The sequence below is a fragment of the Perca fluviatilis genome, chromosome 14 (genome assembly GCF_010015445.1).
Source record: "Perca fluviatilis chromosome 14, GENO_Pfluv_1.0, whole genome shotgun sequence".
Taxonomy (NCBI): domain Eukaryota; kingdom Metazoa; phylum Chordata; class Actinopteri; order Perciformes; family Percidae; genus Perca; species Perca fluviatilis.
The window spans coordinates 20999380-21051618 of NC_053125.1; the positions used below are offsets into that span (position 1 = coordinate 20999380).

A 52239-nucleotide genomic window follows, 5' to 3' on the forward strand; every position below is an offset into this window, starting at 1 on the left:
TTTGCAAATGTAAAATAAATACTCAAAGACCAAACTTTGGCTTAATTCTTAAATAGTCTTTAATTCATCTCATCTTGTGTTTTTGAAACGCACTCCTGCTGCTAATGAGAAAAACTTCCACCACAATCTGGCATCACGAACAGGATTGGATGAGATAACAGAGAAAAGAACTCTGTGGGTCGCTGATGGTCACCTGCCTCATACCTCTAACCTTAAAAAGGTATTTCAGAAAGAAAAGAGGGTCAGGACCGCGGAGGACTCTTGACTGTTTCCACTCCGATCTAAATGAACAGGAAGAAATTTCAAGCAGCACTTGTAAGATCAAAATTGATTAATTGCAATTTGATTGTGAATTCAAGATTTTGAACAAACATTAAAAGCAAAAATTCCTAAACAAATTAAGTAATGAATAATTTGCGAAATCATTCTCATTATTTGAAGAGGATGAATGAGACAAATACTGACATTTGGAAATTGATTAATTAGATTCTTTTTGTTTCTTTTGATGTTTGTTTTTTTTTGGGGGGGGGGGGTTAGTTAAAAACAAATAATAGAATTGAATTTATGATTATTCCAGTGACATTATGGAGAAACAGACATATTTCTGATTATTTTGCTGATGCTGGCATGACAATAGATTGACAGAAGAGACAGACGTTGGGCTGGTTAAAAAAGTTAGTCGAAGAAACGAACTTTAATAGGCAGAAAGCCTAAACAATTACAATTGAACAGAAATAGTCGGCGGGACTATTAAATTAAGAACAAAATAAAAATAGTCTATGAAACTATTAGCACGTTCTTGACTATTAAGAGACGGTCTGCAGGCTGTTCCGGGTTTTGACAAGGTTTGCCAAAAAATAACTTAGCTTTGTGGTGATGATCACATCGAAAAATAAAAAGTATACTAGAATAAAGCTTCTGTAACTATGAGGAACGAAACCTCAAAGCCATGTGAAGCATCTGGACCCATAGTTGGTGAGATGATTGAAAAATATGGACCGGACTGATTGAGATGTCAGTCATATTGGTCAAAGAGCTTTGGCTTTCCACAAAATGGATCACTGACTTCCTTCCGCCGCAACCATACCACCCCCCGCCGAGAGAGAGGAAAGAATACAAGGATGCTGGACAATCGTCTGCCTCAGGACCTCCACAACAAGGATTAAAGGAGGGGAGTTACACATGCCCCGTGTTCGAAGTACCCATGACAGGAGGAGCTGTAGGGGTTGTTTACAGACCCTGGACAGACACTGACATTACAACTGCCACCAGCCATTTGCCTACCTTCAAAGACTCAGGTGCATGCCTCACTGAGCTTCTCATTAAGGTTGTTAATGAACAGATGGCTGAAAAAGCTGAGAGGAAAAGACAGGAAAAAAGATGATGCCCAGCTGAGACTGCTGAAAACCATGACAGAGATGGCGGGCAGGGGCAGAGGCATAGGTGGTTTCAAAGGTTGTGGGGGAAGCGACATCAGAGGCAGAGGAAGAGGAAAAGGACAAGGCCGTAAGAACACTCCGGCAGCTGATAAAAAAACACGTTTCAACTGCAGAGAGGAGGGACATTGGTCGTATAACTGTCATCATCCCAGGAGGGATTCGTCCGTAAGGGAGCACACCGACCCCCAATAGTATGCAGTCTGAGAGGTGGCGGGGGATGGGAATGGTGGAAGTGCTGAGAGGATGGAAACCACGTTCACAATGACTAAGGACGGTAACACAGACACACACGTACATACACATGCTTGCAGCGAAGACATGTTTTTTGCATGCTACAATCACCTCCCCTACACGATAGACAGATCATATTAGACCCAATACAGCACATTAAACAAACAACTTTTGGAAAATATGCCAACTTATTCTGATGAGTATACAAATTACCTACCACACTGTTAATTATACAAGGGGAGGAGATTTAATTTTTAGTTGATTCAGGGGCAACAATTTGGGTTTTGTTAAGATCTTTGTTTTTCAAATCAGATGCTCTCTGGTAAACAATTTTTTTTCCCCTTATAGAAATGTTAGTGGAATGGTTATCCGAGAAAAGTTCACCATTCTTATGATTTGTGTATATTCAGATCCTTAGTATCCTGAACTAAAAAAGAAAGGAAAATGTTCATTTTTTTTCTTTCACCTGTGTGTCCTGTACATTTATTGTGCAGAGATCTGATATTTCTATTTGAATTGGAGTTATTCTTTCGACCACTGGCCTTAAGGTTGTGCGTCTTTGGCTGACATATTTTTGTTTCAGCCTAAAAGCACACATTTGTTCACAATTTAATTGGACACACCATGTCAGTCTGTTCATCTCCTGACTACGGTAAAACAAATTGTGACACCTGTAGCTGAGCTTAAGGAGTCACAAATATTTACATTGCACTTCTTTTGTCACCCTGACCCTGATGAAGATTACATTGAAAAGTTTTTTGAACAGTCAAAGGATGAGCTTGAGTTTTCTTTTGTCTACTGGCACACACACACACACATGTGCAGTGGCTATTATAGAAAACCCGTACAGCGCATGCCTTGTATTCGCAGTGTTTACATATTGAGTGAACCCCTGTGCGTACAACAGACACATATTTGCACGGTAAAAAAGACATTTTACCTACTGATGTTTCACCACTTTTTGTCTCAGGTACCGCGTCATCTCTGGGCAAACACACAAATGTGACGTGGATTGATAAAAAATTGTCAACCTGTAGTCATCACGCTGTGTTCGGACTACAGGCCCCAGAAACATTGGTACACGCTAAAACAGGAAGCAATTGACAGAATCCGACCCCTTTTTAACTTCTTATTGACGGATGGAGTTATTGTTCCATGTTCAGATTCTCCCATACGTACACCTATTTTCCCTGTCAACAAAATAAGGAGAATCATCTTATTCTAAATGTTGAATGGGTTTTTTGTTCAGGACCTTGAGGCAGTAAATGCAGTGGTCCATGCTCGAGCACCCAATGTTTCCCAAACCAAAAACTACATTCTGCAAGGGATTCCAGGGGATGCTAAATGGGTTTTTTTCTCTTTTGATTTATCGAACGTTTTTTTTTTCTTCAGTGTTCCAGTGGAAAAGACAGCAAAATATTGTTTTATACTTCTGGTTGATGGTAAGCTGTATGCCTTGACACACCTTTGTCAGGGGTATACTGAGTCTCTAATTAATGATGCCATAGATCAGAAAAAGAATAACAGTGAGTTTACATGTACCCTGGAGAAATCCTTCTTTCTTTGAGAGAGGACAGCCGCAGGAGGAACTTCCCAGAGAACACACACACACACACACACACACACACACACACACACACACACACACACACACACACACACACACACACACACACACACACACACACACACACACAGAGATAGGAAAAAATCAAAAACAAAACATGAGTAGTGCATGTGGAATTTTGGTTTAAAGAAATTATTTTGATAAACGTTTTTGTTGTACATTATATGGTGTGATATGTTTCCCATATCAGGTAACAAATTGGATAAATAGACTTCAAATTAGGGGGGATTAGGTTTGCTTTATTTGCATGAAAACTTTAATTCATAATGATCCTTAGAACTACCAGATAGTAAGTAGTATTACGTTATGGCTACAATATTAAACAGATTATTTATATATGCTGCTTATTGAGTCATGAGCTTTGTCATGCTTCAAATAGTAGGGAAATAGTAGCAATAATAAATAAGGGTTTTAATAATTTTTTTTATTTTTAGGTAGATTTTTCTAAAGACGTCTGAAACATTTGTGGTGGCATCATTGCAGCTATAGCCTCTAAAAAAGACCTTGAATAACCAAAGTGCTAGAATCGTTACATTTCAATGGCTTCACTCTGTTAGTAACAATTGTACATCAAAAATCTGCTCAGGTGAAAACACATAAACAAAATTGACAAAATTGATAGTTCAACCATATCAAACACAGCGAATTCAGAAGTGTTACATTTTCAGTGTTAGTGAAATTTGAGCAAAAGTAGAGTTAATTATACTCTGATAGAGTTACATCCACTATATTTGACTTCAGTTGATAAGTAGTTGGTGTCAAAACCAAGTGTAAAGACAAAGTGTCATTAAATTAAACCTGTAAGTGTAATTTTATAAATATTGACTCTGAACTTCTCTCTAAACTCCGATCCTCCGTTTACAAATTGCTGACAATTACATACATTTTTGTTAAGAGTTAAGTATTATTGTTTTGTGACCTCTTAAACCTTTAGATTCTCTCAATGACAAATGACTAACATGAAATATTTTCTAAAGACTGTCTGTCTAAAGACTTTAAAAAATACAGTTCTTTGCTGGCAAAGGTGGAAGATGGAGGAGTCACAAAGTATATCAAAGTTCCACAAACAGATGAAAACTTTGATTCCAGCCAGTTTCTTCAAGAAGGTTTGTCTCCACATATTATATTATTATTATTATTATTATTATTTTTTGCTGTATGTACACTATGTCTCTTGTGTTTTTCAGGTTTAATGCTGCACCAGATGGGGTGGAATCAACTCGTGACTGTCCTTAGCTTGACTGACACATCAGATACTGAAGTTGATGCAGACATATTTGATGAGCTTATCAAATCAGGGGTGCGAAACTTCAAAGTTGGATACCGCAAGCACCCAGTAACCGGTAAGGTTATATCGTAATGATATTTTTCAACTATTCAATAAAATATATATTTTTTTTTAAATGTATTCCTCTGTGGCCCATTTTTAGATAATGCTGTACTTTTGGTTGAATCCGAGTCAGAATCATCTGTACAGCCATACCCATTGGCAATGTAGTATATTTGCTGCTCTGGACGCAAGGATTAGTGAGTTTGAGGCACGGCTTCGCACCATGGAATCAGAATTGTATGCTTCCGTAGCTAGCTAGCGCCACGTGGCTGGTGCGGGCCAACATACTGTAGCTTCTGCTAGCAACCCCCCGGCAAACCCCGAGCAGCCGGGCGAGTGGGTGACTGTCCGAGGGAAGCGTAGCATTAGATCTAAACCAGGGAGTGCACATGACGACGGTCGCTCTAAACATCTTCGCCTCTCCAACAGTTTCTCCCTACTCAGTGATACACCCGCTGAGAAGCCAGTTCTGGTTATTGGGAGCTCTATACTGCGATATGTGAAGCCGGTGGCCCCAGCGGCTGCGGTCATATGCGTCCCCGGGGCTGGAGCGGGCGATATAGAATCCCATCTAAAGCTAATGGCTAAAAAGAACCGTAAATACAGTAAGATCATACTTCACATAGGTGGTAATGATACCTGATTACATATATCCGAGATCACTAAAATTTATGTTGAGTCACTTTGTGCATATGCAAAGACAATGTCGGACTCAGTAGTTTTCTCTGGACCCCTGCCAAACCTGATCAGTGATGAAATGTACAGCCGCATGTCATCCTTCAACCGCTGGTTGTCGAAATGGTGCCCAGCTATGTGAATAACTGGAGGGTGTTCTGGGGAAAGCCTGGTCTGATTGAAAGAGATGGCATTCATGGACGGAGCTGCTCTCATATCCAAAAATCTGACCGAGTCTATTATCAGTCATAAACCATGAAAACCCAAGTTTGATATTAGTAATCAGAGGTGCAGTGCTACGCGCCCCTCTGTGCTTCTGTTGGAGCAGTCGCCCACTTATAGTCTAATAACCACGGTGTCTTTCCCCCGACTGACATCGGTTAAATCAAAGGTAAACAAAAGATGCGCTATACTTAACAAACAACCACTGCAACAATAGAACAAAATAGGAAAATTAGATGTGGACTATTAAATATTAGATCTCTGTCTGATCTCTATCTCTGCAGTATTGGTAAATGATTTGATATCAGATAATCAAATTGATTTATTTTGTCTTACTGAAACCTGGCTGGGCCATGAAGAATATGTCAGTCTAAATAAAGCCACTCCTCCCAGTCATATTAATACTCAAATTCCTAGAGGGTCAGGCCGAAGAGGGGGAGTTGCAACCGATTCAAGCCTGTTAATTAATCCTAAACCTAAATTAAATTATAACTCGTTTGAAAGTCTTGTTCTTAATCTTCAACATCCAAAATGGAAAACATTACAGCCAATTATATTCGTTGTTATTTACCGAGCTCCAGGTCCGTATGCTGAATTTTTATCTGAATTCTCAGAGTTTTTATCATGTGTAGTCCTAAAATCAGACAAAGTACTTATTGTAGGTGATTTTAATATCCATGTGGACGTTGACAATGATAGCCTTGGTACTGCATTCAACTCATTATTAGATTCAATCAGTTTTAGTCAGTGTGCGTAAGGCGACGAACTGTTTTAACCACACCCTCAACCTTGTGATGGCATATGGAATGAAATTGAGGATTTAAGAATATTTCCGCAGAATCCGGTATTATGAGACCATTCTTTAATTACGTTTAAATTCTTCTTACCTGACTATACTACATTAGATAAAAGCTTCTACACTAGATGCCTATCTGACAGTGCTATAGCTAAATTTAAGGAAGATATTCCAACGGCATTTAACTGTATGTCATGCTTTAATATAACAGAGGACCTTTATGTTAACCTTAGTCCCTCCCAAATTAATACATTTGTAGACGGTGCTATGACCTGCCTACGGACGACTTTAGACTCTGTTGCTCCCCTCAAAAAGAAGATGATGAAGAAAAGGAAACTAGCACCTTGGTATAACTCCCAAACTCATAAATTAAAACAAATCTCGCGAAATCTCTCAGATAGAAAAAGAGACTTTGGGTCTGGTGTTTGGCTGTGGAAAGTTTCACAGTTATGTGTATGGATTGCCAAACTTTACGGTGACTTTGAGCTGATTTACATGAAAATACATCGTGCTGGCAGATGCTTTATCACGAGCACCAGCACCTAGCAGTGACATGTTGGTCAGCCCAACAACTGAGGATGCTGAAACACACATAAACATGGTGACTGCTTCGCTCCCAACGTCGGATGTCATGTTGCAGCAAATCGTGCAGGAGACGGCAAAAGACCCTCTGCTGCAGAAAGTGTCCCACCACATCCAAAATGGCTGGTCAAGAGGAGTATGCCCGGGGTTCTACTCGGTGCGTGCAGACTTGTGTATTGCTAATGGGCTGGTGCTGAGACAAAACAGGATATGCTTCAGCGTATCCACGAGGGACATCTAGGTGTGGAGAAATGTAAGAGGAGAGCGAGAGAGGCAGTTTACTGGCCTGGCATCAACAAGGATATTGAAGAGATGATACAGAAATGTGAAACATGTCTCAAACATAATAATAATAATATAATATAATAAATAATAAAATAAAAAGAAGTAATAATTGTTCATACTTGTGCCAAATATGCTGTTATAATGTTTGATGCTCAGGGAAATTCAGGCTATAGGGTTACTTACTCAAAACATGGATATGTAAATTTTAATGTGTCTTTGTAGTCCGAACATATGTTGTAGTGTTTGTATTAGACTATATTTCTGCTTTATGTTAGGAATGCACAATATTATTAGCACAACCTTAATATCAGCTAATAATAGCTTTAAAATGAAATTTTTGGTCGATAAGACAAGCTGATAAAATTATGCTTCAGTTATGCCCTAATACTCAACTAAGTGCTCGATACAATGGTGATGCTATGTCCGTAACCTAAGTTGAAGTATTGTGCATCCCTACTTTATGTTAATAATGTGTGTGCATGCGTTACCAGGAACACTTCTATGATCCTGAGGCCAATTCTGGCTATCTTGCCTGGAGACTCAAGACGGTCCAACACAACACCTATGGTGTCCGTGGGCATTCAAGACCTAATTTCCAGGACAGCCCAACAATCCAGCGAGAATCTCTGGTAATTGGTGAACAGCTCTTTGCTGAGGAATGCAAAGGGGCTCTCTCTATAATGAGACACTCAACAGATACAGCCCTGGTTGAAGAGAAGATGAGAGCCACCTTTGCATACAGACAGAAGCTGGTTCGTGACCAGGATGCAACGGCTTCAGTGTTGGATGTCTTCCCTAAGGATAAGGATATGTAGAGATTATTACTAGTATTAGGAACTATTTGAAAACGGATTCCTTCAAAATTCAAAATGTACTTAAATGACTTTTATATGGTGTTGTGCCTCTGTTTAAAGATTGAACAGGATTTTTCCATGATGTTTGGGGACCATGTATCTGCAACGTTTCTGGAAAAATGGCCTTCATTCAAGCAGAAAATCATTGCAGAATGACAGAGTCTTCCCTCAAGTCCTCATGTTGAGGAGCTGCACACAGCTTTTGACCTTGAGGCGGAGAATGACTATGGTAAATATGAAGTTTTTCTTTATCCAAAATACAATCCATTGTCATTGTCAAGTCCAACAGGCAACAGTAGACCAAAACTAGATAAATGAAATTAATTAATTAAGCTCTTTAGTCATTTTAATAATAAAATACTAAGTAGAATTTTGTTAATCAACAAAAACTAAATTTTTGCTTTCTTGAAGAGAGTAGTAATCACAGGGCTGTTTTAGCTAAATGGCAGCTGCAGTAGCAAAAAGTAATAGTTTTTTCTAATGCTTTTGTTGATGTTAGATTGCTTAAGGTAAGTACCATTAGCTTTTTGTCCTACCACCAGGGTTCCCACAGTCAAGAAATATCCATAAGAGTTATGAAATTAGAAAATCCAAAGGTTCTGCATTGTTGTGGACCAGAAAGCCATCCCATGCAAGGCTCAGACATCAGTGGCTGCTTTTGATGTACTATTCAAAGCTCACTACGTCTTCAGTATCTCCTATGATGAAGCGCTTTCTGCATTCTACACTATCTTCCAAACGACAGTGTACAACATCAATGTTGGAAATGCAAAGGAAACCCCACGAATCAAGGAACTGAGAGCATGACTACTGCAAGACCATTAAAAGGGAAACCAGTTCAGAAAGGTTGGAGCACTAGTAGAAAATCTGTCTGAGTATGTTCACATGTTTTGTTTGTAAAATGCACCACAAAAATTGTTAAAATTTCAGCATGGATTATATCCAGCTAAAACCTTCGTTTGAAATGTGGAGAGAAAGGATGTCCTTCAGCTTTTTGTAGGTACAATGGCTTCAGAAAGCACTTGAACACTGTTCATAATGATGAACCAGTCAATACTAACCAGGAAGTGGCCACACAAAAACATTTTGAGTTTGAATTTTCTAGTGATGAGCCAAAAACCTCTGCTGCACCCATGTTACAGGTTCCCCCTGTTATCACACAGAACTCAATTGAAAGAATGTGCGGTTCAATTGTTGCACACTTGCAAACCTCTGGTATTTCTCAAAGCACTGTCCAAACAATAGTTTGTTCAATGGAGGACATTTAATAGTGATAATGAAACTCAGCGCAAATTCTTTCAAGAAGACGTCATTAACCCAATCACTACTCATTCTTAAATCAAATCAGCTGTTCAAGAAGTGACGTTGTCAGTTAAACCAATCAGACTTGGCCACGAGATTCAAGGGCCAATCACAGCCTTACAACTCTGCATTAAATCTGTTCTCTCCTTGTGCTGTCAGCTGTCGTTTCAGGCAAAGCGCTCGACCCTCCTCCTCCACTGCCGCCTCCGGTCGTTGTGTTTCTCCCGGCTGACCGCTCCGTTGCCTCTTCGGTCTGGTCTCTGGTCTCTTCGCCGCCGCCACCAGTGTCTGGACTCCATCGGGGGGTTATGTTCCTATTCCCTACCCCTTTAAGAAGATTATTAATTCGATGGAGTCCAATCTCCAAAAGACTTTGTACATTCAATATCATACAGTTGTACAATAAATATCTTTGCATATCTGCAAACGAAGTCTCTCCTGATTGAATTCAAGGTCAAGCACGAGAAGCAGTTCTCCAAACATTTTCTTCTGAAACCAAAGAGTCAGAAATTCATAAGAAAATAGAGCACAGTTTAAATCAATTAGGTAATCCTTTTTCAACATTTAACACCGATAGGAAGAGGCAAAAAGAGTTTGTCCTTGGTGTGAGAATGGATACACGTACAGATAGAACTACAGGTGCCTGTCAAATTCCTGTCACAGACAAGTACACGTTTGTCCCCATTTTAGGTACATTGAAATCCATTTTCAAAAACAGTGAAATCAGAGAGTGCTTCTTACAAGAGAAACACTGCAAAAATGGGATATACAAAGATATTAATGATGGGTTATATTATCAAAACCATCCTCTTTTCTCAAAACAGAGGCCTGCTCTACAGATTTTGCTTCATTATGATGATTTTGAAATGGCTAACCCTTTAGGTTCTAAGAAGGGGATCCACAAACTTGGTTGTGTTTATTTTACACTAAACAATCTCCCACCTAAGGTAAACTCTGTACTCATGAATGGGCATCTGGCAACTCTGTTCTATACACAAGATTTAAAAACCTATGGTTTTGAAGAAATATTAAAGTCTCTAATTGACGATTTGAACATTTTAGAAACAAAAGGAATCCAACTTCCATTTATTAAAGAACCATTGTTTGGATCTATAATTCAAGTCACAGGAGATAATCTTGCTTTAAATGGATTGCTTGGTTTTGTTGAATCTTTCAGTGCAGCACAATGTTGTAGGTTCTGTCTGACAAATAAGGAAGACATTCAGTCTGTATTTACTGAGGATAACCCTGGACTAATTATACGCTCCAAAGAGCTTCATATTGAACATTGCAATGCACTAAGTGAAGATCCTTCTCTACCTGCTGTTTATGGTGTTAAAAAACCTTGTGTATTACAATATTTTCACAGCACTGACAATTTTGCTGTGGATATCATGCATGATTTGTTAGAGGGTATTGTGCAGTATGAGTTAAAGCTATTTTTTCAGTACCTGATAAAAAAATTGATACATATCTTTGAACACATTGTCAGACAGGATATAAAGTTTTAATTAAGGTCATCTGGAACGTAAAAACAAACCAAGTGGCTTAAAATGGATGACAACAGCAAGCACTTAGGTTTAAACGCCATTCAGTCATGGTGTATTCTCTGAAATACCCCACTTATCTTTGGTGATGTGGTCGAAAGAAACAACAATCACTGGAACTTAGTTCTCCTCTTGATACAAATTGTCAATATAGTATTCTCCCCTGTCCTTACTGATGGCATGATATTACCTAAAACATTTGATTTGTGACCACCATAACATGTTCAAAACATTGTTCCCTGATAAGAAACTGATTCCCAAACACCACTTAATGATTCATTATCCACTGTGTATCAAAAGAATTGTCCCTCTTCTTATACATATGTGGTGTATGCGATTTGAAGCAAAACACAATTTATTTAAAAAGTCTGTTAAAATTTTTAAAAATCTTACAAAATCTCTTTTAATTATTTAAATTATTATTTTAAGTGGTTTCAGATTGGTCCTTTGAAAATGAAAAGCATTGATAGCTTGGAAGGTGAAGAATTACTCAGTCAAACATTACATTTAGATCCATGTTCAGATGTTTCAGAAAAACTAACACTGGTTGGTGTTAAGAAGTGTTAAATATTAACTCCAAAAAGATACAAAAATGACACCAAAGCAGTGTTAAAGTACCAACACTCCAAAAAGAGTTAAATTAACACTTGTAGCGTGGACCCATATAGACACTTTAAAAGTGTTGAAATTAAATCTGACAGTTTTAATTTCGGTATGCTGATTTTGCTGTAATGAGTCATGTTTGTTCACTATTTCCTCACTCACAGAAACAAGCTACTCCAGTAAAACCACAACCATTGAACTTAACGGAAGCTATCTGTGCTCTGACAGCACTTAAAGATGTCAGAAACAAGGGGGGTCAGTTTTATTCTGCCTCTTCTCAACCGTCACCCTGTGATGGTTTTGCTAATCACACTGTGCGTGCTCCCAATGGTACTATGTTAACAACCAAGAATGGAAAAGTATCTGATAGTATAGGACAATTTCATCACAGCCTTATGAAAAATTTGACACATGCACTATGCATTGAACGACCTCGCCGTACAGGTTCGCAGTACTTGGGTATAACCACGGGTTGTCAACGGACTCTGAACTGTACATGCGCGACGGTGAATTTAACATTAGTGCATGTTTACACTCCACACCGGGTTATCTTAATGCTTCAATACTGGAGACATCTCTAACTCACATGATGCGCTGGCCTGATGATTCAGGTGCAGGCTCTCTAGTGGATTATGTTTGGCATTCTGATCTGTGTCTGTTGTATTGTTCCACTAATCAGGAGAATGATTTCCTCCATTTTTATGACAAATATGATTCAGTATCAGGCACTGCAGAACACTGAGTCCTCTGACTTGTTTCGTCTTTCCAAGTATGATGATAATGTCTTAGACACAGCCTCCGATACTGTGTAAAAATTATTTAATTTTGTTTTATTTTTTACTTAGATGTGATGCTTGCTATTATTAAGAAGGGTTTTTTTGTACCTTTTCAAAAACATGTAAGCGATATACATCCATATGTTTTAATGTTAAAAGTAATTTTGTTTATGTGATTATTTTTGGTAATCAAAAGAGTGAAATGTAATGGCAAAATTTTATTTTAACATGATTGTTTTCATATTCAACTTGATTTCCTTTATATTCCTACATTTTGAAATTCACCTTTTAAAAAGAAAGCGGTCAAATGTTGCAATTGTCATTTCCAGTAAGTGCATAAAGGCTGTGTGCAATTTTCGAAATTCATGCACTACGCAAGTGCATGGGTATACATTAATACAAGGAAGTGCACTAACACTAAGTATCCAAATTGAGATGTCAATACTTGAAAATGAAATCTCATATGAGAGGGGTTTTCTTAATCAGTCGCAAGTTGAGTTTCGGCATTTACGCATTATTTATTGATGTGAGAACAATAAAACTGATAAATGAGAAGTCTTTGGCGAATTGACCCCATCGTGACGCCATCGAATTCCCATCGTGACGTCATCATATTTTAAAAAGGGGCTCGAGAAGCCGTGAGTATTGTACAAAATCCCCCTGATCGAGTCTAGACACTGGTGATGATGTTGTTGAAAGAAGAGGATGCTGAGATCTGGATGAAGGGGAAGAGGAGCGAGCTCTGGTGAGCTCAGACCTGGGAGCTGAAAATGAGGAACTGGAGGTGAACTGGAAGGAGAAAGGGCGTGACGATTCACGCTTAAAATGAGAACTGACACTGATAATGTGAAGCAGGAGGAGAACACAAGATAGTCCTCGGGCAGATCTCACGCTGATGTTCATTAGATTTATGTTGGCTCTGCATGCAGCAGGTCATAGTGACACGTGTAGGTCAAAACATCACGTAACATGAATATTGGGCTTTCAAAAGAATACTCATCCAACGTTTTACTGTGTATTGATAACTAACAGCTACATTTGATTTTGGGCCTTTTTTTCTCTCTTATTTAGTTCATTTAAAGCGAGAGTTCAGTATTTTTCAACCATGACCATAATTTCCCATGTTTTCACGTCTGACAAATTGGAGCAACAATTTTTGCAATTGGTCCAGTATTGAGTAAGAGTGTTCCAATTTCAAAAAATGTTGTCCCCATTAATCACAACAATATAGGAAAATGGATCCAGGCTAAAAAATACTTAAGTTTTGATATAACAAAAGTTTTTTGTTGATGCTTGATGGTATTTTGCAAAACAGGTTTCAGGAATTATAGGTGGTTATGCCAAGGATCATTGCTTTATTATCAGAAGAGGCTCAATAACATGACTCAGCATCTAAGTTAAGAACATTGTGAAAGCACGCGGATGAATCACACTCAAAGCTGATGTAATGACAGCTGGATACTATGGATAATTTCTTCGTAGAGTAACTCATACAGTTTCCGGTTTTCTTTGCATGTGCCCGCTGATTTACACAATTTTATTTGAGTTTAACACAAAACTGTTAGGTTCATTGGTTGGTTCACCACTGAAATATCTCAGATATTGAGGTTGAAATCTGTTATGGTTGTGAAATAGCTTATCTATTGATGGATTGCCATTGAATTTTATCACAGAAGTTCATGTCCCACTCAGAATTACATTTTTAAACTTTGGGGATCCCTTTAGTTTCATGCAAAACTACTGACATTTCCGTCAGCCTAAGCTGTACGCTGCTCCGCGTCAAGCCTTACAACGTTCCTTAGCTGTTCTAAAATCACTGTAAACCGCCTCTCGGGCCTTATTGTGGACAAGTTTGCATACTTATATAACAAAAACAAAATTAAAGACCTCGGTGCAAATTAAAGAAAAGTTAGTCCTGAATCATTATTTACATCTTGTTTATCTCGAGATCTTATGTTGCATAGTTGGGAGCTGCCATTCTTGAAATTGACGGATAAAAAATACAAGGCTATATAAAAGAATATGTGAGCTGTGGGGTTTTGTTAAGGCGGAAAATGAGTTTTGGTGTCTTTTCAAACTATGATGCTAAAAGAGAGTTCATTTTCCAAATGTTTTCAAAACACGTTAACATATTATTCTAAAAGTTCAGTCGAGTTGGTTGTCTAAATTTTCAAACTTTTTGTTTTGTTTGAAAATGAATGAACATAATTCTAGATCTGGCTAGTCTAGCTCAGCAGATTTGTGGGATTACAGTATTGCTGGGATAAAGCCTGACATCTCTCATGCGATGGATGTCGCTATCTCCGCTATAGGGGCTTAGCGGCGCCTAGGACAGTTGTGATTGGTTTAAAGAAATGCAAACAAAGCAGAGTACTTTTCACCCTATCCCAGAACATACAAAAAAAATACATACATACATACATACATACAGATACATATTATTCTTATCTCAGGTGATTATCTAGGCTACATTTAATTTTTTCACAAACACGTTTATTAACCTGAGCAACTCATTTTTCACTTGTCAGCTGCTGCTGCAATAATGACAGTGTGTGTTAGCACATAGAACAATTATTGTGGTATGCAGCTGAGAGCCAAACACTCACTTCCTGTACAAGGACATGTTCTCAGGATAGAATAACAAGATGAAACAGAGGAACTAGAAATACCAGAAGGAGTGATGTAAGGTATTGCATCTGCGAGGGTAGGAGCTTAACAGTAATTCAGGGAGTAACTAGACAGCATGACTAATTCACGTGCAAATAAAGAGTGACTGAGGTGTATATAAACATCATCGCTGCATCCTGTACTATATTCACAATCTGATGAGGACGATCAGGACGCTCAACATGACAACCCAAAAAGTAAGACAATGCTGATATTAGACTACTGCAACAAGAAATCAGAACAATACACTGTGGGACTGCTCCAGTGACTTTAATTAACATCATTTTGTGAATTTAAAATATTTTGATGACTTTTTTTTTTTAAGTTAAGTTTTAAGTTTAAGTAATATAATGTGTTCTTTTTCTTCAGTAACAAACATGGCGCTTGATGTGCCGTTTAAGGAGCAGTTCAATTGCTGCATCTGTCTGGACATCTACACCAAGCCTGCCACCATCCCATGTGGACACACCTTCTGCCTGGACTGCATCGACGGCTTCTGGGACACTAAGACCAAGGCTGAGTGTCCGCTGTGCAAACAGACATTCAGAAAGCGTCCACAACTCAGGATCAACCAAGGATATAAAAAAATAATTGATTTCTATATAAGGTTGGTTTCGTTTTTTTCTTTTTACTTTTCAGGCATCCTCCTTCTTTCAGATGCGTGGAGACCATGTAAAAGAGCAAAATATTTGAATTTAATTGAGATTTAACATAATTTAATTTGAATCAAAGGTCTCAGGAGGAGAATTATGAGGGTGTGGGAAGCAGGAAAACTTCCCTAATCCCACTTATGGAGCCTGAAGAGATTCCCTGTGACATCTGCCGTGAGGCAAGTCACAATCAGTCAAATCTCCATCAGTCAAGTCGTGCCTCGTGTGCCAGGCGTCTTATTGTGAACTTCACCTCACACCACACCTGAGGGATGCAGCGCTGCACAGACACCAACTTACTGATCCGGCCACCTTCGCCACCAGTCACCTCTGTGGAAAGCACCATGAGCCGCTGACAATGTTCTGCAAGAAGGACCATAAGCCTGTTTGTGTTCAATGCACAGAGAGGGAACACAAACACCACAAGACCGTCCCCATGGAGGAGGAGAACAAGAGGGTCAAGGTGAGGAAATGTTATTGTCTTCCATTAAACTCTGCTTTCCTCCTTTTGTGCAAATATAGAAATATGTTTCTGTATTTTTTAAGTGAGAGAATTACCTCAATAAACATAATTCCCCTTTAAGACTTTATATATTTCCTTCAGCTGTTTCTTGTGCAGCATTATATTAATTTTTTTAAATCTTTTTTGTACCTTTTGCAGATTAATTTGAGGGAGACGATATCCAGCATTCAACCGATGATCCATGCCAGACTGAGAAAAGTGAATGAAATAAAAAATTCAGTGCCTCTGAGCAAAGTAAGTTATTGTTTGGATGGATGTTCAAAAAAAGCTAACTGGTCAAGTTTGTCTGTTTTTATCTGTAAATTAAATTGATTAATTAAATGTTTCTATCGTTTCAATCACCAGCAAATCACAGAGAGGGAAATAGAGAGCAGCGCTCAGATCTGCAGCATGCTGATAAGCGCCATCGAGAGACAGCATGCCAGGCTGGTCGAGGAGCTGGAGAAGAGGCAGCAAGAAGCTGAGAGGAGAGCTGAGGAGCTGTTCCAGGAGCTGGAGGAGGAACTCAATGATCTGCAGATGAGGAGCAGCGACCTGCAGCACCTGGAGCACACTCAGAACCCTGTTCACCTCGTACAGGTTAGATACCTCCACTGCATTTATACTGATCTGAATCAGCATTTTAAGAACTGTACTCATGAGAAACCTGTGCATCCTTCCCCATCTTTAGAGTTTCCCGTCTCTAAGGCAACTCCCTCATACTAGAGAGTGGTCTGAGGTCGCAGTCCACTCAGATAACTGCATGGGGGTGGTGATGAGAGCCGTCTCCAAGCTTGGAGACATCTACCAGGAACTTGCCAACAAACTGTCTGCAGAAGGTTGGTACATCTTTTGGCAGAAAATGATTATCTACATCCCAAAATGACTAAAGATTGTTGTGAAAATTAGTGCATAAAAATAACCTTTTTCTTCTACCTTTTTGCAGAAGCAGACAAGATGGATCAATATGCAGGTATGTTCACAATCACACATCCACTGCTTATTTCTATAAACTAGTTTAACCTTGGTTAGTTCCCCTTTTCATTACCTGACTCACTGTTTTTCTTCGTTTCTGCAGTCAATGTCACTGTGGATCCTGAGACTGCTTCAGGCTGGCTGGTCCTGTCTCCAGACAGAAAGAAGGTATTGTCTGACTTTTGATCATTAAATTAAATGTGTGAAGAGCACAGTCCTTCTCGGAAACTATTATTTCTTCAGAGTAGATTGAATTTTTCACATTTAGAGTCTGTAAAGAATGTGAATTCTTTTCAATGTGAATTTTTCAAAAAATTGGTTGAGCTTTGGCACTAAAAAACATCCCCTGCTGTGGGACATTTTACTGTAATAGAGGAGGAAATTATCAGACATTGTCACATGAAAATTGGAAAGGGTTGGGTAGTGAGAATCCAATTCAAAGGGGATTAAGATAAAACTAAACTTCTCTGAATGGGGAAAAGATAAGATTATTAATTCCTGCTAATGAAGCTAATGTTTAGTAAAATGAACATAATGATGATGATGATGATGATGATGATAACAATGAATATGTTAATTAACAGGTGAGCGTCAGCAGCAAGAAGAACAATTCTCCACTCCCAGACAGTCCTCAGCGATTTGACTCCTGCGTCTGTGTTTTGGGGAAACAAAGCTTTGCATCTGGAAGACGCTACTGGGTTGTTGAGGTGAGAAGATCAGAAACAAGAAAACACACTTTAAGCTAGCTGTGTATTTAAACAAATCCAGTTGAATGTGTCCTGCCACCACAGATGTACAGGAGCGGCTTTTACAATTGAAAAATACCAATTTCCGATAAAGACCAGCAGTATAAGAAATTCAATATTTACGTTTTTTGTCTAAAACAGAATTGTAAATTTCTGACCCAAATGTGACTCTGTACTTGGGTTTGATTGCTTTAGTGTTTCCACAAATTGGTAGTTTTTCACCTTTAACATCAATAGGAGTCAAGCAATTTAAATCAGTTTCAACACCACACATTTATTGTATTTCAAGCTCTTCTTTACTGTATTTTACAGTTAAAGTAAAATTACCAACGTGACATTATTTGACACAATATGGTACAAATCACACAAGACACTAGATATATTACAACCTTTAATTCCAGCAAGTTCGACATGTAGTAAATTCTAACACAGCCGACCTAAAGAGAGTCACGACACTAAACTACAGATGAAGGAATCCTGCATGTCTGACTCTATTCTGGACATTGTGTTTCAGGTTGGGGATAAAACAGACTGGGATCTTGGCGTGGCCAGGGAGTCCATCAACAGGAAGGGGGCCATCACGGTGCGTCCCGACAGAGGTTACTGGGCGATCTGCCGGAGGAAAGGTAGCAGTCTCAGCGCCTGTGCCGGTCCCTCCGTCACCCTCCACCTCCAGGAAACCCCCAAGAAAGTGGGTGTGTTCCTGGACTACGAGGAAGGGTCGGTGTCCTTCTACGACGCAGAAGCAAAGACCCACATTTACACTTACAGCGGGTGTGACTTCACTGAGCTCCTCTACCCGTACTTTAACCCCTGTGTTCAAGAAGATGGGAAGAACACCGCCCCGCTGATTATCTGTCCTGTTGATGGAGGAGTCAGGGAAGGACGGGACATAACCATTAAGTCAGCTGTATGATGTGTCATAAGAAAGGATGATGCTAACTGATGTTAAAAAATTTTTTAAGTTTATATATATCTATATATATATATATATATATATATATATATATATATATATATATATATATATATATATATATTATATATTAGGCCATATTTATTGTACTGCAATAATATTTGACCAACACTGGCCTGCAACAGTCCAACATACATGAGTAAAAGTTTTTATTTTATTATTCAAAATAATCTTTACAAAATATCGCACTTAAATAAAATGTGTTAAATGTTGATTGCACTGCAAAATGTCATTCCATAGCCTAAATGGGCAATGGTTAACTTAAAATTGTGAAACTGAAAATAAAAGTCATGTATTGAAGATAGAACCTGTGAGATTGTGTCATTTACTTTTATTAGCATTCTTAGTATTATTACAGTTTTGTTAGTTTTTTTTCTTTTTTCGTTTTTAAAAAGCCTCCCGTATACTGGTGTTTAAAATTAGCATGTGTGCTAAAACACTCAAGAAATGCATCTGGTTTTTATCTATTTATTACGGTGGCCGGGAAGTGCAATGCAACATTACAAAGAATGAAACACTTTTACATTTTGGAAAACAAAATAACATTTTAGAAAACAAATTTACATTTTGGAAAACAAAATAACATTTTAGAAAACAAATTTACATTTTAGAAAACAAATTTACATTTTGGAAAACAAATTTACATTTTGGAAAACAAAATGACATTTTAGAAAACAAATTTACATTTTGGAAAACAAAATAACATTTTAGAAAACAAATTTACATTTTCGAAAACAAAATAACATTTTCGAAAACAAATTTACATTTTAGAAAACAAATTTACATTTTGGAAAACAAAATAACATTTTAGAAAACAAATTTACACATTTTCGAAAACAAATTAACAAGATGCAAAACACTTTTACCAGTCCCGAAACAAATTTACAAATGACAGATTCTTCACGGAAAGGGAATGTACCACATACCGGAAGTGATGAGGTTTTGTATACATGTCGCCTTGACTACGGCAGTTATGGATCGAATGCGTCAATAGAGCCGCCTCTTGGAACAGGGGAGGCACTGCCTTATATACTGTTTATGGGCCGTCCTTAATGCATCGCGTCGCAATGTAAGCAAAGGTCTAACGGAATTAAATCACTATAAATCGTCAAAATCTCATGCGATGTTCTAGTTTTTTTAAACAAAAGACAAAGAGACTAATTAATGTGTTAATACAAAGAATATTTATTATAATCAGTTCACAGATATGAGTACAAACGGGAACTTCACCCTTCTGAACTAAGAGGTTCTGCTTCAAAGTGAAGTTTAAACAGACTGAAATGTCCAGGCGCTCTCCCCCCCACTAATGATTCATTTATTTCTGCATGTATTTATTTATTTAACGAGACTTTAAGTTGGTGTTTTCGTCGTTCACAGTCCGAGTCCCGCCAGACTCCCTTTAGGAAACCTGTGATTTAAACTTCAGCAGGCTGTGACAGTCCGGCGTCTCAGTCCTGGATCTGATTCTCCCGGCTTCCCTTCCCTCCAGCGGGCCCAGCAATACGGCCTGGGTCTCCAGCTGCGTGGTGTCGGTTTTGGCTCCCAGGAATGGGCAGTGAGCTCCAGGTCCTGCAGCTGCAGACGGACTCAGCTGCCCCCGCGTAGCTTCGATCCGGCCGCGGCTGTCGTCACGTTCCCTGTGTTTCCGTCAGGTCCGCGTCATATAAAAACTCCAAACACCGACCACACGTAAAGTCACCATAAACTTCATTCACGCCATATACTCACTCACAACAACACAAATTGACTGCGCTCACCAGCAACACCTCATCACTTCCGGTATGTGGTACATTCCCTTTCCGTGAAGAATCTGTCATTTGTAAATTTGTTTCGGGACTGGTAAAAGTGTTTTGCATCTTGTTAATTTGTTTTCGAAAATGTAAATTTGTTTTCGAAAATGTAAATTTGTTTTCTAAAATGTTATTTTGTTTTCGAAAATGTAAATTTGTTTTCTAAAATGTTATTTTGTTTTCGAAAATGTAAATTTGTTTTCTAAAATGTAAATTTGTTTTCTAAAATGTTATTTTGTTTTCCAAAATGTAAATTTGTTTTCTAAAATGTTATTTTGTTTTCCAAAATGTAAATTTGTTTTCTAAAATGTTATTTTGTTTTCTAAAATGTAAATTTGTTTTCTAAAATGTAAATTTGTTTTCCAAAATGTTATTTTGTTTTCCAAAATGTAAATTTGTTTTCCAAAATGTAAATTTGTTTTCCAAAATGTAAATTTGTTTTCCAAAATGTAAAAGTGTTTCATTCTTTGTAATGTTGCATTGCACTTCCCGGCCACCGTAATTTATTGCCTTTTTCATCCCAGTGCATCTTTAGTTTACTTACCCCTCAAAGCGCTTTCGTTGGGAATCAGCTTACGTTAACTGCTAAAGAACACACACGCTCATATTCTGAATGTAACCTTCAATTTGTTACAAGGGCTAGCTAAAGCTAACCTAGCTTGTTAAACAACAAAGAACACCACAACTAAAAGCTAACTTAGCCGGTCTTCTTTTCCCTACGTGTTGTGTTCAAAGTGAGGATGAGACTAAGTAGCTTGGAGAGAACTACTTCGAGAGGGGTTTGTTTTGTGTCTGACCTACGTAGTGGTTTTGTTCACTTCTGAAGACGGGCCTGTCCTGGCCGAGTCCGCGCTCTGTCTTATATGTCAGGTTTCAAAAAGGTGTATTTACAAAAGTTTGTATTGTTGGAAAACAACAAGGGCAGGCTTTTCTTTCTTTCAGTATAGCTCCATGGTAGCGTCTCCAGTTTGACTTTCACTGACTATGTTTACATACACAATATTCAGTTTTTTTTCCCGAAAAAAACAATATTCCGACTAAGCTCTTTACATGGCTAATAAAAGTGAGTATTCCACTAATATTTCCGTTTACATGTAGCCATGCAAAACAGGATTCTTTTCAAAGTTTACCAGCGGCGGCGGACTTGTTGGACCGTGTGAACACAGCGTCCCTCTTTCATTCCTTCAACCGGGGGCCTATTGCACAAAAGTAGAATAAAGAAATGCAGGATAAATGAAAAAGCGCAGCTTGACTTAGTGTGATCCACTCATCGCGGCTCAATCGGTTGCACGTTTGCCGAGCCAGGATAAGTAGGTGAAGCTATGTCAAGCCAGGTGTACATAGCTGGGATAAGTGCACGTTCACGGATTTCTTAAATAGACCACGGTATCGATCACAGATTAACTGATGCAGAAATGGAAAAGACGTGAGCAGGCTTCAACCGTTGAGCAGCAGCTTCTAATGGAAATTTACGAGGAGGTGAAACATATAATATATTATATATACTATATAATATGCAAAAAGGGAAATACGGCTGTTTTCAAACGGAAAAAAGCCCGACAGACAATATATATATATATATATATATAATACTATGGATTTAAAAAAATCTACTCACTCCACGTTTTAATTGCTTTAATATGCTTGTTTTATGTGTTGGTTTTATTGCTGTATCTGTTTTTATGCGCTAAATGTGCTGGTTTTAGCGTAAAGTGTCTTTGAGTAGCCTGTAAAGCACTAGGCTATATATATATATAAAAAAAAAAAATCTTGTTCCTGGGAAATGGACTAGGCTTAATTTCAAAGTTTATTCATAATGCGATAATGTTTTACAACCATGCACAGATCTCCATAAGCTATGTCTAATTCTAAATATCTTTCTACAATTTATGTTCATACAGAACAAGCATGACTGGACAAAAACTAGAAAAAGAAGTGACTTCAATACACGCTGTAAGCATATCTGTAAAACAATGTAGCCTGTTATTATTCATGTTTTTTTTTTCTCACTCCCAAGCTCCAAGGTGACGAGTGACAGCACCAAAATAAAATGATTAAGAAGCTTTGTGGCGTTCCAACACATTCTCACTCCCATTTGGTAAAAAAGGACATTTGATCAGGTGCCATTGTCGTCGTTATTGATGCTAAAAGTCCGCTTTTAGAGTCCGCTGCACGGTGTGGGAGGATCCCCCTGCCTCCCCCCGCCTCCCCGCGTTGCACGGGCGGGGGCACATTTCACGGGGAGAGCGGCGGAGGAAAAGCCCATTTCCGTATCGTCCCACTTTTTACCATTACCATCTCAACAACTGCAGTAGTATGATTTAAATCAAACTCGTGACAGCAATAGTGATGCATGTTAATAAAATGAAGCAGAACACATTCAGAAGACAACGGAATAACTGTTAACCCTTGTGTTGTCCTTCGGGTCCCAGTGACCCGAAGGACAACACAAGGATTATGTGCTTCCCTTTACTTTGTTGAGAATTGCTCTCTAAACCCTGTTTCTTGTAAAGTAAGTAAGTAAAGTTTATTTCTAGAACACATTTAAACACAGTTTAAGCTGACCAAAATGCTGTACAAACAAGAACTAAGGTGCTGTATCAACCCTTGTTTAGAGAGCAATTCTCAACAAAGTAAACGGAAGTACATAATCCTTGTGTTGTCCTTCGGGTCACTGGGACCCGAAGGACAACACAAGGGTTAAACACGTTTATTTCGGATCAGAGCGGCAGCTGATTTAACACATCAGACTCCAGGATTAATCTTATCCTGGCTGTTAGCCTGCTCTGGACCAGGCTAGCTGCAAAGAATAAATCGCCATGGTTACTTGGCTGGGCTTAATTCAACCTGCTTTTGTGCAACCAAGTCAAAGCTAAATTCATCCAGGATAACCTGAATATCCCGGCTTAATCCCTTATCCTGGTTTTGTGCAATACCCCTCAGCTTCTTGAAAAGGTCGGCACACATCCAAAAACCTGTTGATATCCAAGTCTTTGATAATATTTAAAAGTAGCTGTGTTTCTCCTTCTTATCGGTCCAGCATTGCAAACTGTTGGCTGGTTGGTTTGTGTACAGAAACCATACCAACGCACAGAGCTGACCAAAAGCCTGCTGTAAAAACCCTGATTGAGACGCATATTCTGAATGTGCTGTATACATGTCCAAACAACTCCTCTAAAACTTGAATAATATCGGAATAGCCCATGTCTTAATCGGAAAATGCTATATTCGGAAAAAGACCTTATTCGGAATATCCAACCGGAATATGTTGTTTACATGACCTGTAGCATATTCGGAATATTGTCATATTTGGAATCATAGCAGAATATTGGTGTGCATGTAAACATACTGACTGTCTCTCTTCCAAATCCATGTGAATCAATCTCTCAGAGTGTAGCTTGCTAGCCTGATTGCATCCATCACACCTGTAGCTTGTCGACTTCCTCAGATCACACAAACAATCATCCCTCATGTGACATGTCACTATTTGCCCTATCCACTCACCGCTCAAAAGACATTAACCTGACATCATAACATCAACAGATACTCAAGAGACACTGTCGTAACAGCTTTACCAACACATGCCAACATCCACCCTTAAACACACACACACACACACACACACACACACACACACACACACACACACACACACACACACACACACACACACACACACACACACACACACACACACACACACACACACACATTCAAACACTGATGCAGAGGGTTAAAGGTTCAGTGTTTAGCTCAAGGACACTTCGGCATTGACATTTGCAATTTGTTTAAGCTGCACCACATATTGGTTTCAACTGCTAGGTTTCTCACAAGTCCTTTTTCTTATTTTATTAAGGAAACGGTGTTGAGTATGCATGTTATTTTCAACTACTTGTCCCACGTTCAGCTATTTGGTTTCACACAGCATGGATGTAACCTGTTTGTTGTTGATGAGCAATTGAGGCATTATTTACCCTAGCCCCAACCCAAACCTTACTTAGTTTTTTTTCTACTGTGACCTGATAATTTAAACACTCTTGCATGAGATTTAATGTAAAATGCAAAAGCCTTACTGTTAACTCTAGTACTTTAACTCAACCCATAAAGCTCTGACAAAATAACTACAAAGATATTGTGTTTTCTTCATTGTTAGCACCAATATAACATTCCTTTTTAGAAATGTTTTGAAAGATATGATATAAACATGTCAAGGAGGCACAGATGGAAAAAGTCATTAAAAATCATTGGATCCCATTGTGGAGATGGATGCTCCTACTTCCTCATTTCCGAGCAATAAACATGTAATTAGTCAGGTCATTAAGTGTGCCTGTTGGTAATGTTCGTGTGTCGTGTGCTGACCTACATCTGATCAACCTGTTGAGACTATTAGACTGGCGATCTCCCCGGAACAACAAGTCCTCCTAGCCATACGATGTAGTAGGTCATTTATTCCTCCCTTCTAACGGTGGCAGGAAATACGACTCACGGGAGTGCTTTCCGTCTTCATATCTAAATCAGAGAACGTAACGGTCGTGGTTTTAAACGCATTAATGTCAGAATGTGACTTTGGACAGCTTTTCATTTTGTTCCCAAAGTTGCATGTTTTGGTTAATTGCCCAGTGTGAGTTTTAGCAGTGTGTGTTTTTCATTTGGTTTTACAACCCGGTCTCACACCAGTTCGTGAAATGGTCATGTTATTTTAATTTATTGATTCGTGTACAGGTCACGATTTTCTTGTTTATTTCGTGTACAGGTCACGATTTTCGACTGGGCTGGGTTTTATTAGTAGATGTGTTGCATGTTTTAACAGTTATTTGCATGGGTTTGTGGATTTGCTGTGTTTTTCTAATTGTTTGTTGGACTTGGAATTAGGATTATGAGATTGGCCACAGGATCTAATGATGTGCTTGTTAAAGGTGGACGTGAAACAGGTGCAGGCGAGGAAAAACAAGCAAAACAGATGACAAATCAGAAATAAATAAGCACAGCAAACCAAACATACTTGCACAAAACTAACCAAACACAACAACTCTGCCGTGTGACATTAGGTTTGGGCACCAAAACTACTTTTACCCCGTTTACACGTACATAGTTATTTTTGAAAAACTGAGACATATCCCTTCGTTTTCAAACTGAGAATTTGCCTCTGAACACGATTCTTTCTAAAAACTCCGGCCAGAGTGTAGATCTTGGAAAAATTTGTTTGTACATTTGCATGTAAACTGAGACAAATGGAGGTTTAGGCAGCCGAGAAAGTGAGGAAGAGAAGAGAGAGGAAGTGATTCGTTGCTGTTGTTGCTATTTTCGGGATTCTGATTGGCTAACGTGGGTTTGAGCTTCTCGTTACACTGCCACCTACAGGTTTGGCATGCTCTTGACGGCATTGATGGCATATATACACGGGTACGTATAAACAAACACTTTTCTGAAAACTGACAGCTGTGCACAATGTTATTTTTGAAAACTGAGAGGCTGAAATGTAGCATTAGTTAAGGTTAGAAAAAGATTGTGGTTTAGGTTGAAATTAATACATTTGTTACATTACGCCTTAGTACTTATAGGGATAGGGCGGATGGGTGGCTCCCAAAGAAACAATGTACAATAAGTCTGTATGTCACGTTCCACAAATGCAAAGTGGGGCGGGGTCTTTTTGTGTTCAATACAAACAGTATTTATATATTTGTTTGGAAAATATTGTGATCGGACTACAAAAGCCGAAGTGGCAAAATTGTCACGCAGTAGGCCAAAACAACATGTAATGCACCAACTGAGTGTGTAATAAGTAGTTGAAAATAACATGCAAATTGGGGAAGTAAAGGTTGAATAAGACAAAGACTTTGCAGTTGAAACATCAATTCATTTTTTGGTGCAAGAATCAATTAGAAATAAATCAAACATATAAATCAAAATATATACAAATTCTTAGGCAGAATTGAATTTGTTAAACTTAAACACTTGCAATTAAACAAGAGAATAAAAAAAGCAATTAGCAAAATGACACAATCTCACAGTTTTTATCTTCAATTCATAACTTTTATTTTCAGTTTCACAATTTTAAGTTATCCATTGCTCATTTAGGCTATGACATTTGACATTTTGCAGTGCATTCAACAACATTTAACACATTTTATTTACATTTATGTACAAGTGCGATATCATTTTGTAAAGATTATTTTGAATAATAAAATAAAAACTTTTACTCATGGATGTTGACCTGTTGCATGCCAGTGTTGGTCAAATATTATTGCAGTACAATAAATATAGGCCTTATAAAAGTTTATCAGTTAGCATCATCCTTTCTTATGACACATCATGCAGCTGACTCAAGGGTTATGTCCCGTCCTTCCCTGACTCCTCCATCAACAGGACAGATAATCAGCGGGGCGGTGTTCTTCCCATCTTCTTGAACACAGGGGTTAAAGTACGGGTAGAGGAGCTCAGTGAAGTCACACCCGCTGTAAGTGTAAATGTGGGTCTTTGCTTCTGCGTCGTAGAAGGACACCGACCCTTCCTCGTAGTCCAGGAACACACCCACTTTCTTGGGGGTTTCCTGGAGGTGGAGGGTGACGGAGGGACCGGCACAGGCGCTGAGACTGCTACCTTTCCTCCGGCAGATCGCCCAGTAACCTCTGTCGGGACGCACCGTGATGGCCCCCTTCCTGTTGATGGACTCCCTGGCCACGCCAAGATCCCAGTCTGTTTTATCCCCAACCTGAAACACAATGTCCAGAATAGAGTCAGACATGCAGGATTCCTTTATTTGTAGTTTAAGTGCTGTGACTCTCTTTAGGTCGGCTGTGTTAGAATTTACTACATGTAGAACTTGCTGGAATTAAAGGTTGTAATATATTTAGTGTCTTGTGTGATTTTTAGAATTTTCCTGTACAATATCATTTATTTCCAACAAAATAATCTTTTACTTCATTTTCATTAAATTTTTTTTTCATTTTATGGACTTTATATAATATAAATAATCCAAACAAATCTGTAAAGTCAGTAGTGCAGGGAGTGGATGAGAAGAAATGTGCCCCACGAATGCTGCATTGTCAAAACACAGAAAACAAAAGCCACAGTGTGTGGGGAGAGGAAATAATTCAAAAGGACTGGCTGATGCTCTGGCTTGTATGCATAGGACACACCAGACCCAGGTGTGTCTCATTCTGCTGATTTAACTCTGCAGCCAGACACTGAAAACAGAGCACCAGCAGGGAGAACCAAGCAGAGTGACACAATTATACTTGATTAAATGTACTTAGTCACTTTTCACCACTGGCAATTATGTAAACTCAAGGTTCATGCCTATACATGTAATCATCAGGTTGTTATGTAACAGGTTATATAATGTTTTTTTAAGTCTGAAGCTTTTGTGCACACACACCACAGACTTCACTGAACTGTAAATACTTCTATTTGCCAACACAAGCATACTGTACACACACCTAAATATTTCTTTGTATTCACGTCAAACAGTGAGACAACTTTGATAAGGACAGAATGTTCCTTTTCTTGTTTGTCATCAAGACAATGCAGGTGTAGAACAGACAGCACCACTGTTCTCAAACTGTCATGGGTCAAAGCATCTCAGAATCACACCCGTCGCTATGGGCGGGCCATAGGGGGCCGGGCCCGCCCCCAAAAATGCTTGTGCCCCCCCCACTTGAGGCACAGACCTCTTTTAACACCATCAACTCCAACAAGCTATAGTCAACAAACTGCTGTTCTTTGGCCTGGACTCTCACCTCTGTAAGTGGATTAAGAACTTTCTCACTGACAGACCCCAGCATGTCAGACTTGGAAATATTACCTCCTCCACCACCATCCTCAACACTGGCACTCCCCAGGGCTGTGTTCTCAGTCCACTCCTCTACTCACTATTCACATATGACTGTTCTCCCATTCACTACTCAAACTCCATTTTCAAATTTGCAGATGACACAGCTGTGTTGGGGCTGGTAACCAACAATGAGGAGACCGCCTACAGGGAGGAGGTCCAATCACTGGTATCATTGTGCAGAAGAAACAACTTAATCCTCAACACAAATCATCAAAAAAAATCATAATTGATTTTTGGAAATGTAAAAACAAAAAGACATGACAGTGTTGCGATACATGGAGAGGAGGTGGAACAGGTCCTAAGCTTCAGATACCTAGGGTTGCATCTGGCGGAGGATCTGACCTGGGGAGTGAACACCAAAGAGATATGGAAAAAGGCTCAGCAGAGACTCTTTTTCCTGCGAACCCTAAGAAGCACTGGGCTCCCGCAGACACTCCTCACAAATTTCTACAGGTGCACAATAGAGAGTGTGCTGGCATACAGCTGTACAGTTTGGTTCTCCAGCTGCACCACTGAGGAGAAAAAAGACCTGCTAACTAAAACAGAATCATTCCCCTCCCTCCGTCCCTCTGTCCCCTCCGTCTTACCCTGAAAATTCACCTCAAAATGCATAAAAAATGCAAACACAAGATTTTTGTGGAACTTCAATGGGGAATAAAGAGTAACAAGACAGACACACCCATCGCTATGGGCGGGCCATAGGGGGCCGGGCCCGCCCCCAAAAATGCTTGTGCCCCCCCCACTTGAGGCACAGACCTCTTAAAAAAATTACTTTAATTTTATATTATCATAGTTGCTAATTTTGTGTTGCATTAATGTTGCATTCTTTATCATTAAAACATTAAAAATATAAATAAACAATGGTGTGATTTTTGTTTGATTGATGGGAATCTACACTGCAACAGCCTATCACGGCCTTACTAAAAAGAAAGTTAGGCTACGACGTGACGTGGCCTACGTCAAGTGTAGCCGCTCAACAGTTACCGCACATTTTTGAAAGCTGGATGAGTTTTCGCCGGCTTACTTGCTTTAATTCGTCATTCCTCTAGCTGGTATTTGAACAGGGACTGGCTTGCGTAGGCTACTCGGTGGAAAAGGACTCCGCATTTTGTTATGCCTGCAGGAAATTCACATCTGTATCATCGGACGCGACCTTCTTCATTAAGGGGTTTAAGATTTACAGACAAAGGTTTAAATAAGCATGCAGCTTCAAATGACAGGAGGGACTGGAGAGAGGACATGCTGCCTCCACTCAAAGTACCGGTAGGTTCAAAGTCTCTGTCGTGTGTGTGTGTGTGTGCGCGTGCGTGCGTGTGTGTCTCATAGCACATGCATAGCAATGCATATCCTTCTGTTGACTGCTTTAAAATGCAATGTTTGAGAGATGCTTCTGGTGTTACATCTAATATGTTGTATAGTCAAGTGTTTTATGGATATTCATAACATTGCTTCTATGTAATGTGTTGTAGGCTATATAGGCTACCTGGTCATATTGCTGTTGGTTATGTTTAACGTGATGATTACGTGCGAATAGTATAACAAGAGTATATGATTATTATAAATATACGTACTGTACGCTAATTAATAATTGTGCCCTCCCATGTATTTCATATGCCCCCCTTAAGACTGAGGTCTGGCGACGGGTCTGCTCAGAATCACTGTTGCACTATTTACCTACTTGCAGAGTTTCTGTTAGCTGATGTTAACATAAGCTAATTTTTGCTAAAAACTGTGGCCTGGTGTCTCTCACAACAAGCAGAAGGAATTGTTTGGCTTTCCAAAAATTGAGTGGTTTAATGCTACAAGGTCAAATATGGATTAAGCATTTTTCTTTCTTGACATAAGGAGGAACAAATAAAGAGCCTTTTTGTAAAAACAGATACAATATCGTTTCAAATAATGTCATGTTGGTAATGTCTCTTCAACTGAAAAATACAGTAAAGAAGAGCTTGAAATACAAAAACTGATTTAAATTGCTTGACTCCTATTGATGTTAAAGGTGAAAAACTACCAATTTGTGCACACACTATAACGATCAAAGGCAAGTACAGAGTCACATTTGGGTCAGAAATTCACAATTCTTTTTTAGACAAAAAATGTATTTGTTTAAATACACAGCTAGCTTAAAGTGTGTTTTCTTGTTTCTCACCTCAACAACCCAGTAGCGTCTTCCAGATGCAAAGCTTTGTTTCCCCAAAACACAGACGCAGGAGTCAAAGCGCTGAGGACTGTCTGGGAGAGGAGAATTGTTCTTGCTGCTGACGCTCACCTGTTAATTAACATAGTCATTGTTATCATCATCATCATCTTCATCTTACTAAACATTAGCTTCTTTAGGAGGAATTAATAACTAATGAAGAACTACTAGTTTCCTAGAAGGACTGTGCTCTTTACACATTTAATTTAATGATCAAAAGTCAGACAATACCTTCTTTCTGTCTGGAGACAGGACCAGCCAGCCTGAAGCAGTCTCAGGATCCACAGTGACATTGACTGCAGAAACGAAGAAAAACAGTGAGTCAGGTAATAAAAAGGGGAACTAACCAAGGTTAAACTAGTTTATAGAAATAAGCAGTGGATGTGTGATTGTGAACATACCTGCATATTGATCCATCTTGTCTGCTTCTGCAAAAAGGTAGAAGTAAAAGGTGATTTTTATTCACTGATTTTCACAACAATCTTTAGTCATTTTGTGATGTAGATAATCATTTTCTGCCAAAAGATGTACCAACCTTCTGTGGACAGTTTGTTGGCAAGTTCCTGGTAGATGTCTCCAAGCTTGGAGACGGCTCTCATCACCACCCCCATGCAGTTATCTGAGTGGACTGTCAGACCACTCTCTAGTATGAGGGAGTCGCCTTAGAGACGGGAAACTCTAAAGATGGGGAAGGATGCAAAGGTTTGAGTACAGTTCTTAAAATGCTGATTCAGATCAGTATAAATGCAGTGGAGGTATCTAACCTGTAAGAGGTGAACAGGGTTCTGAGTGTGCTCCAGGTGCTGCAGCTCGCTACTCCTCATCTGCAGATCATTGAGTTCCTCCTCCAGCTCCTGGAACAGCTCCTCAGCTCTCCTCTCAGCTTCTTGCTGCCTCTTCTCCAGCTCCTCGACCAGCCTGGCATGCTGTCTCTCGATGGCGCTTATCAGCATGCTGCAGATCTGAGCGCTGCTCTCTATCTCCCTCTCTGTGATTTGCTGGAGATGAAACGACAATAAAAATAAAAATAGACAAACTTGGCCAGTTAGCTTTTTTTGAACATGCATCCAAACAATAACTTACTTTGCTCAGACCCACTGAATTTTGTATTTCCTTCACTCTTCTCAGTCTGGTGTGGATCATCGGTTGAATGCTGGATATCATCTCTCTCAAATGAATCTGCAAAAGGTAAAAAAAAAAAAAATACAATTTTGTACATAATGCTGAAAAAAAAAGCAGTTGAGCAACTTGACAAAATTCAGAAACAGGTTTCTATATTCGTACAAAAGAAGGAAAGTTGGCTTATTTAAGGCTAGGTTTAAAGGAAGTTAATGAAATAAACGTTTCCTCATTTTGACCCTCTTGTTCTCCTCCTCCATGGGGACGGTCTTGTGGCGTTTGTGTTCCCTCTCTGTGCCTTGAACACAAACAGGCTTCTGGTCCTTCTGGCAGAACATTGTCAGCGGCTTGTGGTGCTTTCTGCAGAGGTGAAAATGATCTCTCCTTTTTCACAAAAGAAACCACAACTCATTTCTTCTGCCTCATTGAAACCTCACAGCTCACACAATCTTTCATATTGCCTAATGCTTTTCTGTATACCGGGTGTGCTCACACTCTCCCAGTCACTTCTGGTCTCTACCTTTCCTCTCCTTCCCTACAAACCCCTCTAGCTCCCCCTTGCGGTTGAAAATAGTTACTATCACCAAGTTTTCTCAAGGCCTTGGAAACAGTATTAACCCCTCCTACTGCCAGTCACTGGCAACAACACGGCCTCTTCTCTATTCTCCTGTTCAGAGTATTTTAACATGAGGTCCTGTGATGGAAGTTTCTGGACAGCAGAGTAGATAAAGATGTCTTCAATAATAAAGATGAGAAGAACCAAACTGTCTTTGTTTGTTTTATTAGTTTCAAGCAGAAAAACTACTTTCACAAAACATCAGAGTGCAGTGTGAAATCATCAATATAACTGCTCGCGAGCGGACAGCTGGTTTCACCACACTGTTTAGGGTGCAGTGAACAGTCTCTGATACCTAGAAAACAGGAACACTTAAAGGGTAAAATTTATGAAGCCTTAATAGCAGGAAACATTTGAATGCACTTGTCAAGGTGCGATTTATGTCTTGTCACCATCTCGCTTCTATAGTCTCAACCTGCAAAACTATTTTTTGTGAGAGATACACCCTCTCTGAGTAAGAGGAAGCTATATGATAATAAGGTTAAATGTAAAAATATCAAGAATATATCAATACAAAATATTGCCAATTGTTTTTGCGAGGGTTAATTACCCAAGCAATTTCTACTGGAATATGAAAACAACATCCAAAAAAAAACAAAAAACATATGGTTTACACAACAGTATCATTCATAATCATAATGTTGGTCAATAGTTGTGTCACTGTCATCAGAGTCGGTGGTAAGGTCTGTCAGTTCTGTGTAACGCATGTCGATTCATAGGCTTTAAGACACAGCTGCAAGGCCTAATATTGAGTCATTTGAGAAAAGAACAAAGGTGAAACCATACGCTTAATCATGGGGATGATACAACAAGAGATAATAAGGAGCAATACCCGTAAGATAGTCACGGGATTGTTGGCGGTGGAGGAGATCATTTAAGTGTGAGACCACGTGAGTCATGTTGTCAGTAACGTCTGGAATGTAGGTACAGCATTCTGTTCCTATGACGTGGCATACTCATCCTTGTGCTGCTAAGAGTTGGTCTAGAGCTATTCTATTTTGCACAGCCGTGTTAGCAATAGCTTTTAGTTCTAATGTCATGTCAGCAAACCTTCCTCTGTGATAGCAGTCAGATTCTCTATAGGTCCGCAGCTACGCGATCTATTTCATGCGCATTTCTTACTGTACCATACCATGGAACAAAACCTGAGAGAAACTTTTGGCCCGAATCAATACGCACCATAAACAACCCAGTGTCACGGCACTACGTGGTCGCGTTATTTAATCTATTGATAGTGTTCACGGGGACGTTTTTTTCGTGGTGGTCAGCACGAAAATGTAAACTAATGTATTTAAATGGGAAGCATATGTCGTGGTCACAGCACGACTACGGTAGCGAGTAGTATGAAATGCCGAAAATCTGCATAAGGAGGTTGGTTGGGGTGGTGGATGGGTCAAACTATTCCAGACTTTTACCCTGGAGGCCGAGGATTGCGTCCCGCGTGTGGCGTTTTGTTTCCCCGTTAACCGTCCCGTTATTGTTGTGCGTTCACTGCGGCCGTCTCCCGGCGTGTGAGTCGTCCTTTCCCTGTTGTTTTTTTCCTTAACCCAACCTCCGCCATCCTGTTATTGTCGCGCTATTTTAGTCTTTTAATCGTCATTGGTATTGTATTTGTTTTTGCTTGTTTATTTTCTGTTTTGGATCCTACTGTATTTTAACAAATGTCTATTGTGTGAAGCACTTTGTGACTCTGTCTGTAAAAGGTGCTATATCAAATAAATTATTATTATTATGAGTCACGTAGCTCTCCGCTCAGAGTGCCGTCCAGCAAAAAACTACGAAGCTGAAAACGCTGCTTCTTGCCATGATGGCTCTGCTACCAGCCTCTGTCACGTACGGTGTGGAGATTTTGAGCGTGCAGCTGAGAAGGCAGTGTCGCTGTCAAATCTGTCCCTGGGAAAAGTAGCGTTGCGCCGAATTGAAACAGGAACTACGTTTCGTTACCAAATTTTCAGTAGTAGCGCGTAGCGTAGTGTGAAGAGGACACTCTCCACTATCAACACCCGCAAGGCAGCAGGCCCAGACAACATCACTGGTCGTGTGCTAAAGGACGCCGCAGAGGAGCTTAAGGATGTCTTCACGGATATCTTTAACACTTCTCTGAGACAGGCTGTTGTTCCATCATGCTTCAAGGCCACCACCATCATACCCGTGCCAAAGAAACCTTCTCCATCCTGTTTTAATGACTAACGGCCTGTGGCACTGACCCCCATCATTATGAAGTGCTTTGAACCGCTAGTCATGTCACACATCAAATCCACCCTCTCTCCCACACTGGACCCATTCAGAGGTGTCAAGTAACAAAGTACAAATACTTCGTTACCTTACTTAAGTAGAAATGTTGGGTATTTATACTTTACTGGAGTAATTATTTTACAGCAGACTTTTTACTTCTACTCCTTACATTTTCACGCAATTATCTGTACTTTCTACTCCTTACATTTTAAAAATAGCCTCGTTACTCTTATTTTAGTTCGGCTTGTTTTCATTCCAACTTGTCATCGTTAAAAAAAAACACACAAAATGCTGACAGCTAAATGGTGTAAAAGTGTGTCTGTATTTCACTGGATAGGATTCTAACACCAGACTGTAGCTGCCGTTGTCTGAAAAACACCTTCTCAGCCTGAAATAAGTTATTGTTATAGTTATTGTTATTAAATTTGTAATAAATCATTTCATTTTGACCCTGTGGCCTTAGCAATACACAAGCCGTTCTTTAATGTCGCCTTGTGCTCCTTTTTTAAATTTAGATCAACTTTTAATTGTTTTATATTTTTTAACATACAGAATAGACAAATACAATTGAACAAGGTGCTCCTTTTTCAAATATATATAATAGAGATAGAGAGAAGAGATGTGTCACCTTTTTCTGCCCTTCTGAGTTTGCATTTTACATATATAGATATAACAGTCATTATGGCCTTTAGAAAAATGTTTTTTTTGTGGAGGTGGGGTAGTGCACTGTGGGGCGGGCATTTTTTTCCCCTTACATTACTTTTACTTTTATACTTTAAGTAGTTTTGAAACCAGTACTTTTACACTTTTACTTGAGTAAAAAGCTTGAGTTGATACTTCAACTTCTACAGAAGTCTTTTCAAAGACTAGTATCTGTACTTCTACTTGAGTAATGAATGTGAATACTTTTAACACCTCTGGACCCATTCCAGTTTGCATACTGAGCCAAACGGCCCATAGAGGATGCAATCTGCTCTGCCCTACACCCAGCCCACACTCACCTGGACACAAAGGGCTCATATGTGAGAATGCTGTTCATAGACTTCAGTTCAGCATTCAACATCATAATCCCACAACTCATCTGCAAACTAGACCAGCTGGGGCTCAACACCTCACTATGCAACTGGCTGCTGGACTTCCTCAGTGAGAGCCCACAAGCAGTAAGAGTTGGCAACAACACCTTAAAGTGATGGTTCGGAGTAATTTCACCCTAGGGTCCTTTGCACCATGATCTCGAGCCAAACACCCCCCCAGAAGCTTTTTTCACCTGGGTCGAACATTGGGAGCGTTAGCGAAGCGTGAAGGCTATAGCTTAGCGCAGAGGCTATTGGATCCGAGTGTCTCTTAACATTACCCCACTAATAATGCCCGAAATGATACCAAACGTCTACAGTAGTACAAATAGGTTATGCACTCATAAAACGATGGATTGTAAAATTTGTAAGTACACCAGAAGTTTATGTAAATAACACTTGCCTGCTGGCTTCTGCTCTCTGCTGCTGCTGCTGCTGTTACTACCAGGCAGTAAGAGTGCTTAGGGACATCTACAAATTACAACACCGAAAAGAGATGCAACAAAAATATTTATTAATTTAATGATTAAATAAGGTAATGTCTCCAAACTTACCTCAATTATTACTTGTCTCCTGCTAGTTATATTACAGCACTTACTTTAAAAAATAAGTTAAATTAAAAAATATTTTTGTTGCATCTCTTTCGTTGTAATTTGTAGATGTCCCTAAGCACTGGTCTTACAGCAGCAACAACAACAGCAGAGAGCAGAAGCCAGCAGGCAAGTGTTATTTACATAACCTTCTGGTGTACTTACAAACTTTACAATCCATCGTTTTATGAGTGCATAACCTATATATATACTAGTGTAGACCTTTGGTATCATTTCGGCATTATTAGTGGGGTAATGTTAAGAGACACTTCGATCCATTAGCCTTCGCGCGTAAGCTATTCAGCGGCTAACGCTACGCCACGCTTAACTCGTCCAATGTTAGACCCAGGTGAAAAAGCTTCGGGGTGTTTGGCCCGAGGTCATGGTGCAAAGGACCCTAGGGTGAAATTACTCGAACAATCACTTTAAGCAGCGCCACACTGAGCACAGGGGCCCCCAAGGCTGTGTGCTCAGTCCCCTCCTCTTCACCCTGCTGACACACCAACCTACATCTCATTATCACAGGCTGAAGTTTGCGGACGACCCACTCTGGTTGGTCTCATCACCAATAACGATGAGACCACCTACAGGAAGGAGGTCGACCTTCTGACCACATGGTGCAGAGACAACAACCTCCTGTTGAATGTCAGCAAGACCAAGGAGGTTGTTGTTGTTGTCTTCTGGAGAGGTCACATCCAACACCCACCACTGTCCATCAATGGTGCTTCTGTGGAGAGGGTGAGCAGTACCAAATTCTTTGGGGTGCACATCAGTGAGGACCTCTCCTGGACCATCAACTGGCGAAGAAAGCACAGCGGCGCCAACTACGCGAGCAAGAGCCCCCTCACCCATCATGGGCACTTTCTACAGGGGCACTTGAGAGCATTGTCACCAGCTGCATCACTGTGTGGGGTGGGAGCTGCACTGACTACAACAGAAAAGCTCTGCAGCGCAGTGAACACAGAATAGTATGAATTTTGGTGAAGACGATCTAGTGATAATCTAGGTCACATCTTGTTTCACACACTCTCGTTCATTAACCTGAGCATAATAAATTACGTTTTGGCTGCTGCTTTATGACACACATAGCGGGAAATAATTTTGTTTGAGATGGAACATTTGTTGTGGTCTGTCACAGAGCCAGACATTCAATTCCCGTGCAAGGACAACATGTCCTCAGGACAAAAAGTGAAAACAATATGTACTAAGTACTGAATGACACAGAGGAACCAGAAATACCAGAATGTTTGAGTGATGTGGGGGAGGAGCTTATTGAGACGGAGTGACTGAGTATTTAAATACCACATCCTGAACGTTCTGCATCTTTTCTGTATGAGGATGATCAGGAGCTCAACATGACAACCCAAACTACAGGTACAATTTAGGGCAACGCAGCTGCTCCTTTGCAGGGACTTTAATTACCATTTTACGAATGTTAAACTATTTTTAGAGTATGGTGCATTCCTAGGTAAACTTTCAAAATATCGTTTTATTTAGTGATAAAATCTTCCTGTGCCCAATATTACACTGTGTGCAAACATTTCACTCCGACATGAACGTTTAAGTAATATAATGTGTTCTTTTTCTTCAGTAACAAACATGGCGCTTGATGAGCCGTTTAAGGAGCAGTTCAATTGCTGCATCTGTCTGGACATCTACACCAAGCCTGCCACCATCCCATGTGGACACACCTTCTGCCTGGACTGCATCGACGGCTTCTGGGACACTAAGACCAAGGCTGAGTTTCTGCTGTGCAAAGAGACATTCAGAAAAGCGTCCACAACTCCGGATCAACCAAGGATATGAACAAATCATTGAATTATATAAAAGGTTGGTTTCTTCAAACTGGTTCTTTTAGATGCTTAGAAAAACATAAAAGTAGCATATATTGAATTGAGATTCAACATAATTTAATTTGAATCAAAAAGGCTCCCAGGAGGAGAATGTTGACGGTGTGGGAAGCAGGAGGAAACTTCCCCGATCCCACCCTTCGAGCCTGAAGAGATTCCCTGTGACATCTGCCATGGAGACAAGCCTCCATCTGTCAAGTCGTGCCTCGTGTGCCAGGGCGTCTTATTTGAATTTCACCTCACACCACACCTGAGGGATCCAGCGCTGCACAGACACCAACTTACTGATCCGGCCACCTTCGCCACCAGTCACCTCTGCAGAAAGCACCATGAGCGACGCGACAAATGTTCTGCAAGAAGGACCATAAGCCTGTTTGTGTTCAATGCACAGAGAGGGAACACAAACACCACAAGACCGTCCCCCATGGAGGAGGAGAACAAGAGGGTCAAGGTGAGGAAACGCGTTTATTTCATTAACTTCCTTTAAACTTAGCTTTAACCTTCGCGCTTGTCCTTTCGGGCCCCAGTGACCCGAAGGACAACCCAGAGATTATACCTTTCCCTTTATTTGTTGAGAATTGCTCTCTAAACCCTGTTTCTTGTAAAGTAAGTAAGTAAAGTTTATTTCTAGAACACATTTAAACACAGTTTAAGCTGACCAAAATGCTGTACAAACAAGAACTAAGGGTCTGTATTAACCCTTGTTTAGAGAGCAATTCTCAACAAAGTAAACGGAGTACATATTTTTGTGGTCCTTCGGGTCACTGGGACGGACGAACGGACCACACAAGGGTTAAATAAGCCAACTTTCCTTCTGTTGTACCGAATATAGAAACCTGTTTCTGTATTTTGTTAAGTGGGAAAAATAACTGTCAACACATTTCCCCTTTAAGACTTGGAAACTTTTCCCTCAGCTGCTTTTTTGCAGCATTATATACAAAATTGTATTTTATTTTTTAACCTTCTGCAGATTCATTTGAGGCAGACGATATCCAGCATTTAACCGATGATCCACGCCAGACTGAGAAAAGTGAAGGAAATACAAAATTCAGTGGCTCTGAGCAAAGTAAGTTATTGTTTGGATGCATGTTCAAAAAAGGTAACCGGCCAAGTTTGTCTGTTTATATCTGTAAATTAATGTACACGTTTCTGTCGTTTCATCACCAGGAAATCACAGAGAGGGAAATAGAGAGCAGCGCTCAGATCTGCAGCATGCTGATAAGCGCCATCGAGAGACAGCATGCCGGGCTGGTCGAGGAGCTGGAGAAGAGGCAGCAAGAAGCTGAGAGGAGAGCTGAGGAGCTGTTCCAGGAGCTGGAGGAGGAACTCAATGATCTGCAGATGAGGAGCAGCGAGCTGCAGCACCTGGAGCACACTCAGAACCCTGTTCACCTCTTACAGGTTAGATACCTCCACTGCATTTATACTGATCTGAATCAGCATTTTAAGAACTGTACTCAAACCTGTGCATCCTTCCCCATCTTTAGAGTTTCCCGTCTCTAAGGCGACTCCCTCATACTAGAGAGTGGTCTGAGGTCGCAGTCCACTCAGATAACTGAATGGGGGTGGTGATGAGAGCCGTCTCCAAGCTTGGAGACATCTGCCAGGAACTTGCCAACAAACTGTCTGCAAAAGGTTGGTACATCTTTTGGCAGAAAATGATTATCTACATCACAAAATGACTAAAGATTGTTGTGAAGATCAGTGCTTAAAACTCACCTTTTACTTCTACCTTTTTGCAGAAGAAGACAAGATGGATCAATATGCAGGTATGTTCACAATCACACATCCACTGCTTATTTCTATAAACTAGTTTAACCTTTGTTAGTTTAACCTTTTTATTACCTGACTCACTGTTTTTCTTCGTTTCTGCAGTCAATGTCACTCTGGATCCTGAGACTGCTTCAGGCTGTCTGGTCCTGTATCCAGACAGAAAGAAGGTATTGTCTGACTTTTGATCATTAAATTAAACGTGTAAAGAGCACAGTCTTTCTAGGAAACTAGTAGTTCTTAAGAGTAGATTGGATTTTTTCACATTTAGAGTATGTAACGACAGTGAATTTTTCAGAAACTGGTTGAGGTTTTGCATTAAAAACATCCCCTGCTGTGGGACATTTTCCTGTAATAGAGGAGGAAATTATGAGACATGTTGTCACATGAAAATTGGAAAGGGCTGGGTTGTGAGAATCCATTTCAAAGGGGCTCAAGATAAAACTAAAATGCTCTGAATGGGAAAATTATATATTGATATATATTATATTGGGCCTTTATTTATTGTACTGCAATAATATTTGACCAACACTGGCCTGCAACAGGCCAACTTCCATGAGTAAAGGTTTTTATTTTATTATTCAAAATAATCTTTACAAAATTATATTGCACTTGTACATAAATGTTAATAAAATGTGTTAAATGTTTATTGCACTGCAAATTGTCATTCCATAGCCTTAATGGGCAATGGATAACTTAAAATTGTGAAACTGAAAATAAAAGTTATGTATTGAAGATAAAAACTGTGAGATTGTGTCATTTACTTTTATTAGCATTATTATTTTTTCATTTTTGTTTTTAAAAAGCCTCCTGTAGACTTGTGTTTAAAATTAGCATGTGTGCTAAAACAATCAAGAAATGCATTGGTTTTTATCTATTTATTGCCTTTTTCATCCAAGTGCATCTCTAGTTTACTTACCCCTCAAAGCGCTTTTGTTGGGAATCAGCTTACGTTAACTGCTAAAGAACACACACGCTCATATTCTGAATGTAACCTTCAATTTGTTACAAGGGCTAGCTAAAGCTAACCTAGCTTGTTAAACAACAAAGAACACCACAACTAAAAGCTAACTTAGCCGGTCTTCTTTTCCCTACGTGTTCCGTTCAACATGAGGATGAGACTAAGTAGCTTGGAGAGAACTACTTCGAGAGGGGTTTGTTTTGTGTCTGACCTACGTAGTGGTTTTGTTCACTTCTGAAGACGGGCCTGTCCTGGCCGAGTCCGCGCTCTGTCTTATATGTCAGGTTTCAAAAAGGTGTATTTACAAAAGTTCCCTTTTACATGTAACCATGCAAAACAGGATTCTTTTCAAATTTTACCAGTGGCGGCGGACTTGTTGGACCGTGCAAACGCAGCGTCCCTCTTTCATTACTTCAACCAGCTTCTTGACAATGTCGGCGTAGATATGATGTGGGCGCATATCCAAAAACCTGTTGATATCCAAGTCTTTGATAATGTTTAAAAGTAGTTGTGTTTCTCCTTCTTATTGGGTCTCCAGCCTTGCAAAATGTTGGCTGGTTGGTTTGTGTACAGACACCATAGCAAGGCACAGAACTGACCAAAAGCCTGCTGTAAAAACCCTGATTGAGACGCATATTCTGAATGCGCTGTATACATGTCCAAACAACGCCTCCAAAACTCAAATAATATCGGAATAACCCACGTCTTAATCGGAAAATGCTATATTCGGAAAAAGGCCTTATCCAGAATATCCAACCAGAATATGTTGTTTATATGTCCTTTATCATATGTGCATGTAAACATACTGACTGTCTCTCTTCCAAATCCATGTGAATCAATCTCTCAGAGTGTAGCTTGCTAGCCTGATTGCATCCCAAACACCTGCCGCCTGTTGGCCTGATTGCATCCATCACACCTGTAGCTTGTCGACTTCCTCAGATCACACAAACGAGCACCCCTCATGTGACGTCACACTTTGGCATTGACATTTGCAATTTGTTTAAGTTGCACCACATATTGGTTTCTCACACGTCCTTTTCTTATTTTACCTTACTTTATTAAGGAAACGGTGTTGAGTATGCATGTTATTTTCAACTACTTGTTTCACACAGCATGGATGGTCTTGGAGAGGACTATACTGAATAGGCTGGAACAGTTTGTCCTGACCTCTGACAACCAGTTTGTCTTCAAACCTAAACATGGCATGGATATATGTATTTTTGCCTTAAAGGAGGTCCTAGATTTTTATAACAGGCATAATTCCACAATTTGTATGTGTTTTATTGATGCCTCTAAAGCCTTTGATCGTGTAAATCATGAGAAGCTATTCTACAAATTGCACAACAGAGGGGTTCCCAAATACCTAGTGAAAATCTTGGCTTTTTGGTATGCTCAGAGCTTAATTTTTTATTGGATCCGGCACCTCTTGTGTCACCAGGAAAAATGAATCGCTAAATCCCTAAATGAAAAAAAATAAACTACTGTTTGTGTAGTGTTCAATGTTGTTATCTGTCTTGTTACTCTTTATTCCCCATTGAAGTTCCACAAAAATCTTGTGTTTGCATTTTTTATGCATTTTGAGGTGAATTTTCAGGGTAAGACGGAGGGGGCAGAGGGACGGAGGGAGGGGAATGATTCTGTTTTAGTTAGCAGGTCTTTTTTCTCCTCAGTGGTGCAGCTGGAGAACCAAACTGTACAGCTGTATGCCAGCACACTCTCTATTGTGCACCTGTAGAAATTTGTGAGGAGTGTCTGCGGAAGCCCAGTGCTTCTTAGGGTTCGCAGGAAAAAGAGTCTCTGCTGAGCCTTTTTCCATATCTCTTTGGTGTTCACTCCCCAGGTCAGATCCTCCGCCAGATGCAACCCTAGGTATCTGAAGCTTAGGACCTGTTCCACCTCCTCTCCATGTATCGCAACACTGTCATGTCTTTTTGTTTTTACATTTCCAAAAATCAATTATGATTTTTTTTGATGATTTGTGTTGAGGATTAAGTTGTTTCTTCTGCACAATGATTCCAGTGATTGGACCTCCTCCCTGTAGGCAGTCTCCTCATTGTTGGTTACCAGCCCCAACACAGCTGTGTCATCTGCAAATTTGAAAATGGAGTTTGAGTAGTGGGAGAACAGTCATATGTGAATAGTGAGTAGAGGAGTGGACTGAGAACACAGCCCTGGGGAGTGCCAGTGTTGAGGATGGTGGTGGAGGAGGTAATATTTCCAAGTCTGACATGCTGGGGTCTGTCAGTGAGAAAGTTCTTAATCCACTTACAGAGGTGAGAGTCCAGGCCAAAGAACAGCAGTTTGTTGACTATAGCTTGTTGGAGTTGATGGTGTTAAAAGCTGAACTAAAGTCAACAAAAAGCATCCTGACATAGGTGTTGGGGTTCTCCACGTGAGTGAGGGCAGTGTGAAGTGCAAGTAAACACTTTTGTAAAATTTAAAATTAAATCATTGGATCCCATTGTGGAGATGGATGCTCCTACTTCCTCATTTCTGAGCAATAAACATGTAATTAGTCAGGTCATTAAGTGTGCCTGTTGGTAATGTTTGTGTCATGTGCTGACCTACATCTGATCAACCTGTACTCATAATGACACTACACGGTGTACAGTACATAAGGTGTGGTACACACCTTTGTAGTTTTTAGGTCAACGTCACTCTGGAGCCTGACACTGCTTCAGGCTGGCTGGTCCTGTTTCCAGACAGAAAGAAGGTATTGTCTGAATTTGATCATTAAATTAAATTTGTGAACAGCACAGTCCTTCTAGGAAACTAGTAATTCTTCAGATTAGATTGGACTTTTCACATTTAAAGTCTGTAAAGACTTTTTTGCATTAAAAAAATATCCCCTGCTGTGGGACATTTTACTGTAATAGGAGGAAATTATGAGACCTCTATCTATCTATAGTTTTTAGGTCATGTTGTTCCCTTTCAACTGTCCTCTGTAAAGTAGGAACAGTTTTTTCCATTTTCTTCAATAAAACATGATGAGGCTATTAGACTGGCGATCTCCCCGGAACAACAAGTCCTCCTAGCCATACGATGTTGTAGGTCGTTTATTCCTCCCTTCTAACGGTGGCAGGAAATATGACTCACAGGAGGGCTTTCCGTCCTCATATCTAAATCAGAGAACCTAACGGTCGTAGTTTTAAACGCGTTAATGTCAGAATGTGACTTTAGGCTGCTTTTCATTTTGTTCCCAACATTGCATGTTTTGGTTAATTGCCCAGTGTGACTTTTAACAGTGTGTTTTTTATTTGGTTTTATTAGTAGATGTGTTGCATGTTTTAACAGTTATTATTTGCATGGTTTTGTGGAATGTTTTACAAGTTATTATTTGCATTTGTGGATTTGCTGTGTTTTTCTAATTGTTTGTTGGACTTGGAATTAGGATTATGAGATTGGCCACAGGATCTAATGATGTGCTTGTTAAAGGTGGACGTGAAACAGGTGCAGACGAGGAAAAAGGAGGACAAAGAGAGAATCCCTGATGTGACATGCCAGAGGAGAGTTGTGTTTTTTTGTAATTTTTTTATTGCTGTGCAGAAGTAACCGGTTTGATTTATAAATTAAATTATAAATAAATTATTGAAGAAACCATCCTGTGGAATTTTTTTTTTTTTTTTTTAAAGTGGAAACGCCTTGTTTTGCCGGTAACAAAGGACCTCACACAACAGTGTGACATTAATGTCGTGAAACGGTTGCAGCTTGGATCGGTTTAGGCAAAAATACTACTTGGTTAGTATGGGTGGGGGGTTACGGTAGTTAGAAAAAATTATAAGTGTGTTGCTCGACAACGCCACCTAGTTTTTAATAGAGATTAGGAACTCTACATTTAAAATACATAAAATAAATTACTTTAAAAAAAGGCACAGGTCTTTTATGCAAGGGAGAGCAGTGGAACCCAAGGAACAAATGACAAAAAGAGGTTATAATACAACATGATGATTTATTTCAGCAAAGCAAGTCAGCAGAGGTTTTAAAAGTATTCACATTCATTACTCAAGTAGAAGTACAGATACTAGGGTTTGAAAAGACTTCTGTAGAAGTTTAAGTATCAACTCAAGCTTTTTACTCAAGTAAAAGTGTAAAAGTACTGGTTTCAAAACTACTTAAAGTATAAAAGTAAAAGTAATGTAAGGGGGAAAAAATGCCATTAAGGACAAAAGCTTAGCCCGCCCCACAGTGCACTACCCCACCTCCACACAAAATTTTGTTTTCTAAAGGCCATAATGACTTTATATATATAAAATCATACCTGCAAACTCAGAAGGGCTGAAAAAGGTGACACATCTCTTCTCTCTATCTCTATTATATATATTTAAAAAAGGAGCACCTTGTTCAATTGTATTTTCTATTCTGTATGTTCAAAAATATAAAACAATTAAAAGTTGATCTAAATAAAAAAAAGGAGCACAAGGCGACATTAAAGAATGGCTTGTGTATTGCTCAAAATTAAATGATTTATTAAAAATGTAATAACTATCTTATTTCAGGCTGAGTCTGTATTTTTCAGACAACGGCAGCTACAGTCTGGTGTTACAATCCTCTCTGGTGAAATACAGACACACTTTTACACCGTTTAGCTGTCAGCATTTTAACCGTGTTTACTCCAGCTGCTAGCTAACGGTAGGCTAACGTTACCTGCTGCCAACTGTAGTGTTGTCTAGCGTCCCGTGCGGCGATGTTTCAGTTCCCTCTAACGTCCGTTTTCGGAGCATCAGAGAGAAGCGCAGTCACTTAAGAGGCATCTAATAAGGTACCAAAATCTGCGTAGCTATTTGGTCCGGTAGATAACGGTCGTTAAGGCACCGGTGCCGTATTAGCACCAGGTCTGTGCAGGTGCGATGGATCGCGTACAAACCAATAGGGTGTCGGATTGGTATATGTTTATACTTCTCATCCAACCATCAAATTCACTCTATCTGGATGGCGCGATTTATCTGATTTTTTTTTTTTTGTGTGTCGGAATGAAAACAAGCCAAACTAAAATAAGAGTAACGAGGCTGTTTTTAAAATGTAAGGAGTAGAAAGTACAGATAATTGCGTGAAAAAGGAAGGAGTAGAAGTAAAAAGTCTGCTGTTAAATAATTATCCAGTAAAGTATAGAAACCCAAAATTTCTACTTAAGTAAGGTAACAAAGTATGTGTACTTCGTTACTTGACACCTCTGCAAGTGAGACTTCAAAAACAAAAAAAAACCTTAAAAAAAAAACATAACAACTTAAAAGAAAACATTCTCAAATTTAAACTCTACATAAAAAACAAAAAGGTAAAAAGATAAGGGAGCTCAGCTTGGAGCAAGTTATCCATTGCCCATTTAGGCTATGGAATGACATTTTGCAGTGCATTCAAAAACATTTAACACATTTTATTTACATTTATGTACAAGTGCGATATCATTTCGTAAAGATTATTTTGAATAATAAAATAAAATCTTTACTCATGGATGTTGACCTGTTGCAGACCAGTGTTGGTCAAATATTATTGCAATACAATAAATATAGGCCTAATATATATATATATATATATATATAATATATATGTTTTTTTACGTCAGTTAGCATCATCCTTTCTTATGACACATCATACAGCTGACTCAATGGTTATGTCCCGTCCTTCCCTGACTCCTCCATCAACAGGACAGATAATCAGCGGGGCGGTGTTCTTCCCATCTTCTTGAACACAGGGGTTAAAGTACGGGTAGAGGAGCTCAGTGAAGTCACACCCGCTGTAAGTGTAAATGTGGGTCTTTGCTTCTGCGTCGTAGAAGGACACCGACCCTTCCTCGTAGTCCAGGAACACGCCCACTTTCTTGGGGGTTTCCTGGAGGTGGAGGGCGACGGAGGGACCGGCACAGGCGCTGAGACTGCTACCTTTCCTCCGGCAGATCGCCCAGTAACCGCTGTCGGGACGCACCGTGATGGCCCCCTTCCTGTTGATGGACTCCCTGGCCACGCCAAGATCCCAGTCTGTTTTATCCCCAACCTGAAACACAATGTCCAGAATAGAGTCAGACATGCAGGATTCCTTCATCTGTAGTTTAGTGCTGTGACTCTCTTTAGGTTGGCTGTGTTAGAATTTACTACATGTAGAACTTGCTGGAATTAAAGGTTGTAATATATCTAGTGTCTTGTGTGATTTATTAGAATTTTCCTGTACAATGTCATTTATTTCCAACAAAATTTTTTTTTTTTTTCATGTTATGGACTTTATTTCCAACACACACCCAGACTGAACTCGAAATACTTCTATTTGCCAACACAAACATACTGTACACACACCTGCCAAAAATATTTCTTTGTATTCACGTCAAGCAGTGAGACAACTTTGATAAGGACAGAATGTTCCTTTTCTTGGTTGTCATCAAGATAATGCAGGTGTAGAACAGACAGCACCATTGTTCTCAAACTGTCATGGGTCAAAGCATCTCAGAATCACTGTTTTGCTATTTACCTACTTGCAGAGTTTCTGTTAGCTGATGTTAACATAAGATAATTTTTGCTACAACAAGCAGGAGGAAAAAGTATGTGGTTTAATGCTACATAAGGATATAAGAGGAACAAATAAAGAGCTTATTTGTAAAAACAGATACAATATCGTTTCAAATAATGTCATGTTGGTAATGTCTCTTCAACTGAAAAATACAGTAAAGAAGAGCTTGAAATACAAATAGAGTAAATGTGTGCGTGTTGAAACTGATTTATTGCTTGACTCCTATTGATGTTAAAGGTGAAAAACTACCAATTTGTGGAAACACTACAACGATCAAAGGCAAGAACTGAGTCACATCTGGGTCAGAAATTCCCAATTCTGTTTTAGACAAAAAATGTAATTTCTTATGGGTTAGGGTTAGTAACCCCTAACCCTAACCCTGTATCCTGCTGGTCTTATCGGAAATTGGTCGTTAACTGTGAAAGCCGCTTGTACATCTGTGGTGGCAGGACACATTCAACTGGATTTGTTTAAATACACAGCTAGCTTAAAGTGTGTTTTCTTGTTTCTGATCTTCTCACCTCAACAACCCAGTAGCGTCTTCCAGATGCAAAGCTTTGTTTCCCCAAAACACAGACGCAGGAGTCAAAGCGCTGAGGACTGTCTGAGAGTGGAGAATTGTTCTTCTTGCTGCTGACTCTCACCTGTTAATTAACATAGTCATTGTTATCATCATCATCTTCATCTTACTAAACATTAGCCTCATAAGTAGCAATTAATAACCTTGTCATTTTCCCATTCAGAGCATTTTAGTTTTATCTTGAGCCCCTTTGAATTGGATTTTCAAAACCCAGCCCTTTCCAATTTTTCCACAGCAGAGGATGTTTTTAATGCAAAAGCTCAACCAGCTTCTGAAAAAGTCTTTACAGACTCTAAATGTGAAAAATCCAATCTACTCTGAAGAACTACTAGTTTCCTAGAAAGACTGTGCTCTTTACACATTTAATTTAATGATCCAAAGTCAGACAATACCTTCTTTCTGTCTGGAGACAGGACCAGCCAGCCTGAAGCAGTCTCAGGATCCACAGTGACATTGACTGCAGAAACGAAGAAGAAAAACAGTGAGTCAGGTAATAAAAAGGGGAACTAACCAAGGTTAAACTAGTTTATAGAAATAAGCAGTGGATGTGTGATTGTGAACATACCTGCATATTGATCCATCTTGTCTGTTTCTGCAAAAAGGTAGAAGTAAAAGGTGATTTTTAAGCACTGATTTTCACAACAATCTTTAGTAATTTTGAGATGTAGATAATCATTTTCTGCCAAAAGATGTACCGACCTTCTGCAGACAGTTTGTTGGCAAGTTCCTGGCAGATGTCTCCAAGCTTGGAGACGGCTCTCATCACCACCCCCATGCAGTTATCTGAGTGGACTGCGACCTCAGACCACTCTCTAGTATGAGGATTAAGCCTTAGAGAGGGGAAACTCTAAAGATGGGGAAGGATGCACAGGTTTCTCATGAGTACAGTTCTTAAAATGCTGATGCAGATCAGTATAAATGCAGTGGAGGTATCTAACCTGTAAGAGGTGAACAGGGTTCTGAGTGTGCTCCAGGTGCTGCAGCTCGCTGCTCCTCATCTGCAGATCATTGAGTTCCTCCTCCAGCTCCTGGAACAGCTCCTCAGCTCTCCTCTCAGCTTCTTGCTGCCTCTTCTCCAGCTCCGCGACCAGCCCGGCATGCTGTCTCTCGATGGCGCTTATCAGCATGCTGCAGATCTGAGCGCTGCTCTCTATCTCCCTCTCTGTGATTTCCTGGTGATGAAACGACAGAAACGTGTACATTAATTTACAGATAAAAACAGACAAACTTGGTCAGTTAGCTTTTTTTGAAAATGCATCCAAACAATAACTTACTCTGCTTACAGACACAGAATTTTGTATTTCATTCACTTTTCTCAGTCTGGTGTGGATCATTGGTTGAATGGTGGATATCATCTCTCTCAAACGAATCTGCAAAAGGTAAAAACAAATATACAATTTTGAATAATGATGCAAAAAAAAAAAAACAGCTGAGTGAAAGTTTCAAAGTCTTAAAGGGGAAATATGTTGATGGAGTTATTTTTCCCACTTAACAAAATACAGAAACAGGTTTCTATATTTGTACAAAAGAAGGAAAGTTGGCTCATTTAAGGCTAAGTTTAAAGGAAGTTAATGAAATAAACGTTTCCTCACCTTGACCCTCTTGTTCTCCTCCTCCATGGGGACGGTCTTGTGGTGTTTGTGTTCCCTCTCTGTGCATTGAACACAAACAGGCTTATGGTCCTTCTTGCAGAACATTGTCAGCGGCTCATGGTGCTTTCTGCAGAGGTGACTGGTGGTGAAGGTGGCCGGATCAGTAAGTTGGTGTCTGTGCAGCGCTGGATCCCTCAGGTGTGGTGTGAGGTGAAGCTCACAATAAGACGCCTGGCACACGAGGCACGACTTGACAGATGGAGACTTGTCTCCATGGCAGATGTCACAGGGAATCTCTTCAGGCTCGAAAGGTGGGATTGGGGAAGTTTTCCTGCTTCCCACACCGTCAACATTCTCCTCCTGAGACCTTTTGATTCAAATTAAATTATGTTGAATCTCAATTCAAATATTTAGCTTTTTATGTCTTTGTAAGCCTCTTAAGAAACCAACCTTTTATATAATTCAATGATTTGTTCATATCCTTGGTTGATCCTGAGTTGTGGACGCTTTCTGAATGTCTCTTTGCACAGCGGACACTCAGCCTTGGTCTTAGTGTCCCAGAAGCCGTCGATGCAGTCCAGGCAGAAGGTGTGTCCACATGGGATGGTGGCAGGCTTGGTGTAGATGTCCAGACAGATGCAGCAATTGAACTGCTCCTTAAACGGCTCATCAAGCGCCATGTTTGTTACTGAAGAAAAAGAACACATTATATTACTTAAACGTTCATGTCGGAGTGAAATGTTTGCACACAGTGTAATATTGGGCACAGGAAGATTTTATCACAAAATAAAACGATATTTTGAAAGTTTACCAAGGAATGCACCATACTCTAAAATTTTTCATAATTTTGCCAAATTATTCCTTGTAGCCTGCAAGACAGACGTTAGAAAAACTAACCACACATGACAAAGGACTTTGGATAAACAACAATTGCAAAAACTTCCAAGTGTTTTATAGTTTATATATCCATCACAACCCTTTCATTTATAGCTTTGGACATTTTTTTATGCAAGTTTGTGTTGTAATGTGCTGCATTCATTGAAATCAATATAGACTGTTCATGTAGACCTAGGATATTATAGTTTGAACTGAACTGAAATAACCCCATGTTCATTATTTCATTATTTTATATAAATAATATTAATAAAACAAGCCTCCATGAGATTACAAGACACCATATATGAATATATTTTTGAGTAAAAGAGTTGAAGAAAACACAATTCATTTAATCAGTTTGAAGATCGTCTTGTCTACAGCAAACTTTACAAAACGTAGATAAAAAAAGTTTTAATTCGTAAAATGGTAATTAAAGTCCCAGCAAAGGAGCAGCTGCGTTGTCCTAAATTGTACCTGTAGTTTGGGTTGTCATGTTGAGCTCCTGATCGTCCTCATGCAGAACAGATGCAGAACGTTCAGGATGTGGTGTTTAAATACTCAGTCACTCCGTCTCAATAAGCTCCTCCCCCACATCACTCAAACATTCTGGTATTTCTGGTTCCTCTGTGTCATTCAGTACTTAGTACACATTGTTTTCATTTTTTGTTCTGAGGACATGTTGTCCTTACACGCAAATTGAATGTCTGTCTCTCAGCGACAGACCACAACAATTTTTTCCATCTAAAACAATATGTCCATGAATGTGTGTCATAAAGCAGCAGCCAAAACGTAATTTATTATGCCCAGGTTAACGAGAGTGTGTGAAACAAAATGTGACCTAGATTATCACTAGATCGTCTTCACCAAAATTCACACTATTCTATTCAATACAGGAGAAATCTGAATAAATACTTATCAAATGCCTTCTCTTGTAGGATTTTGAGACAAAGTTGGAAAACTTAAAACATAATTTTATCATCTGTACACCTTAATTATTTAGTTTTGCAGACATTTAGTGGAAAATGATCTCTCCTTTTTCACAAAAGAAACCACAACTAATTTCTTCTGTATTTCTCTCACACAATCTTTCATATCGCCTAATGTTTTTTTTTAACTGCCAACTTCAAGAATACCAGCTCCCAACTGTGCAACTTACATTCTCTAGATAAACAAGATGTAACCAATGATTCAGGACTAACTTTTAAATGAGGTCTTAAATTTTAGTTTTCTTTTTTATACAAGATGTTATTCATTACACATATCTTGCTTCTCAAGATGGATGTGCATAAATCACAAACGTGCAAGTTCCTCATTGTACATGTATGGATGTCAAGAAACAGGTCGATTCGTTCTCAGTCCAAACTCGTAAAATACGGACCTTTGGACAGTGGCTGTCAGTGGCTGTCAGCATCTGAAGCGACGGAAAAACCCTTCAGCGTGTTTGTAGAAATTACCGGGGAGAGCAGCATCTACACCGGGTTTAGTGAGTAGTATGTAAGAGGGAAATTCCATTTAGGGAAGTTGGTCGGGGTGGTGGATGGGTCAAACACAGGACTTTCACCCAGGAGACCGGGATTCGTGTCCCACGTGTGTCTTTAACCGTCCAGTTATTGCTGCATGGCACGGAAGCGTAAGCCCACCCACGACCTTTTCCTTAACCCAACTGCGTAAAAAGGGACGCCAATAGTCCCGACCAAGGATGTTTAGTTAAAGCGCATTATATGGTGCTAAAGGAGACTTTTAGCGTCTATAACAACGACAAAGGCACCTGACGTCCGTATTTTACGAGATGGGAGTGAGAATGTGTTCAATTCAATTCAATTTTATTTATAGTATCAAATCATAACACGAGTTATCTCGAGACACTTTACAGAGA

The 52239-nt window shown here is 39.5% G+C and overlaps 1 protein-coding gene, 1 long non-coding RNA gene and 3 pseudogenes across 2 annotated transcripts; 3 read left to right on the forward strand and 2 right to left on the reverse strand.

Annotated features, from left to right (window-relative positions):
- The first annotated feature begins 3709 nt into the window (after window positions 1-3709).
- LOC120573070 lies at window positions 3710-9535 on the forward strand. Its single transcript, XR_005641633.1, has 4 exons — window positions 3710-4403; window positions 4485-4640; window positions 7679-8270; window positions 9503-9535. It is a non-coding gene; the product is annotated as an uncharacterized LOC120573070 (long non-coding RNA).
- Window positions 9536-15273: 5738 nt separating this feature from the next.
- On the forward strand, window positions 15274-18750 carry LOC120573064 (annotated as a pseudogene).
- An 8104-nt stretch (window positions 18751-26854) lies between these two features.
- Window positions 26855-32126, reverse strand: LOC120573068 (annotated as a pseudogene).
- Window positions 32127-37543: 5417 nt separating this feature from the next.
- On the forward strand, window positions 37544-40468 carry LOC120573067 (annotated as a pseudogene).
- Window positions 40469-46176: 5708 nt separating this feature from the next.
- Window positions 46177-50909, reverse strand: LOC120573065 (zinc-binding protein A33-like). Its single transcript, XM_039822497.1, has 10 exons — window positions 50838-50909; window positions 49938-50175; window positions 49488-49854; window positions 49170-49265; window positions 48834-49067; window positions 48595-48742; window positions 48461-48487; window positions 48288-48352; window positions 47837-47959; window positions 46177-46808 (listed from the first exon to the last, which is right to left on the reverse strand). Exons 1-10 carry the CDS (start codon window positions 50854-50856, stop codon window positions 46407-46409), a joined length of 1719 nt encoding a protein of 572 aa, XP_039678431.1. The 5' UTR covers window positions 50857-50909; the 3' UTR covers window positions 46177-46406.
- Window positions 50910-52239: the final 1330 nt, after the last annotated feature.

Excerpts from the sequence above, each read along its gene's own strand:
- LOC120573065 (XM_039822497.1), bottom strand. Across the intron at positions 49,266-49,487 it reads AGGAGAACAAGAGGGTCAAG|ATTCGTTTGAGAGAGATGAT; the intron begins GTGAGGAAACGT and ends TACCTTTTGCAG. Across the intron at positions 46,809-47,836 it reads GACGCTACTGGGTTGTTGAG|GTTGGGGATAAAACAGACTG; the intron begins GTGAGAAGATCA and ends ATTGTGTTTCAG.